The sequence below is a fragment of the Solanum dulcamara genome, chromosome 5 (genome assembly GCF_947179165.1).
Source record: "Solanum dulcamara chromosome 5, daSolDulc1.2, whole genome shotgun sequence".
Lineage (NCBI taxonomy): Eukaryota > Viridiplantae > Streptophyta > Magnoliopsida > Solanales > Solanaceae > Solanum > Solanum dulcamara.
The window spans coordinates 62,663,791-62,735,879 of NC_077241.1; the positions used below are offsets into that span (position 1 = coordinate 62,663,791).

At 34.9% G+C, this 72,089-nt stretch overlaps 4 protein-coding genes across 6 annotated transcripts in view; 3 read left to right on the plus strand and 1 right to left on the minus strand.

The window, feature by feature from the left end:
* The first annotated feature begins 14,467 nt into the window (after positions 1-14,467).
* LOC129888359 (uncharacterized) lies at positions 14,468-16,548 on the plus strand. Its single transcript, XM_055963348.1, has 2 exons — positions 14,468-15,213; positions 15,703-16,548. Exons 1-2 carry the CDS (start codon positions 14,493-14,495, stop codon positions 16,410-16,412), a joined length of 1,431 nt encoding a protein of 476 aa, XP_055819323.1. The 5' UTR covers positions 14,468-14,492; the 3' UTR covers positions 16,413-16,548.
* An 812-nt stretch (positions 16,549-17,360) lies between these two features.
* LOC129889304 (protein unc-13 homolog) lies at positions 17,361-26,532 on the minus strand. Its single transcript, XM_055964554.1, has 5 exons — positions 25,871-26,532; positions 23,600-24,469; positions 22,053-22,508; positions 18,756-18,945; positions 17,361-18,674 (listed from the first exon to the last, which is right to left on the minus strand). The coding sequence occupies exons 1-5, from the start codon at positions 26,426-26,428 to the stop codon at positions 17,752-17,754; spliced, it is 2,997 nt and encodes a 998-aa protein (XP_055820529.1). The 5' UTR covers positions 26,429-26,532; the 3' UTR covers positions 17,361-17,751.
* A 22,716-nt stretch (positions 26,533-49,248) lies between these two features.
* LOC129889306 (F-box/LRR-repeat protein 4-like) lies at positions 49,249-53,295 on the plus strand. 2 transcript variants are annotated; one of them, XM_055964555.1, is made up of 2 exons: positions 49,249-50,803; positions 53,056-53,295. In XM_055964555.1, the coding sequence occupies exon 1, from the start codon at positions 49,317-49,319 to the stop codon at positions 50,409-50,411; it is 1,095 nt and encodes a 364-aa protein (XP_055820530.1). In that variant the 5' UTR covers positions 49,249-49,316; the 3' UTR covers positions 50,412-50,803; positions 53,056-53,295. The 2 variants fall into 2 exon arrangements, with proteins under 2 accessions (XP_055820530.1, XP_055820531.1); XM_055964556.1 differs by having other exon boundaries at positions 49,249-50,541.
* Positions 53,296-62,624: 9,329 nt separating this feature from the next.
* The window catches only part of LOC129889307 (probable transcriptional regulatory protein At2g25830), a 13,334-nt gene continuing 3,869 nt past the window's right edge, over positions 62,625-72,089 (plus strand). The window contains exons 1-3 of one of the 2 annotated variants that reach the window (XM_055964557.1): positions 62,625-62,809; positions 62,910-63,073; positions 71,986-72,047. In XM_055964557.1, the coding sequence (XP_055820532.1) occupies positions 62,710-62,809; positions 62,910-63,073; positions 71,986-72,047 (326 nt within the window). In that variant the 5' untranslated portion in view covers positions 62,625-62,709. The remainder of the gene's footprint in view (positions 62,810-62,909; positions 63,074-71,985; positions 72,048-72,089) is intronic. The other variant, XM_055964558.1, reaches the window with a different exon arrangement.

Genomic DNA, 72,089 nt, shown 5'->3' on the forward strand with positions numbered 1-72,089 from the left:
AAAATTGAAGAAATAACCCTCCTTTGCTCTAGCCAGAACTTGGACGAGTATTCGGAGTAAAATAACATTTTAGATATGAAAATTGCATTTAAATGCACGTAGTTTGCTATAGTGGTCTCATTATAGTGGCCTCAGCTTTTCAACATGGAAACTCTTTTGGAAAATGGTAAAAACTTCTTACTTTGGACTCCAAATGATGCAAACTCGATGGCATTAAAAACAAGATTCACAGTCCTTTTTAATTTGATAGGTTGTTGGGACACCTAATTTATTATAAAATAAGAGATATGATCGATTGAAGTTGACCTTAGTTTAAACATAATCCCAAAGCTAAATTGGTAAGGTACTTTCAACGTAACTTTGTGATAGGGGCATTATACAACCTTAATTCATAGCTAATGTACTTGCATACAAAGGAATTGATCCGAATCCTATGACAAATGGGATTCATATATTTTTTCCATAAATATTTTCAGTAATGACAAAATAGATCGTTATAATAGATACTAATTTATCCATTGTTCATTCTCGAGCGATCACTATTATGGAGGAAAAGAAGCGGGCTAGAATTTTAAACCTTAACACCCTTTACGTCAAATGCTATATCCAGATTTCTACAAATCCAAACTCCATATTGAAAGTTGCTATGGGATACTATGTCCTTTACATTTCTTGATACCACCTTCAATTTCTCAAATGTTACACCTCGAGATACCAAATATATCTCTGAACCACACAACACAGAAATTTCATTAGATACCATCTTAGCCTGAGATTTTGTCAACTCTCATTCTAAGGTGAACTTTACCCGGGAAGTTACACCCTAACAAATGCTATAACGAGTACATTACTACCACTTAAACCAAGCTTTGAAAAATTTACATAACTTGATTGTAAGACCTTGAAAGTCAAAACGTTGGACCCAAGGAGAAATACTCAAATTTTGGACTGACTTTATGTTTATGAGTCACTCTACATCTCGTGTAGCTTTCTACGACTCATAAGAATAAGTCGTAGAGTGACCTCTTGAGTACTATTTAGTACCACCCTCAAAAGGGGTTCTACAACTCAACAGAATGAGTTGTTGTCCTATTGATGAGCCATAAGAATGACTCATAGTCATGAAGACGAGTCCTACCGATGACTCATAGTCATGAAGACGAGTCATATTTACGACTCTTACAAAACATTTAGAGACTTGAATTCATGAATTTTTCTCAGACCTATAGGATGAGTTGTCTTGACGACTGGTCATTTCTTCTATGATTCGTAAGAACCGACTCATAAGTTCAAATTTCAGAAATTAACGAAGGGTATTCGTGTCATTTTCCAAGTTCAATTTAATAAACCTAGAAATAATTATAGATAAGTTCAAGCCTATATCTACCAAATTATTTGAAATTTTCCTCATTCTAAATCATGCACCTAAGTTCTTCTAAGGCAAGAACTCAATTCTCTTACGGTTTCTCTCCAAGTATCAAGCTAGGGTTTCAGATTTCATCAAGGTTTCTTCTCCAATTCTACGTGAATTCAATCAAGGTATGTGGGTATTGATCCAAGGGTTCCTTTCACCCATGAAGTCCCAAAGATTTTTTCAAATTTTCCTCAATTTTTAATGGTTTATTATCCCTAGTTTTGATGAATTGCATTGGGTTGTTTCAATTTCATTTTAAGTTATTATTAATGACTATTCTAAGCATGTTTCTACATGAATTACATGATTTTGAGTTAAAATATTAATGCTCATGCATAAAGCTATTTTCAATCATAATTATGAAGTTAAAGATGATTTTCATGAATTGATTATGAGTTCAATGATGTTTAAAGAAAGTTTTCATGAATAAAGTTGATTATAATTTAATGATGAAGTTATTATGATTATAAAATATGATCAAAGATAGTTATTATTGTGTGATAAGTACAATTCTCACACAATCATGTGTAAAGATGGTGATAAGGAAAATTCTCACCAAAGTTAAGGATTTCCATGATCACTAAAGTTAATGAGTTACTCCTAATATAGTTCACAAAGATGGATTGATAGGTAGTTACTATATTTCCCTATAATGTTTATGATCATGCTTTAATGAATTCCGTTGGAATATTGACTAAGTACCGAGAGGACTTATAGGTGAGGTTCGGTCTGGTAACAAAATTAGTTACCCAAGGAAATCCTAGTAGCAACATAAAGTCCTAAACTACGTTGCCTACGTAGGATTGCCTTTATGGCCTAACTAGTGGATCTACATATAACACAGTTGAGTTGAGTTGAGTACCATGACGAAATATACTCTGGCAAGGTAGCCTCCCCCTTCTCGATGTGGGTATCATTGGATTTCATGTTATAACTCGTATGGTCTTATGATGTCTATTAAAGGTCTTATCCCACACAAGTTGAATGTTAAGATATGAGATTTGTCATGAAGTTTTATGATGCATTGACCATAAGTTTTCAGATATTTTTAAATTCTCTTAAGCTTTGTTCATGTTTATTATATTGGTCATGCATCCTATGTCATATTGCTCACGTTCCTTTACTTGTTCATGCATATATCAAATACTTAGTACCTTCCATGTACTAACGGATCTTTTACCTACATTGTCTTATCATGTAGGGGCGGACGCCCACTATCCTATTCATGGCTAGAGTGCTTAGTTTCTCCAAGAAGTTGGTGGGTCCTCATATCATCGAGGACATGACTTTTCTTTCACACTGTTTACTTGACTTTTCTCTTAGTTCAGGTGAGCTAGGAGCTTCTCCCAAGCTCCCATCAAGTATAAGACTTAGAGGCATGTTTAAACGCTATGTGATGTAGTCCAGTTGGACATCAATTGAGTTCTCTATCCCTTAGAACCAGTCCCTTGAGTTGTTACTTTCGCTTATTTGCTATTTTCTTTACCTTATGAATGCAATGTATGCTAAGATGGATTGATTGGGATCCCTCGTAATCTCGATCACCGTGTCACTGTTTGGCCCTAGTTCTGGTCATGACACTAAGCTTTCCCTTTTTGAAGTGCCTTGTCTTGTTCTAGGTCTAACAAAAATGAAAAATACAACAATCAATAAAAACTAGCTTAATTATACCCAGATTATAACCAAATCCTAACTCCATGCCAAATCATGATCATTCTATCCAACCCAGGAATTTTCCCATCATTAATCAAATCAAAACCCACCCTTAAGAGTAACATCCTAGATTCTAAAGCTTAAGAATCAATTTACAAGATAGGAGAGTAATGGACTTACCTTTACCGATGAATTTCGTGAAAATTTGGTAGAATCTGCCCTAAATTACTTTACTCAAATCCCAAGAAATAAGTGCAGAAATTATGAGGTTTTGGGGTTTGTTTCTATATAAAATTCTATTTTTTCCTATTATAGTTGTCCAACCCGCTATATCGATCTGCACATGTTTGTTATAGTTGATGATTCCCGCTATAACAGAATATGTGAACTATGAGTACTTCAGAGACTAGAAAAATCTTGAAAATACTATTTTTTTCACAACATACCATCGATCCTTGATGTTCCAAACGATCTCCTACATGTCAAGTTCGATTTTAAAAGTTTTACTCACCTGAGTTCAATTCTGTAAAGCCATATAGGCTCTTTTATGTCTTAGCTACTAGAGGATATTAAAATCCTAGACATTTCACACCTCCGATTCCCGAATAAATCTAGACCAATCCTCATACAGATTTCATCTGAGACTGGCCAGCCAAGATTTTTTTGTCACTACACGAAAAGTTTTCTGGTCCGATTTCTTTCACGATTGGCCTTTCGTATAATTTCAAGACCAAACTTAGCAATGAATAGACCAAAATTCAATATCACATTATTTAAAACTAGTTAAAACACTCCAAGAAACCTTCTCATAATGACAAATTCCCCTATTATGCAACAATAGCTCTTTTTCCCATGATTCCCAACCAAATTCCGACTTTCCTGAAATTGGAGTTTCTTCACAGTAAAAAAACAATCATTTTTTTCTTACCATTTTTAAGCCCATGTCATTTTAAATATAATCTCACGATCGTTCCCAGACATGTATAATACATACTTTGCATCATGGCCATAAAATATTAGGGTTGGACTATACCAAAAATGCTCAATAATTCACATAGTTACTTACCATTAATTAATCACACATAATCAAGATAACACTTTTTCTTGTCTATAATATCACATATATACAAGCAATCATCTCTCATACAACTTTAATCATTCAGGTAAGTATATAGGCAGTTATTCAACCAATACAATGCACACAATAACAACCATTATTCATTCATCACAAATTTAATTAAGTTCACGACAACCTATTTGTATCATGAATGACCATTAACTGACCATCCATGTGTTCACATGACCCTTAAGGACAGGTACTAATTGGAACCTTTTCAGTCCAACTTTTCTTTGCTTGTGTACCTTCAGACGCAACAACGATATCCAAATTACTTCGTTAAGATACCAATTAGCATCTAGAGATACCAATTGGATCAACCCATACCACAAGCAACAGATTGCACGAAAAGAGTGAATAGGTGAGACAGATTCCTAGAATGTTCCTTAGCCCCCTAAAGATTAGATGTGGATGTCAACACACCAATTCTCAAGACTCTATTCCACATTTGCTCTTATATTGGGAGACCTATAACCAAGGCTCTGATACCAAGTTGTCATGATCCAACCCATTAGGTCGTGCGTGCACCTACTCTAACACCTTAATAGAAGAACCCTTACCACCTAATTTTAAAATGGGCAATGCAAAAATTAATAAAATATTATGAAATTCCTTTAATACCTTAAAAATTCATGAAAACATTAAACTTTAATAAAAACCTTTCACAAATAACTGAAAACCCTTCCCAAGGAACTAGTCTAAATAGTTACAAAGTCTACTAAAAGAGTATAATTTATACATAAAAATAAGACATAGCTCCCACCAAAGGAAAGGAAGTTGTTGGATATCTTCATCGTCTTCACTTATAAAACATCATTGACCCACCCTGCAACTAGACTATGCCAAGTGGCATAGCAAGAGTAGTATTAGTACAAACAGTATGTACTGGTAGACATCATCGGTCTATGCAAACCTATGACATAATATAAAGTAGACATTCAAAAGAAACATGCAATGATAAGGTTATACCAACCCAAGTCTTTATCCACCAGCTTTTACCATCTAGGTTTAATATCCATAAACTAGTACACTTTGATCCCACCTTCCTATCTTGTTCCATTGCCAATTCTATCATTAAACATTCGACCTCATTTCCACTCTAAGATTTTCAGTCCTAAGAAAGCAAGCTAAATGGCTATCCCAATAAGAAGATGAAGCCTGATCGGGCCAAAAATGAAAGCAATCGAAGAAGCCTACCTCTTATACCACCCTAAGGCTTACCCAGCCTACCCATTATGTCACCCCTCATATCAGATCATAACCTAAATCTTCTATCATATAGAGATTTCCCATATACAAGACTACTACTAACTTTATTAACCAACCTACTAGTCTCCCTCAAGTTCGCATGCCAAAACCTTGGCCAATGATCCATTTTAGCATACCATATACAAGATTCTTACTAAACCACCTTGACTCAAATAACCCTTAATAGATATGTTCTAAGGATCGAACAATCATAACCAATCCCCACATTCAACTATACACCAGACCTTTAAACATCAGCCTGACCTAACAACGCTCCAATTATACAAAATATGAACAAGTAATCACAATTTAACAAAATAGATATATACATTTATACTCACAAAGATAAAATGGCATGGATTCCCAGTTCTTACCCGAACTTAACATTCACATGAATCATAGCCTACATGATCACATATAAATCCACACCTGAGTCCAACTCATCTTTCAAGTAATTCGGGCCACTCAAGGATCCCTAAGACATCATATACAATGTTTAACATGCAATCTCGATCTATATAAGAAACATTTTAGTATTTAAATTCAAATTCCGTCCACTCATGGACCATATGCAATAATCACATTATGAAAAAAGTAAATTCGGTTCACTCATGGAACTAACATGTAAATCTGATTCTCTCATGGAATCCACACACAAATTGTTAGTGTACTGTCGTGGTACCCGAGTCAACTAAGTTCAACATGGTACCCAATCCAACCATGTATCAATTATACTAGGCATGACACTCAAGCCAACCATGTAGATATATTATATCAGCGTGGTGTCCAAACCAACCATTTAGATATTTGGACTAGGTGTGGTACCATAGCTAACCATCAGTCACAAACAACATGCGTAATCACAATCATAATGAATAACACACTTGAAGTCACAAGTAAATAAATAGATTCATTAAATGAGATTATCAACATGGTGTCATTTCATATTAACCTTTTAGTTCTCTTCATATGCACTGTACAATTAATACTACAAAGTAGTAGACAAGCATACATACACCATTTGAAAACATACAAACCATCACCTACATATCAATGGCCAAATTACTGGGCCCCGTTATGAGTACACATGAGTTCCCCTTGATTACCACAAGTGAGACAAATAAATGTAAAAATTCATGCACACATATATGTTGGGGCAGAGCTACAGTAGTGTTAGGGTGTCTAGTTAGACATCCTTCATCAGAAATTACACTATATATAAATAAAATATTACTTTATATTGATATATATAGTATTTTAGACACCCTTAAAAAATAAAATAAAGTCCGTAGTCCCGTGGCTAGGGTGGTTACGAAACCACACGACGTCCAGATTCGATTCCTGGTGGCTGCATCTTTTTTTTTAATATTATTATTTGTGTCTGTCTTAAAGTCGATAGATAAATAAAAAAAATATGTAACTTTGATGTAAATATCCAGTAGCCTAGTGGTAGATGGTTGAAGTTGCGTGCAAGGCTATCCAAGTTCGAATTCCACTAAATGGGTTTTTGTGATTTTTCTATTTTATTTCAAATTAAGCTTTAATTTGTTAAATATTGCTTAGTTTGATTATTATTATTATTGGTACATTAAATCATCCATTTTCTTTTTTAAAAAATCATTCTCCAAAATTTGGATACCCTTCATGAAATTTTTGGCTACGTCACTGCATATATGTATGGGACAACACAATATATCAATGGCCCAAATACTATGCCCCATTATGAGTACACGTGAGTTTTCCTTTATTACTACAAGCAGACAAATAACAGTAAACATGCATACATACATGTATTGGATAATACAAACCATACCAATATATTAATGGCCCAAGTACTAGGCCTCATTATGAATACGCATGAGTTTTCCTTTATTACCACAAGTCTCAAAAATGGGTATAATCCAAAAAAGATTATAACACTTAGCCTTATAATTACCACCAAAACAATCCCAAAAAGAAAACTCAAGGTTAACAATCAAGAACTAGACAATCATCCCTTAGTTATCATCTTTCCCGCCTTAACAACAATAAATAACAATCCTTAACCATTCAAGCTCCGTTCCAAAAGGATTAGGCATGAAATCTCTCGTCAATCTACAATATATTATGTAATGAGAATAGGTCTACAACTACTCAGTTAAGAAAACTAGCCTACCTGAGCCCCAAGCTGCTGCAACAAGTAAGTTGTGCCGCTGATGATCGTCCTTCTTCTTCACATTTTCGAAGGCTAAACCATCTAATAATAATAATTATAAGAGTAATTAATAAACTACTCTTCCAACAAATACTTCTAGATTCAAAGTCACTATTTCTATCTTTCAATCTACTCAAAAACTCTATATTTTGAAATGATTAGATCAATTTCTAGTCCCAAGGACATAATCTATCAACACTAACTCAAATTCAAGAGATTTCAACCTACTAATTTCCTTTACACTAGAAAATTCTACCTAGGTTAACTTTCTACCCCCCCCCCCACCATGATCAATCTAATGCTATTCTAATTATTAAAGAATCAAACGAGTGTTAAATTGATGGAAGGACTTACCCTGAAGAAGGAAATCAATGGAAACTGAAGAAATCACCCCTCCCTTGCTCTAGCCTGACCTTGGACTAGTTGTGGGGGAAAAATAACATTTTAGGTTTGAAAATTGTATTTAATTGCGTGTATCCCGCTATAATGGACTAATTCTCGCTATAGTGGCCTCAACTTTTCAACACGAATATTTTTCAGTAAAATGGTCATAATATTTTATTTTGGACTCCAAATGATGCAAACTTGGTGGTATTGGAAAGAAGATTCATAGACATTTAATTGATATGTTATGGGACACCTAATAGATTATAGGTTGAGAGATATGCTCTATTGAAGTTGATCTTAGTTTAAACTTAAGCCCGAAACTAAATCGATAAGACACCTTCAACTTAACTTTGTGATAGGGGCTAATACGACCTTAATTCATAACTAATGCACTTTCAAACCAAGGAATTGATCATAATCATATGATGAATGAGATTCATATACCTTTATGATAGATATTTTTAATAACGACGAAATAGGTCGTTACACCAGAACCAATACATACTTCAAAAATAAAAATGGTGTTAAATGAGTTTTATAGATTTTTTGTTGTTTTGAACATTTAATTATTGGAGTTTGTTCTTTATGATACATGAAACTTATGTTTCAAATTTGAACTTATTTGGAGTAGATTTGGGTATTGAAATTTAAAAAATAAAATTATTATTATTATGACAAAATATTTCAGATGCACACGCCTGAAACTTTAGTCAATTTTAACATGTTTCTCAGTCATATATGACTGAAACTCATATGTACTTAAAACAATAATTAGATGGTGTTAAATTTATTGTTGTGATAATTTGATGATTGAAGTTTGTTTTTAATGATATATGAAATTTATATTTCAAATTTGAGTTTATTTGGAGTAGATTTGAGTGTTAATTTGTTGAAATTCAATTTTTTAAAAAAAACAAATTCAAACACACATGTATGAGATTTAAGTCAAGTCTTACATGCACTTCCTACGCAAATTTTTAACCTTAGTCTCGTATGTTTGAATCATTTTCATAAACGGATAAAGTTATAAAAAAAATATAAGACGACATTCGTTGAAAAGCGATCTCAAAAGCGGGTATTTGTGCACTTCCCTCAATATATTGCATCATGCAGAGTCGACTCAATGAAATTGGAGACCTAAAGCCAAACTTCAAAGAGAGGCACTATTGTTTTAAACAAAAAGATCGTCATATATATATATATTTAAAGTCTACTTAATATTTTAGATGTGAAGCCATTGATTATTATTTTATAATTTTTTCTAACAACTCCTTTTAAGGAAAGATCATCATATTTATAGCATAACAACAACAACTCAGTAAAATCTCACAATGTGGGGTCTGGAAGGGTAAAGTGTACGCAGACCTTACTCCTACCGACGACTGTTTTTGAGAGACCCTCGACTCAAAAGAAGCATAAAAAGATGTCAGATAAGGCTAAGAATTTCAAAGCAATATGGGAAAGCAAATAATGAATAACTCAAATAACGAAAGCGACACAGATAAAATAGAGTAATCAAAGTACAGAAAATAATAGAAAGATAATAACAGAAGTCAGAGCACAAGAAATTATAGTGTGCTAATGCGCCTACTAATACGGAGGAATAACGAGACTATGTACTAGCCTTCTACCCTAATATAGGTCCTCCACACCCGCCTATCTAAGGTCATGTCCTTGGTAAGCTATAACTACACCATGTCTGGTCACCTCTCCCTAATATTTCTTTGGCCTACCCCTACCTCTTCTGAAACTATCCATGGCCAACCTCTCACATCTCCGCACTGGAACATCTGTGTCCCTCCTCTTCACATGCCCAAACCATCTCAGTCGCATTTCCCGCATCTTGTCTTCCACCGAGGCCACTCCTACCTTGTCCCGAATAGCCTCATTTCTAATTATGTCACTCCTGATATGCCTACACATCCATCTCAACATTCTTATCTCGGCTACTTTCATCTTTTGAATGTGAGAGACCTTAACTGGTCAACACTCCGCCCCATATAACATAGTCGGTCTAACCACCACTTTGTAGAACTTGTCCTTAAGTTGTGGTGGCACCTTCTTGTCATATAGCACACCAAAAGCGAGCCTCCATTCTATCCACCCTACCCCAATACAATGTGTAACATCATCGTCAATCTCCCCACTGCCTTGCATGATAGACCCAAGGTACTTGAAACTACTTTTCTTTTGGATGGCCCGGTCACCAAGCCTAACTTCTGCGCCAACCTCCTGAGGTGTCTCACTAAACTTGCACTCTAAGTACTCTATGTTGGTCCTACTCAGCTTAAACCCTTTAGACTCCAAGGTATGTCTCTAATCCTCCAGCTTAGCATTAACTCCGCTATGAGTCTCATCGATCAGGACTATGTCTTCCGCAAAAATCAAACACCATGGCACCTCACCTTAAATTTGTCGCGTCTATCCATCCATTACCAAGGCAAATAAAAATGGACTAAGGGTTGATTATTAATGCAACCCCGTCATAACTGAGAAGTGCTCAGAGTCCCCTCCTACTGTCCTTACCCTGGTTTTGGCACCCTCATACATGTCCTTGATCACCCTAATATACGCCATAGGTACACCTTTAGCCTCTAAACATCTCATAGTAGCTCTCGTGGAACTTTATCATAAGCCTTTTCTAGATCGATGAATACCATATGTAAGTCCCTCTTCCTCTCCCTATACTGCTCCACCAGTCTCCTCATAAGATGGATGGCTTCTGTAGTTGAGCGTCCCGGCATAAATCCAAACTAGTTATCTGAAATAGGCACGCCTCTCCTAACCCTCATCTCCACCACTCTTTCCCACACTTTCATAGTATGACTTAGAAGCTTGATACCTCTATAGTTATTGCAGATCTGGATATCCCTCTTGTTTTTGTATAGAGGGATCATTACGCTCGCCCTCCATTCTTCAGGAATTGTTGTTGTCTTAAAGATGACATTAAATAACCTAGTCAGCCACTCCAAACCTACTGAGCTCGCGCTCTTCCAAAATTCCCCAAGAATCTCGTCAGGTCCGGTCGCTCTTCCCCAGTGCATCCTATGCACAACACCCTTAACCTCTTCAATCAAAATACTCCTGCAATACCCAAAATCGTGAAGTCTCCCTGTATGTTCCAAATCTCCCAACACAATTTCTCTGTCCCCTTCTTCATTCAAGAGTTTATGGAAGTACGACTGTCATCTCTGTTTAATGAGGGTCTCCTCTACCAATACTTTTTCATGCTCTGCCTTAATGCACTTCACTTGCTCCACATCGCGTGCCCTTCGCTCTCGCACCCTGGCTAGTTTGAAAAATTTCCTATCCCTGCCTTTCTCTTCTAGTTCAGCATAAAGGCGTTCAAAAGCTATCATTTTTGCCGTCAAAACCGCCGACTTCGCCTCCTTCCTCGCTATCTTATAAATTTCCCTACTCATCCACTTCTCCACCTCATCCTTTCTTTCTATCATTTTCGCATACGCTATCTTCTTTGCTTCCACCTTCCCTTGTACTTCTCCATTCCACCACCAGTCCCCTCGATGTCGTACCTGTCGAGACTCCCAACACTTCCCTTTCTATAATCCTAATACAACTAGCCGTCCTATCCCACATAGTGTTCACATCCCCACTACTATCCCAGGCCCCTATATCCTTCAATTTTTCTCCCATCTCCAGGGCGCTAGCCGTGGTCAAACTCCCCCATTTGATCCTAGAATTTTATAAATTGATATAATGATTTGTGTTGCTTCAATATAATGGTTGCTTGTTGCAATACTTAAAATTTTTAAAGAAAATGTCAAAAGGCAAATTTTGAATTTTTTGTAAGCAGAGAACCATAGTTTTTTGCCAAATGCAAAAATTTTGACCGTTTAGAAAAACTTCAGAATTTGCAATAATAATAATAATAAGAGAATAAGAATAGTGAAAAAGAAAACAGAAAAGGTAAATATAGGAATGATTAATAGGTACCCACATAAGAAATAACGATACTATAATTATCTAAAAACTATTTCATTCTCCAATTATTACTTACAACATTAAATTTTTTTACTGAAAAATATCCAATGGCTATTTCCACAAATATTTTGATTGAATTAGTGAGAAAAGAAAAAATAGTACTCTCTCTAGTTCATATTAATTAAATTTGTGAGGTAGTACACACCCATTAAGAAAAAACATCTTAGGACATAAATTGAACAACACTTTTCACTTTTATCCCTTTAGTTATTCCCAAACTATTCTTGAACATAGAACTATTCAAAGAAAAATCACAAATATGAGCAATTAACTCTCTTGAACTTATTACCTTGAAAATATAAATAAAGGGCAAAAATAGAAAAAAAAATCCAATAACTCTCTTGAACATTGAACAATTAACTTATTTTGAATATTGAAAAAAGACTCAGAAATTCAATTATTATGGGTTAGAGGGAGTAGTGTTTCACTCGGAAAAATTAGAAAGTATTTTAATATTTCAGTAAGAATCTGTTTTTCATTATGTATTTTTTCAATGAGCTAATCCGATGAAAAAATCATGTGTTATAACATAATTTTTTTATTGATTTATGGTAGGAACAAAAATCTCTATTTCTAATAGTGATAGAGATTTTAAACAAAAGGCCTACAACTTGTACTTCCATTTGGATGACAACGGATCCTATATTTACACTTATTTGACTCTATTTGCTTTGTAGTTACATATTTTAGATAAGTAAACCTATGTTAGAGGGCTACTTCACACATGACATAAAAATATATTTTAATTTCTTTCCCATTGTAGTTTTCCATATATGGATGTTAGAAAATAGTATTGGTTTGCCGACACTTCAATTTCTTTCCCAAACGAACACTTCCCTAGGAAAGAAGAGAATGAGGAGAAATAGTCAAACACACTTTGCTTTCTTTAGTAAACAGACAGCTTTGTTTCGTGCAAAATTTACTTAGACGTTGACAAGTTCAAATGGAATATAAAAACCAAAACTAGGCAAATAACTTGTTCTTAATTTAACGTATAATATTTTTTTGAAGGACTTCATATGATGTCGGAGTTAAAATTTTTACTAAGAGGGTTCAAAGTCTAAACGGACGAACTAATCGAAGGAATTCGACATATACTATGTACACATAAAAAATAATTTTAACCATACAAACAATATAATTTTTCGTTGAAGAAGATTCGGATAAATTCCTTGATCACAACAAGCTGACTCCGCCCCTGACTTTATGAATGGTTTAACCAACCCTTCAATACAAAGCAATGATCGACTTCATATTGATACTTGGATTTTTTATTCAAAAGCATAACATAGGAGCAAGGAACATGTTAAGAAAATCTTCCAAATGGTTTCCACGTATTATTACCAAAAAGAATTAACAAGATAATATATACTACTCCATAAATTTTCTTATGAAACTTGTGGGATTTCTAACATGTTCTTTGTGCCATGTCAACTATTGAGATGGCGATCCAAACATTGTCATTTTTTTTTTCAAAAAAAATTATTTATAGCCTATTTGATCGGTCGAAATCAACTTATTTTGAGAAGTACTATTTGTTATCAAGATTAAAGTGTTTTAAGTGCTTTGTAGCCGCAATTGTGTTTAGATAAATATTTGAGAAGTGTTTTTGTTAATAATTTGTGTTTGGACTATATTCTCAAAAAGTATTTTATATGTCAAATTAAAAATAAAAAAAAAGGAAGCTACTATTAATAATTTGGTAAATATGAATATTCCATACGGGTAATCTTGTCCTAAACACACAAAAACATTTAAATGTCAAAAATAGTTCTGCTATCACTCATCAACGTACACTTATTTCTTCTTCGTAAGCTTGGCCAAACATTTTTACTCTCTGAAATAAGTGTTTTAAAACAAATTATACGCACTTTTGACCAAATCAACCCAACTTGTCTCCAAATTTATATTTTCAAAAATTAAGCTAAAACCCTCTCCAAACGCGATCTTAAACTGATAACATCATGCTGAACATTTTTTTACTTGACTTTTGGATTGCTGAAACCCAAAGAGAAGCCATGCATTAAGGAACAAGGTATGTTATAACAGCCAAGGAGTCATGCATGCATGCTAGATTCAAGGGGGGCAAAAACATAGAACTCGTCCCTAATTTCAATTTGTTTTGTCCGATTTTTACATGACACAAAGTTTTAGAAAGTAAAAAGACTTTTAAATTTTGTAATTTTAAATTAAAAATATGTAACATGTAGAAAAATATCATTTAATCTTGTGATCTTAAACATATGTTATGTGAAAAGTTAGAATTAAAAAACTGTAAAAAAAAAGGGCATTATTTTTTAAAGAACTAAAAAAGAAAAGTAAAACAAACCACGGACGAGGTAGTATGTAATTGTCTTATAAGTAGGTAATTGCACTCTCAAGTTTCTACACCTAGCACCTATAAAAAGAGAGCATATACATTCCAAGTATTACACCGTTGAGGATAATTACTTCCTATTATTGATTTTCCTAGTTCAATGGCTCAAACCAGTTTGGGGCTTCTCGCCGCCGTCCTCCTCCTACTACTGGTGGTTTTGGCCGAGGGCGGACTTCCTAAACCTATGAAAGTGAAATGCCAAGACAGGAAATTCCCCAATTGTTATCACAAAGACCTTTTCTGCCCTATCACTTGCCCACATACATGTATAGCTGATTGTGAGTCGTGTCAACCTGTTTGTGTTTCTCTACCACTTCCACCACCAAAACCTCGTTCACCTAAGAAAGTGAAATGCCAAGACAAGAAATTCCCAAAGTGTTATCACAAAGACCTTTTCTGCCCTGCCAATTGTCCGCGTACATGTATAGTTGATTGTGAGTCATGTCAACCTATTTGTGTTCCTCCACCACTTCCACCACCAAAACCTCGTTCACCTATAAAAGTGAAATGTCAAGACAAGAAATTCCCAAAGTGTTATCACAAGACCTTTGCATGCCCTGCTAATTGCCTACGTACATGTATAGCTGACTGTGACTCGTGTCAACCTATTTGTTCACCATTATCCCCTCCATTGCCTCCGACCCCTCCTTCTCCTCCTCCTATCCCTAACTCACCATCGCCTCCGGATCAAGCTGCAGGAGGAAAGAGAGTCTCTTGCAAGAACAAGTTGTACCCTCAATGCTACCGCCAGGAGTATCAATGCCCTAGTGCTTGTCCCGATACTTGTGAAGTTGATTGTGTCACTTGCAGCCCTGTTTGTGGTATGATTCCTTAGTCTATTACTCTAGCAAATATTCTTTTCTCTAATAAATAATAATGCACTTTAATATGTTCTATTTATGACACCTTTTTTTTGTTTTAGCTATACCTAGATTTTTTAAAAAACTTTCTATTAACCTTAATAATATTTCTAGCCATAGAAATATTATTCATGTTTAATAGCAAGGTACTTTCGACATGTGCCAAAAATCTTTCTTTTTAACCCTGAATATGGTGCATTTATCAGTATGAACAATTTTAAGGGATTAATTAGGGTGTATTTGTATCATAGATGTTGTACTATGATAGCTAAGACCACTAATAACTAATATATATTATTTTAGAAAATCGTTTTCTTTGTTGAAGAAAATTATTGAAATCAGAAAGAAAGATGATTTTATGAGATCCATACAGCATTACATTTAAATGACCAACCCTGTCTTTTTATGTTTAATTATCCTTGATATTTTAACGTGGATCATGATGTGCAGACTGCAATAGGCCAGGGGCAGTTTGTCAAGATCCAAGATTCGTAGGGGCTGATGGACTCACATTCTACTTCCATGGCAAAAAAGACGATGATTTTTGCTTAGTTACCGATTCCAATCTTCACATCAACGCTCATTTCATTGGTAGGAGAAACGAAAACATGAAGAGAGACTTCACTTGGGTACAATCTCTCGGAATTCTCTTTAACAACCATAAGTTGTTCATTGGTGCCAAGAAAACATCAACTTGGAACGATGCATTGGATCGCCTGGAATTATCCTTCGATGGACAATCAATCAATATCCTTCCTAATCGCGAAGGGGTCAAGTACTGGGAACCAAATTCAAACACTTCAATTACAAGAAATCGCGATACTAATTCTGTTGTGATTGAAGTAGAAAGGAATTTCCAGATAAAAGTTAGAGTGGTACCGATAACTGAAAAGGAATCGAGAATTCACCAGTATGGTATTACGGAGGATGATTGTTTTGCTCATTTAGATTTGGGGTTCAAGTTCTACTCTTTGAGTGAGAAGGTAAATGGAGTACTGGGACAGACTTATGAGAGTAATTATGTGAGCAGAGTTAAAATGGGAATTGAAATGCCTATTTTGGGTGGGGAGAAAGAATTCGCATCCTCACATATTTTCTCCACTGATTGTGCTGTTTCAAGATTCAAGAACAATGTTGTTATTAACTTAGCTAATAACTAGTAGTATTCAATATAAAATGTTGTGGAACCAACAATAAGTAGTACCATTACTTATTTAAATAAGATTATGATAATTGTAATGGTAGTTTGCAATATTCATCAGTTGTACTGAATTAATAAAAGTATCAAGTGCTTAATCTTTTATCGCTAATTATACAATAGTGGTTTTAGATTTTAAAAACATACCCTATTGTTTTCGCATTTTACAATTGCTATCTTAGTGTTATTTTTTTTATAAAAAAAAAAAACAAGTTGATGGCTTGATGGGGTTCCACCCATCAGTGTTAACTATAAACAGTGTTTTCTTTTTGAGAGATTGCTACTGCATCCAAGTTTGCCAATTAATTAAAAAGAAAACAAAGTTTATTTAGTAATAACGTATTTAAATTTGCTTTTGCTTGTAATTTGTGGACTTTTATTCATAAAGATAATGTATGCATGAACAAATGAAAATAAGAGAGAGCAAAAATAAATAAATTAGGGGAATAATTTTTTTATCGATAAACTAAAAATCGTACCGTTAAAGATCAAACAGCGATTAACCAAAAATCGATAAAAAATATTGTTTTAATTTGATTATCAATTTAACTATCTACAAACCAAAAAGCCTACAATTTTTGTCAACATGGAGAATGGGAAAAGTTTCATATTGCTCTACGATTTTCAATTTATTTATTCTTCTTTTTGAAGTAATTTTTGTTTAAGCGATACTTACTGCTTAGTTGATTTATTTAAAATGTGATGTACTAAATTTGATTTGATTGATTCTGGATTGTTTCATATCACTACAATCCCAAGTTATACTGAACAAACGATCCACTCATGTCAATCCTGATGGGCTCAAGTTTGGACTTCATCAGAAAATAGACTAGGATAGCATCCCAATAAATACCAGTATATAAATATTATTAACAAAAGCCATCCAAATTTGTGTGTCTACATAGGGAAATCAGAAGGAATAAACGAATATATATAGATATGTAGAAGACAATGAATCTTAGATCAATTACTCTGTTGATGGGACCTGAAATTCTATAAACAAGCAAAATAATAGGATCAAATCATCTCCACAAACTGTTACCTCCATTAATCACTTACTGCTGCCTTGGATTCCTACCTTATGAAAGCAATATCTTGAAATGAAGAAATCAAAGACCCAAACTTTTACTATACAAGAAAATAGTCATTCTTTAAATATTCCCAGAGGCATCCATAATTCCATATCCTTGGCTTGAGGATCTTCTTGGTCAATCTGAAGCATATTACAGAACATCGATAACATTGGTCAAGATTGATCTTCAACGAAGAAGCTGCCTCCCTTGATCAAGCCTCCCAAGTAATCACAGTTTTTTAGGCAAGTTGTAAGTCTTCTTAAGGAACTTGGAAGCAGCTTCATCATTTCGGTAGCACAAGACACGTAACAGGGTGTTTGGTTCAGTTGGATTCCATTGCCCTGAGGTAGGGGGCAAGGGAAGCCTAGATTTTGCGGATGAACCATAAGTTTCCAAAGTTGATCGCCTGAATCTCTCAATGAGGCTCTCTGCATCAGCCCGGAAAAGAGGGAGTACATCCCTTACTGTTGTTGAATATTTGTTTATTACATCCACAGGCAATCCATCCCCATTTGCCCAGAAAACGTCTTTCAGGGACTTAAAATCATCCTCTATGATTTGTGAATCCTGCTGCGTGAAAATTCTAGAAGGTCCTCCAGCAAGCAACACCAACAGGAAACCATCAAAAGATGCTTTCATTATGTCTGCAATAATTCGAGTCTGAACTCTTTCATTAATAGTGTTTGATATGATCGTCAGATTCTTCTCAAGTTCTTGAAGGAAAGGCTCAATGCGCGAAGAAGATGGCTCCCCAATATACAGTCCATCCCACAAAACAGGACTTAGATCATGAAAGACAATCCTATAGCCGACTGCCTCAGAGAGCTGTTGGATCCCCTCAACACAAGCAGCAGGTGAGATTTCAAACTTCTTTCCCAACCCATTTGAAAAGTCTTCCACATGAGCTGATTCAGAATTCCTCAAAAGGGTAATAATTCTCTTCTCAAGAACTTCTAGCTCTGTCCGAATTCTTTGGAAAGTATTTATACGTACACACAATTGAAGCACCCCAAATGAGTTATCACCGTTCATCGTAGCAACCTGCGGGTTCCTCTTTGTATTAAGTGTCTTATCCTTCTTCTTCCACAACTTTGTAGCAGTGGTACATCTGGTTAGTGCAGGCAAGGTTGGAACATATGTGTTCCTTGATCCTACAAATGACACCACACATTAATGGGCATTTTAGGCTATAAAAACTGTTTGTCTTATTCATAATAAGATTTAGAAATTACCACAGCCAGATTTTGCCTTTGATACGTAATACTGAAGACATCTATCGAGGCCATTCATCAAGTCAGGGAGCAATGCTGGATGCATTGGTATTGGCAGCTGGAAGAATGCGTCTAAAGTTTCATCAATAATCCTAAGGACTTCGACAGCAGAGGGGGCAAATCCTCCTTCGTTAGCTTGAGGATTCCAGACCTTTTTTATCACAGAAAACAAGATAAGAACGCAACACCAAATATATAAAACAAGCCCAGTTGAAAGCAAGAATCTAAGTCATGTTTCGAATATAGGCGATGCCAATTAGTTAGAAAGTTTAGTCATATTAATGTTTACTTGAGATCCTATACTTTTTAGGAGTCTTTTAGCCCTATGAGAGATTCTTGTGTCAATAGGAAATATAGAAAACTTCTACCACTTCTCATTTTTGTCATAAAATGTTGGCTGAGATGAATTTTTGGCGAGGATTCATATAGCCGACCCCAACTTATTTGGGACTAAGGCATAGTTGTTTGTAGTTAAAAACAAAAAAAAATTGGCAATTTCTACAAAAGGTAGGTTATGATAAATCATCTTTTCTGTTGATCAGGAGCAGAAAGGAGTTTCAGGAGTGTGGAGTTGCGCCGAACAAGTTAATACCGGGCCAATGAGATGAAGACCTCAGTTTTCTTCAGGTCTGCAGCTATCTTTAATCCAATGTGTTGAAGTCTAAGAAACACCTTGAAGACTGTATGTAACGACCCATTAGGTCGTTTTGAGTACTAGAGCTTTTTATTTCATAAAAGACTCATCTCGTAAAATATTAATGGGTATTTTGAACTATTCGATAACTATGTTATTTAGTTGAGGGATAACCTTAGATAATTAATTTAGTTAATGGGCCAAATTGATAATTTATTATTTACCCTATACCACTTATCTCTTAAGTATTAAAATAAAGTGAAATAGGGTTTAATATTCCTTTTGGTCCACTTCTACGAACTGAAAAGAGAAAGGAAAGCAACAAAAAGAAAACTCACATGCGGACAAACACGGAAGAGGAATTGTTAAGAATGTGTGCGGCTTCAGGAGAGAATTCACTCCAATTCCACCATTAAATTATTAGTGTGTATATGAAATAAGAATAGTAGTATTTTAGTATAAGTTATATAGTGAAGGACTGTTGGAAATTGGCATACGTGTATGATTATTGTGGAAATTGGGAGAATTGGGGCAGAGTGTGTTCCTGGTAGTAGTGAATATAGGATTGTGAATTTACATGCAATTGTGATAGTTGCAGGATATAGTAGGAATATTTTAGTATTATAAGTGGATAGAAGTGAATGGATTTCAACTTAAATTGGCAAATTGATTGCCGCACTACAACCGTTATTTTTACTAATATTATAGTGGTGAGATTGAGGACTAATGATTAGGAAATTATAGGCTAATGATTGAGAGGAGTACACTTCTATATCAATAATTTGGTACAACCATGATATTTACTCCTTGTTTCGGTGAAGTTCGTAGCTTTAGGACGTAAGAAAATTCCTTATAACATGTTCAGTTCCTAAATACCATCTGGGTAGTGGCATCTTCTTTTAGGTGTTACAGTTATTTATCCGGAATAGAAGGATAACAATATGGGTGACTACGGACTGGTTTGCTTACGAATATTGTATATTTGTCAAATTGGGAACGTTTTAAGGCATCGAAGAAAGGAAAATCACCGGTGAATTAGCTTGTTTGACTTCAGTTCTTCGGTTGAGGTAGGTTATGGTTTATTCTATATCATAGATAGACTCTTAATAGTGATTTGTAGTCATTGAGTAATGTGTGAAGTTTACTATGCATTTAATTGTTGTGGTTTGAATGGTTGATATGTTGTTGTGATTGGTCTGCAATTCCAAGACAGTGAAATCCATAATCTTGAACTTGCCCTATCAAATGTGATGCCTTGAATAAAGCAGGCTTTATGAAATATTGTTAATGAAATGAAATGTGATAATAAAGAATGATAAATTAATTATATTAGGATCGGGTGTCACGTTCCGACACGGTATATTTGAATTGGGTGTCATGTTCCGACATGGTACATTTGGATCGGGTGTCACGTTCCGACATGGTACATTTGGATCGGGTGTCACATTCCGACACGATATATTTGGACCAGGTGTCACATTCCGACACGATATTATTGGACCAGGTGTCACGTTCCGACACGATATTATTGGATCGGGTGTCACGTTCCGACACGATAATATTAAAGAAAAACATATTAAAATGACTTAATACTACCCAATCTCAAATAACTCATTTCCCAAAAGGCTGTGGTGTGGAGGCCTGAGTCCTTATGTATACTCTTGATATTGTTGACTAGTTATGTAATTGTTTCATTGTGTTGTCACTTGATCATGTTGCTTGTTGCCTATTAAGTGCTATAGTTGATTTTCTTCTATTACTTTATGCATATTGATTCGTATTTCGAGTCGGCCGATGATACCTACTCAGTACATGTTGCCCTGTACTGACCCTTACTTGTATTTTTCTTTATTTTATTTTTTGGAGTGCAGCGAGTGTACCATCGACTTCGACTCGACCTCAGTTATAGCTAGTGTCCAGCACATCAGGTTCCAGGGTGAGCTATTCCTTCTAACTCATGTTGGATTCTCTCGGGCATGGCATGATGTCCTTAGTTTTCGGACACATTAAGCTATTTATTTATTCTGGTGTTTGATATTTTCAGGCTTAGTATTTTAGAATTAGATGTCCTTGAAGTGATGACTTTCAGGTTTTGGAAAAATGTATCTAATAGACTTTAGTGGTTTTATTATTTCTTACTCTCGCAATTTGAGCTTCCGCATTATTGTCATATTTTATAAGTTGGGGTTTGTATCGTTGGTTCTCCCACCTAGGAGGTTAAGTGTGGGTGCCACTCATGGCCCATTTTGGGTCGTGACACTGTATGGGGTTAATTAACCTCTCAAGCAAGGAAAGGTCTGATCAGAATAATTATCACAATTTTTAAAACGCACAATCATGTAATAGGAGGGAGGGTTCTGGAAGTGTTTTTTTCTTGGGTCTTTTCCTAGGTAATGGTGACGTTCCAAGCGTTCAACTTGTATCATTTCTTGTCTCTTGCCACAAAACATAAAATACAGTGTTGAGGGTATTGAGCAAGGTAAATACACTATGAGCCTATGCAGATACAAAGTTGCCTTCTAATTGCAGCAGATAATACCAAACGCTATCAGCAGATATAAAATAGTTGCTTCCATCTTGCATATGGGAAGTTGAAAGCAAATAGCAAGCTGACGAGTTCATACCTCTTGTTGGAGATTTCTGTCAACCCATTCCTTAAGTCTGTCTATTCTCATCTTAATCCAATCTTTCACCATGGTCGCTATTGCACCTTCAGCTTCAAATGGTGGCATCTCACGGATAATGGCCTTTCCACCATCATCACTGTCCACTGAATCTTCAACAGCAACCTGCACAAGATCTTGCTCCAATTTATCTGCTGCTCTTAGTACTTGTACAGCATCTGGTGTCAATTCTGTTATACTCGAAACAAATTGTTTAAGCTCATTCCCATAGCAAACGTGTAAGGTGGCAACAGCCACTCCTGCAGCAAAAGGATGCCATCTCTTTAAGATGGGACTAAAAATCTCCTTCTCTTTAGAAGCTAGCTCACCAACATCCTTTGCAAGGATGGCAAGGACAGGGAGAGGATTTGGTTGGTGTCTTGATGCTCTCCTGCTTGAATCTGCCTTTTCCATTAACTGCAATCAAGATAATCAAATTTCTAGCTTCAAATTGCACTCAGATGGTTCATTCTGATGACATGTTAATCTGACTTTTTAAGTTCGACAATAAGGAACTGCACCAAATACAATCACCGCCCTTTCTATAAGCAACTGGTGACAGTAGAATCAAATCAGTACAAATATACCCCAAAGATGAGAATTGTGGCAGAACTTAGAGAGAACTAAAACTTAGTACGAGTTTGAGATAGGTTAGTGAGGTTAGCAGGGTTTCTTGGGCTATGTATGAATCCTCACAGGGTTTAGCCATTGAAGGATAGGTTTAATGAAGGTGAGACATGGAAAGGCTGGAAATATAACTTAGATACATGTTGGCAGGGTTTAGCCATTGAAGGATAAATTTAATGAAGGTGAGACATGGGAAGGCTAGAAACTTTACATATCACAGAAAGATGAGAGCCAAGGAATCATAAGTTTACAATTTTATAATGCTACAATAAGTGTCAACTAAGGCAGTAGGACGGAATATGACCAAGATAGAAAGTATATCATGTAAATTGGAGCTGAAAGTAGAATCAGATTGGAACAACCCAAACAAAAGTGGAGTAATTTGAGATAGATGCAGTATTTTACCCACATTCACATGCTTTCAGACATGCTACATTTATAATTCTGTTTAATGTCGGAACTTGAAATTTGTGCAAGGGGATTCAGAAAAAGTGCTAGAATGTCACGCTTGGGATTTGAACCTGAAACTTGATTAGCCATTACACTAGAGTCCTCCCTTATGTGAAGGTTATGGATTTAACAATTTATACATAAAAAGAGATTAATTTTGCCCTAGTTACACAGTTTAATTTTCCAATGGAGGGGAGATTCAATTTTAAATGTTAAAAGTAGCCAGACAACAAAAGTCGGAAAATTTCTGAATCCACTCCTGATAATCCTAATTTGGAAAATTTACACACACTATTAACATAATGTTATTAAAACAGTTAGTTAAAAGATGTTGCTTGCTGATAAAATCAACAACGATAAATTTATGTAAAAGAAATCAAGCCTAACAACTGGTATGTTCCCAACAAAAGTTTACAGAAGATGGAACTTGCCTGAGCAAATGCAGTGCGAAGTGATGACCTGATGTAAGTGTCAATTCTACTACGAGCCACGTCAACTTCGCCCTTACGCCGCCGCCGATACTCATTAGAAATATCTTCAACAAGAATTTTTGCTGCAGATACCCCTATAGATACAATGGTTGGCATTGATTCAATATTCCCGGCATCAAAAGTGTCATGGTATGCAAGGAGCCTTTTCTCAGCCCATCCCAACATTGCTGTTAATGTAGAATTCAGGATCTTAGCATATGCAGGATCTTTTGTCGTCTTTGCATCTTTTGCGACTTCAGCTAGCTGACTATCAGCGGCGTCTAACAGATCATTCTCAACTTGACCAGTCGCGACATAACGGTTAAATAAAACCCATGAAAAGCAAATATTGTGAAGCATTTGATTAAGTCCGAGAATTCCCCAAGTCTTCTTTATGAGGTCCATAAGTTCATCAACTTCCTCTATGATAGATGCTTCATCATTTACATCAAAGCATGCCTCCAGAAGTATTTCATAGAGTCTGAGATTCAAAGGCAAGCCATCAGCCCAATGGCATGACTCAAAAAGTGATCCATCAGACGACCTATTAGCAAGAGCCATTACAGCTGTTCGGAGAACTTGCATTGACTCATTGTTTCTCCCTGTTTCTATTGGACGATCTAAGGCAGCTTGAATAATTTGCCGCAGCCTCTGCGCAGCAGTATTCGACTTATCCAGTAGTATGTGTGGATGTAAAAGAAGTCCAGCCTCAAGAACTTTCAAATTTCTTTTCTGCCAGGCATCGTATTCTCTCTGATCAGTAAAATCTGCAGCTTTGAACTGTTGTAAGAGCTCCAGCGGGAGAACTGTTGACTCAATTCTTCTTCCAACCTGTATCATGCACATTAAAACATGACTTATTACAACAAATTGTATCAAAATTAACCATTCATTAAGCATTAACAAATCATTGACTCTCATGAGAAAGTGCGCAAAATTTTACATGAAAATTTGGTTGAAAAGAACAGAGTAGAAAGAAAGTCAACCATTTTAAGTCGAACTGATTAGTGTAGCAACAAAAAGACTGATTTTTGTTTCACTCATGGAAAAAAAAAAGATTCAAAGAGCAAACAAGACAAAGAGGTAAAAACGATAAACCTACAGTAAAAGACAAAACATGATGGATATTCAACAAAATGACATAAAAAGAGAATAATAAAATCCATTGAAGAATAATGATCAAGGTTAGTCACTACATTAATGCCCTAGCTGCATTAAGCAGGTCCATCATCAAAAACGGGAGATAACTGAAACTCCACACATCCTACTAGGTTCAATCACAGAAGCACAGATAGGCAGATAATATCACATCAGAAAATCAATATAATAATATTGTTGATGAGGATACTGCTAATGCAATAAATGGTCAAAATTTGGCAAAAAAATAAATATACACAACTAGTCAATCTCTAAGGAAGGATTTTTTTAATTTTGTTTGATAGCTACCTTTAAGGAATAATTAAGGACTATTTAATGGACACTTCATTTGCCTAATGTACCCATGTCAAATGTGTATAACATAACTGTGGATACTTTGATCCCAACATTTAAAATACCTCGATAACATACTAATCGGACATACCCATATATATACTAGATAGTACCCATACACAAGTCCAAAAAGGAAAGGAGGCTCTGAAGTTGTGTATAAAAGGAACGTTTGACTCTAAAAAAGAACTGCTTGGATTCATTAAATCCAATATCCTCTGGAAAAAACTCCCAAAAATTTCCTCAGTTCAAACTGAACATAGCATTATCTGGTCAAAAGCTCTAACCCCAGCATATTGGTACCACAAGGACTGAAATGGTGCTCAGAATTCTCCTTCGCCCCAACCTGAATAAAATTGCTATTCTTAAAGGCACAAAATCGCAGTTAATGACATAAATTGAGCAAATTTCCTAACAGATCGAACTTGTAAATTGTAACTCACCACAAAATGAAGACTTTATCAAGAATTAACGTTAATATACCCAAAAAGCAGATAAAAATGAAAAAAGCTAGTGTTTATTCCCTAACAGATCAAACTTGTAAAATCCAACCCACCCAAAAAAAAAATGCAGACTTTACCAAGAATTACCATTTATGTACCCAAAAACATACAAAAATACATAAACTAGTGATAAGTCACTCAGATAACAATTTTTTAAGATGCAACCCCACAGAAAATTCAAGCTTTATTAAGAAATTACATAAATAGAGCTAGGACTACACACTAGCTCTAAGTAAGCTACCTGTCCAGCAGCAATTCTCAAAAGAGCTCTACGAATTCTCGAATCAACATTCTCAGAAACCTTCATTTGGACTCTCATAAGCTCCCCTATGGTTACGGGCTTCTTGGGCTTTCCACCAGAACCCGGACTGCCCTCGGGCCGCTTAATTCCTGTACTGGAGCTAGATCGAAGGCCCAAAGCTTTCTTCATTTTGGAAGCAGCAGTAGAAGTAAGGGATCTCTGCATAGAAGGTGAAGATGAATTGGAATTCGACGCTGATGGTGACGGTGACGGAGATCGGTCGGATGCGTTTGAAGGAACGTAGGTTAAGGCTTTTCCAGTGGAAGTCCGGCAAGCAGCTACGAAGATCTCGTAGGCAGTTTCACGGAGGTCGGTGGAGGAGAGTGACGAAGTAAGGTCGGGAAATGGTGATGGAAGTGGAGATAAGGCAGAGCTGGAAGTTGAGAAGCGACAGCTACTGGTGGCGCCGCTGCCGGAGGACATGGTGGACACTGCAACGGCGGCGTTGGGGTCTCTCCGGGAATAGCCTAATGTACGGTCTCTGAAGAGAGACGCCATTGTAGAGAGAGAAAAGGTCTGTAGTTTTTCTACTAAGATTTTGGGAAAGACGAGTAAAGAGAGAAGAGAATATAGGACTACTCTGCTTTCCTCTTTTTTTTTCCTTTATTCGTTTTCAAATTTCGACTTTCTTTTTGGAAATAAAATAATATGACCTAATTTATATTTGAACAAGAAAAAATTATTATTGGAATCTAATGACAGTATGCTGAGGAAACCTCCATTAATTATTTTTAACAGGAAAACTAATTATTGGAATTTATTTATGTAAAGGTTTGGTAAATGACATTAGCAAAAAATTGGTTCCTCCTCTATTTATTTTTACTTAGTCATAATTAATATGAATATTTTATATAATATTTATATTAATTAATATATAATTTTGAAAAATAATTAATATTAAAAAATAGGATATAAAAAGAATTATTATTTATGATATGCTAGAAAGGACAGTAAATATAAAAATATTATTTTAGCGTAACATATAAGTAAAAGTGACTAGAGAGTAGTTATTTGATTTTGCAATTTCACATAGAAGATTAAACAAGTCATAAATGAGTACCCTAGGAAAATCTAAGAAGATTTCATTAGATAAATATTCTCTTAATTTCCAAATTAAATGTATTTCTACAAGAATTTGAAGACTAGTTGACTTAAAGCTTTTTTGGTTAAATTTTTTGAGAGGTTAAAACTTAAAAGTGCTTATTTTAAAAATGCATCATATATAAATATGATTCTAAATTTGTGTTTAGCTTGATAATTATGATCTCTAATTTTACTAGTGCATAAATAGGCACTTTAACTATTCAAAATTTGAACAACTAGATACGTTCGTCCTACATAACATCTTACATAAAAAAAATTGTGTCATACATGACGTCCTACATGTATTATGCCACGTAGGACATTTGTGTCTACTTATTCAATTTTATACAAGTTTAAGTGTCTACTTGTGTACATCCAAAATTGAACGGCATAAATATTAACTAAATCTAAATTAAATGACATATTTATGTATTGTTCCTTTTAAAAAGATAAGAAATTTGACCAATCTTTTAAGAGAAAATGAGTATTTTTGGAAATAAGGAATTTGACCAAGCTTTTAAGAGAAAATGAGTATTTTTGGGAGTAACAAAAATTGTTTTCCAGTTTTAAAAATATAGGTTTTTCCTAAAAATATTTTTGAGAAAAATATACTTAGAAATACTTTTAAAAAATTTGGTCAAACACTAATTGTTGTTCAAAAATATTTTAAATTTATTGGTCAAACTTAAATGACTTCTTGTCAAAAGTAATTTTTCAAAAAGCACTTTTGAAAATAAACTAATTTTTAAAATTTGATCAAACTGACTATTAATTAATATTATTTCAAGAACAAATATACAACTTAAATATTGGATATTGTTTTTCCGTCTCAAAATAAGTGTGTTTTAGCAAAAAATTATTGTCCCAAAAAACTTTCAATTACGAGTTCAAGACAAAAATTAATAATTATTTTTGACTGTATATTTATATTAAAGAACTACTACTTTTTAATAGTGTTTAATTCTCAAAAAAAACTTAATAAATATAAATAACTTAGTAAACTATGTTTTATATTTGTTGTTTTTTTAATAGATATGAAATGAGCTAAAGCAATACAACGGAGGAAGTATTTATTACTGAAATTTGTTCTGAAATTTGTTCTTTTGTATATAAAGTTCATATGGATAACACCAATCATTTAGAAATTACATTATTTGACATAAATTAGTACGTAATAAATTGAAAATATTTTTATCTTAGATCATAAGATTCAATTTTATTTTTATTAAATTTTATATCAAATTAAATTATATCACATAATTTGAGACGAATAAAGAGATAGGATAATTTGTATGAGACTACACTTGAATACTCCTACTATTTGGTGCATCATGTATGTAGGACAATCTGCTGGAATGTGAAGGATATTGGTTGGACTTTTATACTAGTTCTTGATATTTGGAATACTAGCCCACATACAAACATATTTTACAAGAATGTGTGTTTTTTTTCTTTTTCCCTATTTTGTTTTGCCTAAAAAAGAATAATTAAAGAGTGTGAAATGACACAGACAATACTTATTAAATAAATAGAGTGATAGCGGTGGCAGAAAATCTGGACATGTTCTCATTGTATTGTAGGACCATTTTTAATTGTTTTACTAGTATAGATGCACATGACACTATATAAAATTGTTAGTTAAATAATACTAATGGTTAACAGACAGCTTTACATATGTTTTTTAGTAGTAAATCTCAATTAATTTGGAATTGACTTTTTTGTGAAAGCGGTAAATTTGATTAAATATTGAACTTAAAAGGATAAGTTTCTTACTATGTTTTATGGTGGGAAAGGACCGAAATCATCCTTATGATTTGAGCTTACACTTAAGTATTGACAGACACAATCACTTAATTAATCGGATTCGTTCAAATTATTTCTTTGAGCAAAATAAAAGGTTGAAATATCATGTGCACGATAAAATTTTAATTAGTTACATTTCATAACATTAGACTATGGCCATACAATGATTTTGGGAGAGAATGATAGATTCTAGACTTAAAAACACGATTAAAAAGTGATAAAAAAAATCAATTTAAATGTATGCATCATAGATCTACAATGGAGGTTATGTTGGGCCTCTTGAAACAGATGGATGAACTAGGTGAATCACTAACCTGTTTCATAAGAAGTTTAGTTGAAGCAGGACCATTGAAAAGATTAGAAGTACAATGAAACAAGAAGACTAGAAGAACTAAAAAAAAAACAAAGAAGCTTGTAGAACATTAGAGGTGAAATCTAATAGTACAAGTTGATCAAGATGTGTAGGAGTTAAGTAGTAGTCTTCAACTCAAACACTACGTTTAGAAAAGTTGGACTTTACAAGGTGTTTGTGAATAACTATACCTCGATAAGTGTATAAATAACAATTCTTGCACAAAAGAAGATTACACATTTACATAACGAGTTAAAGGAAAAATTCAAGCAAATAAACAAGAACTATTTGAGAAAGAGTTTTGACTTATCGTTCAAGTGCAACCTGATACAAAAAGCTGAATTGAAGAACCTATTTCATGCTTAGGAGTCTTTGCAATTGTTAGTTCTAGATTTCTTGTATTAGGTCGATTATCGAGTTGTACTATTTTCAGCTTTCCTAGAAACACTTGTTTAGGGATAAATAGAAATAGGAACTTGATTTTAAGTTATACGTAAATTGAAAGGGGAAACAACAATTTGCCAAGATTTTTGCTCTATGGATTAAAGTTAGTTCCTAGGTTACAATTATTGTAATCTGAATTCTGTTGAGGTTCATGGTTTAGTGAATTTGGGACAACTTATGTAGAGGTGCAAGTCGTAGTTTTTCACTATTACTTAGCTGCAATTCTTAGTTTAATGCAAGGTAGAAGAAACAAGTAAAGTAATCCTGTCCATCACTTAAACGAAAATTAGGCATAACTCATGTGAGTTTTTAGGGCGTGCATAGAGCGTCGATAATCGGGTTCTTGCCGTATCAGGTTATATTTTTGCCAAGAAAAGTATTGATGAAAATTTATCGCGAAGAAAGATCCACACATGAAAAGAGTTGAATTTTTTTTTTTACAATTTCTTGAAATTTACTTAGACTTGGCTAAAATATATAGGACACAAAATGAAAAAAATTATTATGTAGTTGTGACATCAACTAATTAATAATACGTTTTAGTCATATATAATATGTTTATCTAGGAGTCTTTTAACCTTATCATAAACTTATATGCAAGTAAAAAAAAATACTATATATATTGTTGGTATAACATCAAATGAATTTAAATGGAAAAATGCGATCAATAACAATATAACTGACCTAATTTATTTGAGGCAGAAATATAATTATTATTTCCATCAGCATTTGTAATTTTATTACTTCTTCATTTTGGGCCGATAATAACGGGTTAAATAAAGGGACAATTACGCGAATAAGCAAACATATACTAATTAATTAGTTAATATAGTTATAGTTTAGCTAATTTATAATTCGCCACTAACATTTAATGTTAATTACAGTTCGAGTTTGTATAATTCGCACGTTTGTAGAATTCAAAATTTGTATAACTTTTGTATAATGTAATTTTATATAATATAATTTGTATAACTGCTTAGAGTTCAGATGTTTGTGTTTGTATAAATTCGTTATTTCGAATTTATACAAAAATAGTTCAATTATACAAACTCACCCGCGAATTATATAAATGGGGCAGCTTAAACTATAATTATAGCATATAAATATGTAAATTGTAGCTAATGAGCATAATTAAGATACTTATAATAGCTATTTGTGAAATTTTCTGTTAAATAAATGCAAGTTAATTGTTCTCACTTGTAATTTTATACAACTGACTTTAGCTTGTTCTCACTTCTCACCCTAATTTTATAATTTCATAAGAAGGCGACTTATTTTTATTCTTTGGAGCAGGTTATTGAAATATTTGGTGAAGTATTGTGAACATAAAGTCAAATTTAGAAAGAAAAAAATGATTATAAAAATAGATAAAGGTCAATCATATACAACAAGAATGAAAGTGACTTATGTAAATTTTTAGTCACTATTATATCATATTGTTGGCACTTGGTCTACCTATTTCAGTTTTAGAGTCCGTTTGGATGAGCTTAAAAAAAGTAACTTTTATGTATGAAGTGCTTTTAGAACTTTGAAGTGCTGAAAGTTATTTTTATAAATAAGCAGTTGAGTGTTTGGATAAAAGTGCTTATGATGTGAATTTTAGGATTAAAAGAATAAAAAATGATAGTTTGGGAATTTAGTTAAAATATAAAGGATATAAAAGTAATTTCCATGGTCAAAGAAAATGACTGTAAGCACTTTGGAAAAAAAAGTTAGGAATCCTAACTTTTCATTTTTTACTGACTTTAAGAACTTTATGGCTTAAAGTCAGCATTAGACAAACACGTCCAAAAGCTAAAAAGGGGCTTTAAGATGGTTTTGACCAACTTAAAGCTAATCCAAACGGACTCTTAGTATGTACAAGAAAGCATTTCATATGGTTTTCTATATTCAAAACAGTGTTTCTACCAAAATTTTTGTGACCATACTTTGATATTATTGGATGGCCTATGATATTATCATAGTATTTAGCATGATAATTTAGTTAGAAGTGACAGTTGGGCCAATGATTAGGACAGCTGCCCACCCTACTGTGTGAGACGTGATGGAGAAATCCCAACAAGACAAAGCACACATGGTTACTCCAACTACTTGTATATAGACTATAAAGTACATAGAAATAGGAGAAATTTACATAAATGTACTACATTAAGAAAATATTTATCATTTATAGCAATAATATTTTTTTTCACTGAACACTTATAATACAATTTTAATAGATATTAGCAAGAATAATTTATAAAACTCATATAATACAAATTTTATTCATGGATAATTTATTTATCACATACTTTAATACACTTATAATACATTGTGTCAATTTCTTACCAAACAAGTATAATATATTTTAAAACAATTATAATATATTTTGTATTGCATGCATAATTTACTTTTAATACATAGTAGACATATCATAATATTGTTATATATTGCTATAAATGGTAATAAATAAAAAATATCGTTAAAATCACTAATTATTTATTAAAAAGTGTTTTTCCTAGTAATTTTTCCTAGAAATAATTAAGTTTCGTTAGCTCATAAAACAAACGATTATTTATTACTCCATTACTATACTAACAAATAAAGGATTTAAGTCTCATTTATTTTCATTAAAATTAAGACATCTGAAATTGAGTGTACGTTTGAATATTTAAAATTTAAATGTTTGAATCGAATACACATATGAATATCAAAATTCTGTATTAAGATCTAAATATTAAATAATTAAGATTGTTTATTTTCTAAACATCTGAATATATAAAAATTTCTTTATTTAAAAATTAATAATATAAAATTTAAATAAAATACTAAATTAATCTATTACTATATCTACAAAATATTTTTAAAAAATATTATATGACAATTGGAGGTGATAATAGATATCGATGGTGGTTGGGTGTGCCAATTAGGGATTTTGTTGGGTGATGGTGGTGGTTCTTGGTAGTAGCTAGTGGTGATGGTGGGTGACAATAATGATTTGCAATGGTTGTTGATTGTGATAGTTGGTGGTGACAACTAATAATTGTGGTGGACGATAGTAATATATAGTGGTTACTGATTGAGGTGATTGTTGTTAGTGATTGGTGATTGTAAAGGTGGTTGAAGGTGATGATTCTAAACAATATCTAATGGTGGTGACAACTGAATGTGGTGATTTTTATTAATAATGGTTGTGATTGGTTGTAGGAGGTGGGTACTGAATCTTTTTCGGAGGTGGTAGCACATAAGTAGATTGTCAATTACTCAGCTGATCCTTTTATTGAATTCAAAGAGAAACTGAAGAGATTGAACTCTGCTTTATCCAAATGGAGTTGAGAGACTTTTGGCGACATCTTTAAACAACTGACAATTAGGGAGGACATTGTCAAAATAAAAGAAAAATTATTTGAAGAAGAATCAACAATGATGAATAGGATGGTGATGTACAAAGCGTAGGCTGAATTAAAAAAATATTTGCACTTTAAATTAGAGTAGAAAGATGATTTTGATTGATTTGAAGAAGGAAATAGAAACACAAGATTTTTTCATAGTTTCGTGAAAGAAAGAAGAATGGAACTAAGTCTGAGAAGAATTAAGAATGACCATGATGTTTGGCTAGAAGAAGCAATTAATTTCTATCATAAATAATTTACTCAGGTGAGAGATGCCACATCCTTCTTCATATTAGAGCATGTCCATGAGATGTTAACTGAGGAAGCAAATAATGCTTTGTGCATTGATTCATACCTGACAAAGATTAGAAGGGTTGCATTCAAGCTAAATTGTGATAATTGCAGCGGTCTTGATGGATTTACTGGAAAATTCTATCAAGTATGTTGAAATAAAATAGTCCTTGACTTACTAAGGATGGTTCAAGCTTTTATTTCTGGTCCGACTCTTCTCAAATATATTATTCATAAAAATATAGTTCTCTTATCAAAAAAAAGTGAGGTTCACACCCTTTTCTGATATGAGACCAATAAATTTTAGTAATTTCATTAATAAAATATTTTCATAATTATTCATGACAAATTGAAGGTTGTACTATCCAGGTTGATTTATGCTAATCAATAAATTTTTATAAAAAAGAGAAATATCATTGAAAGTATCTTGCTTACATAGGAAAATGTCATTGATAGTAGGAAGAGGGACAAACCTTCTAATGTCATTATCAAGTTAGATATGACAGATACAGAGTATCTTAGTTTTTCCTAACCAAGGTAATGAAAAAGATAAGACTCTACAACCTGTTTGTGGATTTAATTTGAAGATCGATGAAAAATATTGGTATTCAATATTGATTAATTATCAAGCTCTTAAATTCTTTCACTCTATCGGGGGGTTGAACATGGGATCAATTTTTTCTATTTTATTCATATTAGTTGCTGAAGTTTTGATCAGAACTTTAATTACTATATTTGATGATGGGATGTAGATAGGATATGAATTCCTAAGTGTAACGATCCCTCCGGTCATTATGGATAAATCAATGATGAAAGAAATTGGGTCAAAAATTTTTTGATGTAGGGACTTGAAAATATTAGGTTAGGTCAGTCTCAAACTAAATCTGATTAAGGTGAGGTCTAGAGAAATCTAATAAAGAATTGGATAAAATATTTAAATTTGGGTTGAATTTTCTATTAACTAAGACGTTAAGGAATTCGTAGGACTTTTCAAAAGTGAATTTAGGTAAGTAGAACTCCCGATATCGCACTTGACATGAAAGGGTTAGTTTAGAATGTCAAGGTTCGAAGGTGTCTTGCGAAATGGGGACTTTTGAGAGGGTTTCTGAATTTCTGTTTCGTGCAAGCTGCTACAACAAGTCAAATCCTACTATGACGGAGCCGCTATAATAGGTTTAGGCCTGCTATAGCCGAATTAAGTCGCTGAAAACTGTAGAAATCTTCAAAACCGCTCATTATTTAAAAAACTCATTTTATGGAAGTGTAGGGACAATCTAGGGAAACTTTCACCTATTTTCATCGTATTCATCGGTAAAGGTAATTTAATTACTCCCTTAACTTAGTAATTCGATTCTTAAGTCTTAAAATCTGTGGTGGTAAGCTTAGGCGAGGGTTTTGACTTGAATTAATAATGGAAAAGCCATTGTTTGGGTGGAATGATCATGAAATTGACTCAGGATTAGGATTATGTTATATATTTAGATCATTTTTCATCGATTATGTTATTTTTTATTTATTTTAAACTAAGAACAAGTCAGAATTCATAACAAGAGAAAGACCCAGGTTCAATAGAGCTTCCAAGGCTTGATTAGAGGTAGATGGTGGTTATTTTTTTTCAAGTTATGTAATATTTGCATGTCAACTGTTTTGCAGTATTACTTGTATAATGCATGTTGTGGAAAACATAAGGGTGAATGTGAAATGATATCATGTTATCAATCTTATGCAATGAACCTGTTAATTTTACTTGTAGGTTACAAGTGTGATTATTTCATTGTAATTGTGATTGTGTATGCTGTTTAAGATTACTGATTTGTTCGGGTACCACGCCTGATATGGTATACTAATGGTTGGCTTAGGTACTATGCTGGTAAATATTATCGGTTGGCTTGGGTACCACGCCTTCTACAGGATATCATTCAGTTGACTCGGGTACTATACCTAATATATTTTACTAAATGGTTGGCTCAAGTACCATGCCTGGTACATAGTTGACTGTGTGCATGCGTGATTTCTTACATGTGTATTGGTTCCTTGAGTGAACCGGGTATTTATTGATGTGATAATGTAGGGCATTTTCATGCAAAGGTTAAGTTAGGATATTGGTGATTGAGAGTCTGTTTGTATTATTGACTTGGCTTATAACTTGTTATTGCATGTGATGTTTGGTATTTGTTATGTTTAGTTACTTGTTTACATTCATTCCTTTGGAATTGGCTGATGATCCTACCAGTTATCACTATCCAAGCTAGGCCCTAGGCATAACACGATGATTAGAATCCCGAGGGACTCCAACCAAGCCGCTTAGCATACATCACATACATAAGGTAAGTAAAGACATCAATCAAATTATAATGCAGAAGATAAGTCTCAAAAGTGAAATCTCAAAATAAGGGAAGTACATTCTCATGAAGGGCTAAACACGACTTTAATTATATTAGATGGGGCTTATGACAAGTTCCTACCTCACCAAATATAAGGAATAATGTCATGGAAACATAGAAAAAAGTATAAGTGTTGCGTCCACTAAACATGAGGACTCACCAACAATGAAATAGTAACTTAATAGCTAGATGAGCAGGAGGATAAACGTGATGATCATCGAGCCCTACATTATAAAATAATGTAGGCAAAAAGTATGCTTAGTATATGAAATGTACTAAGTATGTAAGAAACATGCACGATGTAGACATGATAACATGATGAGCATAAAACATAAGATGCAAGACCAAGAATCATTAAAAAACATGAGATGTAAAATCGTAAGTCATAACATGTGGTCTATGCATCATTTGAAATCATCATAAGGGTTCATAATAAGAAATATAGTTCATTTATGCGATATAACCTTTAACCGACATTTAAGACCATGCGAGCTATAACATAGAATCCAGTGTTACTCCTACACAGAAAAGAGAGAGGATACATACCTGTTACAGATCAATCATATCCAAGCTTGCTTCGTTATCCCTTTTGCCTATTTAATATGAAAGTAACACTATTATGAGTAAACTTTGACTTTCCAGCTTATAAATCTAAAACCAATCACGTATAGGAATCATTTTTCCATTCACACTTTTCGATTAGCATATTAATTAGTTAAGAAATTAACGGAAATCGGGCAGCATTTCCCCTACATAACTCGCCTAATCCGAACTTTCGATTAACCTCCGATTAGCACAGCACCACCAACAACAACGACCACCATCCGTATACAATAAAACTACTTCAATATCATTCAATACAACTTCTAAACAGCCCACCCAAAATTTTGACATCAAAATATGATTTTCGATCTTTATTTCGTAAAATCACAACCCCACGGAAAAGAGCATAACGTGGCTGAAAATAGCAACACTTATACTAATCTATAACTATATTTCCAGCCCTTTAATATACAGAAACTTCCTTCAAATACAATATCATAATAATGACAACACTAATCAAACTTTAATCCAACTAGAACAATTTCAATTCTGTCCATTTATAACGTCCACAATACCCATGTAATTTTCCTACCTCCAACCCCACTTAATACAAAGTAATATCTCCATTACAACATTATTAACTTCAATTTGAAAAGAAGAAACCCTACATTAGCAACTTGACTTCTCAACGTGGCTGAAAGTTGACGGCTTCGATTAACTCGACATTGCTACTCCTAGGATCACCCCACGTTGTTGTAGACTTTCTATAACACTCTTCAAAATTTTTCCCTAAGATTCGGATCCTTCTTATATTCGGGTAGGGCCAAACTTGAGTATTGTGGGACATTTGCATGAGTAAGGTGAGTCTCTGAGAAACTGAGCAACGTTAGAGGTGATATGGGGTCATGAAATACCCCTAGGACCAAATCAATCCAAAAGATTCGTCGTGGCTAAGTTTGAGGAGGAGTTCGCATGAGGGGTTGACTTCTAATGACCCTATCTTTTGATATATGATGATCTGGGTGGCCCACAACCTATTAAATTATTGGTCGTCGAGTCTTCTTTCCAACGCCACCAAGAATGTACATTTTGGAGCTTGGAGTCAAAAGATATGACGATCCTAAGATGAACTAGCACAGCAGAGAATTTTAGGCCTGGGTTGCAATTGCTGGAAAATTGGGCTTGGCGCTGCAGTGGCGCGATGCTCTACTATCGCGCCAGAAACATGCCTCAATAGTTTGGTGTCTGGCGCGGCGCGCCACTAAAAGGTGTGTAGGGTTTTCAAGCCAATTTCCAGAACCTAGAAAATATTGGCCTTGGCGCTGTAAGGGCGCGACGCACCACTATCGCGCCAAGAATGTGCCTCAGTAGTTTGGTCCTTGGTGTGGTGCGCCACTATGAGATGTGAAAGTTTTAGGCATAATCAGCCTGGCGCTACAATGGCATGACGCGCCACTATTGCGCCATGAGCATTTTTGCCTATTTTTCAAAACTTTTGAGAAGGAGTAATTTGGGAATTTCCCCAAATTATATATGTATAAGCCTTAGCACATTTTGGGATCATTTTTCAATCCCTCACTCTCTCTCTAAAAAGCCCTAGGAGTTCCTCTCTCTTCTTCTTCTCCATTTCCAACAAGGAGGGTTCCAAGAGCTTTAAGATTTGAGTTCCCCATTGAAGACCCAACATCAAGATTTTCTTCAAGTCTTCACTAAGGTATGTAAGGCTATCCAAAACATGGGTTGAGTCTACCCATGTGCCCTACTCTTGCTTTGAGGCTAGATGTCCATGAAAATGGAGTTTCTTGGTAGGGTTTATGTTTGAATGAGTTTTTTTCCCTATTTATTTGATGCTATATGTGTTGATGTTGTTGAGCTAAGAAGTTCCTAAAACCTTCATGTAAGTGTGAGTTGATAGAGATGACTTGTTATTATGTTTTGTTGATCTCTTTAGCTATGTGATTATGTTGCTTAAGTCATTTTCCTTGAATGTGGTATTCTACTTGAATTGTTGAGCTAAAGCCATAGAGTTGTGATGAGTCTTGAGGAGATGTCATAAATGCTTATCTAAATGAGGCTTGATTGAGTTAATTAGAGGATAGAATTGACGAGTGGACAAGGTCCTAAATGGAACTTGCCATTATGACTTAATTGAGTTAAAATGAGAATAGAGTTGATGAGTTGGCAATGACCCACATGAAACTAGCCGTGAGGGCTTGTTTAAGATGATTGGAGGGAGTTTTATGAGCATGGAGTCATGGAAGGAGTATCGAGCACCGAAGCGGGTAAGAGTATAGTCCATACTCGAACCCCAAAAACTACGCCGCCAACGTAGGAAGGGATAGAAACATTAAAGTCGGATGCTTCCCATGGGATCGAACCGTTAAAGTCGGATGTTTCCCATTTTATTGTCCTGAAATTATAGGACTTGACTAATCGATGGTATCCATGATTAGGGAGGCGTTCATGCCCTGGTAAGGTATGGACGGACGTGGCAACAATGTCTGATTGTTGTACTATCACCGGCTCATAGGTGATGGTTGTCGGATAAGAGAAACCCCCATTTAGGTCTTGATAGTGCTCCGAGTCAGTTGAGTTAAGTGGCCTATGAGTTAGTCCCGTCTAAACTATTCTTGTTAGACTTAGGACATTTGAGTGAGTTGTCATGTATATATGTATGAGTTGAGATCCTGAGTTGATATTGATGTTTTCTTGATGTTGTTTTATCCGGCCATTTTACATACTCGTACATTCCACATACTGACGCCATTTGGCCTGCATCATTTTATAATGTAGAGACAGGTACCAGAGATCATCAACCAGCGCACCGTCGATTATCTACACACTTCCAACTACGTGGTGAGTCCTCCTAGCTTCCGGAGGATCTTGAGCTCCCTGTATAGCTTCATGTTGTCCCCTTTATTTTGATTGTGGTAGCCATGGGATTGTCATTGACACCTTCTAGACTTTGGTAGGGCTTCATAGACTAGAGTGTGGGGAGTTTGGACCGTTATTTTAGGTAGTCCTATTATACTTATTTTGTTGAGTCAAACACGTTTGGCCTTCGGCCCCCATATTGCAAATAGCATGTTATAATTGAGCCTTTCGTTGAGCGTATATGACTGAATGATGGAATGATTGAGTTAGGTGGTTCGCTTGAAGGTCAGAAATGGCTTTCAAGTGCCGGTCACGTCTAGGGTACCCTCCCGGGGCGTGACACTTTCTAAGGGTGGAATTACTTTGTGAATATTAGGTTCGTATCACTAATTTGGGTTGCAAGTTTAGCTAGCCATGGCTGAAGTTCTAAGTCTCTCTATCTCTTTATTTTTCTCTAAGTTAGGAAGAAAACTAATAAGCTAAAAATGAGATCTTAGTAATTATTTTAGGCATATATACACACCCTTGAGAGTGACACGTGTCAGCCCCTAAGGGTGACACGTTTTCAGCCCCTACACGTGTCCAGCCCCAAGGGTAACACGTGTCCAGCTGCTACACGTCCATCCCCTCCATTCTCCAACCAACTATTGCCACATGTCTTGGTGGGGTCCAATGCATCACCTACTCATTCCAAGTAGGTACATCACCTACTTACTCTTTTTCATAGGTTCGTAATCTCATCTCACTTTAAGAACCTATGTGATCATTGCTACTTAAGCTCGACGTGTACTCAAGCAGCTTAATTATGTAAGACATCCAAATTGGTAGCTTACTCAAGTAGGTCAATTTCCATGACTCATTATTCGGCCTCCAACTCCTTTCAAATTCCTCCAAACCTATTTTTAACCATGAGTACTCACACAGAACTAGTCTATGCAAAATATGGGGCATTGCATCTTCCCCTCCTTTGGATCATTTGGTAACGTCATGGATAACATGGATCACATGGCAACTTTTAGAAAAACTAAACAAATGTTTTCATGTATAAAAGTACGGGGTATAACAGCTACTGCAGGTTTCGGTGGCGGTCAGCGTCAAAATTGATTCTATGCTCTTCAGACTAGAGAGGATTTGGAGGAGTATCCTAATGTTATTACGAGTATGTTATGGGTCTTTTATTTTTATGTTTATTCCTTGCTTGATCCGTAGCAAATTTTTATTTGGCTACTTCTTATCTTGCTATAAAATTTGTTGTTATCCCCGAAATGTTAGAGCCATTTCCATTCTATACTCCGGTTGGTGATTCAATTATGGCTAAAAAAAGTCTATAGAGATTGTTCAGTCTCAGTTTTTCATAGAATTATCTCAATTTATCTTATAGAATCTGATATTATTGATTTCGATGTTATACTTGGCATGGATTATCTTCATGCATGTTATGCTCCATATGTTGCAGAACCTGTGTGGTTATCTCTTAATTTTCAACTGATCTAGTCCTAGAATGGAATGGTAGTAAGTATGTGTTTAAAGGTTAATTCATCTCATTCCTTAAAGCTCAGAAAATTATTTTGGGGGTTGTGTTTAGCATCTAGTATGGGTTAGGGATACGAATTCCAAAGCTCCTACTCTTGAGTCAGTTTTGGTTGTTAATGTATTTTTAAAAGTATTTCTCGATGATCTCCCAAGTATTCCTCCCGAAATAAAGATTGACTTCGGTATTGACCTTCTTTCCGATACCCAACTTTTTTCTATTCCTCCTTACCAAATATCTCCAGCTGAACTTAAGGAGTTAAAGGATCAGCTGAAGGATTTATTGGACTAGGTTTTTATTAGAACGAGTATCTCTCCACGGGGTGCTCCAGTTTTTTTTGTAAGAAAAAATAATGGTTCTTTTTAATGGGTATTGACTACTAATACTTGAACAAAGTCACAATTAATAATAAGTATCTCAAACAAGGATTGATGACTTATTCGATCAACTTTAAGGAGCAAGTTATTTTTCAAAGATTGATCTTCGATCGAGTTATCATCAACTCTGGGTAAGAGAACGTGACATTTCGAAGATAGCTTTTAGAACTCGGTATGCTCACTATGAATTCTTGGTTATGTCATTTAGACTAACAAATGCTCCTACAACTTTTATGGAATTGATGAACATGATGTTCAAGCAATACTTCAATATGTTCGTTATTGTGTTCATTGATGATATTTTAGTTTATTCTCGGAATGAAGAGGAGCATGCGGATTATTTGAGGATGCAAGTGCTCATGGATCATCAATTATTTCCTAAGTTTAGCAAGTGTGAATTTTGGTTGAGGACAGTTGCTTTCCTTGGCCATATTATTTTTGATAAATGTATTATGATGGATCCTAAGAAAACCGAAGCGGTTAAGAATTGGCCTAGACCTTTGTCTCTTTTCGATATTTGAAGTTTCTTAGAATTAGTTGGTTATTATAGATGGTTTGTGAAAGGATTCTCTTCCATTGCATCGCCCTTTACTACTTTGACTATGAAAAAGGTAAAATTCTAATGGTCCGAGACATGTGAGAAAAGCTTCTAAGAGTTGAAAGATCAACTTACTTCCGCTTTGGTGTTGACTATACTAGAAGGGTCCGATGATTTTATTGTGTATTATGATACTTTAAAGGTTGGTCTTGGTTGTGTTTTGATCAAAAATGGTAAGGCAAGAGCCTATGCTTCTGGAAAACTTAAGGTGCATGACAAGAGCTATCCGATGCATGACCTAGAGTTGGCGGTGGTTATCTTTACTTTGAGATTTGGAGGCACTACCTAAATGGTGTCCACATTGATATATTTATCGACCATAAGAGTTTGCAATATACATTCAACCAAAAAGATTTGAACCTTTGACAAAGGAGGTGGCTTGAGTTGTTAAAAGATTATAATATGAGTGTGTTGTACCATCTGGGTAAAGCGAATTTGCCCATCGATTCTCTTAGTAGATTGTCCATGAACAGTGTTTCCCATGTTAAGGGTGAAAAAATGGAGTTAGTTCATGATGTTCATAAACTATCTAGTTTGGATGTTCACTTGGTTGATTTAAGGATGGTGGTATTGTTGTATAATATGATTCCAAATCATCTCTTGTGGTGGATGTTAATGCAAAGCAAGACAATGATCCTACTTTGGTTGAATTGAAGAAAGTGATTATCGAAAAAGCCATCGAGACTTTCTTCCAAGGGGGAGAGGGTGTGCTTAGATATCAAGACCGACTATGTGTTCTCGATGTTAATGGCTTAAGGGAAATGATATTAGCCGAAGCTCATAGTTCACGGTATTCTATTCATCCAAATTCTACAAAGATGTATTGGAATTTGAGGGAAGTATATTGGTGGATGGTATGAAAAAGGATATTGCGGAGTTTGTGGCCAAATGTCCTAATTGTCAACAAGTGAAGATTGAGCATTAAAAATTGGGAGGTCTAGCTTAAGATATTGAGATTCCAACTTGGAAGTGAGAAGACTTAAATATGGACTTCATTACAGGTTTGTCTCGTACCCCTAGACAATATGATTTGATTTGGGTCCTAATTGACCGAATTACTAAATCGACGCATTTTCTTTCCATTAAGACTTCCTATTCAACCGAGGATTATGCTAGACTTTACATTTGAGAGTTGGTTAAACTTCATGGTGTCCTATTATTTATCAATACGGATCGAGGTACTCAATTCACATGTCAGTTTTGGAGGTCTTTCCAAAAGGGTGTTGGTACTTAAGTCAAACCTTGGAAGACATGGTGAGAGCTTGTGTAATTGATTTCAAGGGTAATGGGATAATCACTTGCCTTTGATCGAATTTGCATATAATAATAGCTACCATTCAAGTATTCAAATGGTTCCATTTAAAGCTTTGAATGGTAGGAGATGTAGGTCTCCTATTGGTTGGTTTGAAGTTTGTTAAGTGTCTTTGATAGGACCCAAGTTGGTGCATGAAGCTATGGAGAATTTTAAACTCATTAGAGAGAGATTAAACTGTCCAAACCCAACAAAAGTCCTATTCGGATGTAAAGAGAAGAGAACTTGAGTTTGAATTTAATGATTGGATTTACTTTAAAATTGCACTCATGAAGGGCGTGATGTAATTGACAAAAAGAGAAAGCTTAATTTCCGATATATAATCCCATACCAAATTTAAAGACGTTATGACAATGTGGCATATGAGTTGGATTTGCCTCCAGAGTTGGCATTGGTGCATCCAGTGTTCATGTTTCATTATTGAAGAAATGTGTAGGTGGTCCTAGATCCATTATGCCTTTGGATAGGTGGGTGTGAAGGAAGATTTTTCCTATGAAAAAGTTTCAGTTGAGATTCTAGATCGGTGAGTCCAAAAGTTGAGAAACAAAAAAGTTGTATCTGTTAAAGTGTTATGGAGGAACCAAGAGGTTAAAGGTGTTACATGGGAGGCCGAAACCAACATGATGACACGATATCCCCATATTTTCCTTTTGTTCTGACTCGAGGTACTTAAGTTCCCTCAGCACTCACTCTCGCGAATTCCTAAGTTTCAGCTTTCCCATGTCTTTTCACACGCACACATGTTCATGAAATTGATTTTAAGCCATATTTTAGCTCGGGATTGAATATTTCATATTTTGTGCATTTTAGTATGATGTTGCATTCATGTTGAGCTACTATATTTCTTTTTCTACTCCTTTCATGCTAGTTAAGTCCCATTCGAGGATGAATTTTCCCAAGGGAGTTGTAAGGCCCCAAAAGCTCAAAAGTTAAAATGTTTAGATTTAAAAAGGAAAATTAGGAAAAATCAAGGCTAAAGCTCTCTAATTGAACTTGGACTCGTCGAGTAGGTTGGGCAACTCATCTAATGTCCCAAGTGCTGGTTAAAATGTTCTAAAAAGTTTTGCTCAGAAGCCAGGAAGATTGGCAAGAAGGAAGGGTGGTTGGCGAGCTGAGATACCTCGCCCAAATAATTAGAAAGATTGGTAGGAATGGGAAGATTTTGGACGAGGGAATAGCCACTTCGGCAATTCACCGACAGGATCGGCAAAGCTATGACAAACTTACCAAACGATTCAGAGGTTTTTCGTGAGAACTCAAAGCAAATAGCGAGCAAACCAAGATATTGATGACTCGCCAATTGGGTTGGCGAGCTTGATCGATCTCGCGCACCTTATTCCCCCATTAAATTTAAAGGTTATTTTGTCTTTTATTACCCAATTAATCCTTAGATTACGATGTTTTGGACCTATTTTTAAGACCTATAATTATCAAACCCATTGAAATTTCCTCATTCTCTCCCAAGTCCTTAAAACTAAAATCATCTCTCTAGAACTCAAGTCTTCTTCTCCAAAGAATTCCTCTCAAGGTAAATTAGAGGTATTCAAGCTTCAAGCCTCCTCTTCCAAATTTCAAGGCTATAATTCTCTAAGGTATCTTGGGAATTCATCCGTGATCATCCATAGACTCACAAAGGTTTTTCTTCTTTTTCCATCAATTTCAATTCAAAAATTCTAGAATTTTAATCAATTTGCATTGGGTCAATTCAATTATGATTTATTTTAATGTTAGTGATTTAATTATGATTCATGTAAAGGTGAAAGGTTTTCTCACCTACTCACGAATTCATAAAAGATGAAAGGTTTTCTCATACTTGTATAAATCATGATGTTAATGAGCTACTCTTATAACTATTTTGTGATGTGGATTGGTATTTATTATTGTCTTTCCTAATTTTATTGATGACTGTGATTTTTGAATTTCATTGGGATAGTGACTAAGCATCGAGAGGAATTTGGTATGGGGTGCAGTCACGAAACTCATGTAGCAACCTAAAGAAACTCTAGTAGCAACATTTAGCCCTAAACTACGTGCCCCCGTAGGTTTGCCTTAATTGACATAGCTAGTGGATCCACAAATAGCTCAATATTTATGATGTTACTCACAAAGTCCCTCTTTTGTTTTGGCATGTCTTAGACATAAGTGATATATGATATGAGATTTGGGGGTAATTCCATTCATAAGCTCCGAGTATGATTCATAACTCTTATTCACTTCTTGACGGTAAAACTCTTAAAGTAGTTGAGCTATTACCCTTGAGCCTTCTATATGCTGAATAGTAATTGGATGTGTAAGATCCTATTCCTCAAGACTCTAGATGAAAAATGTCTTTGATTCCATAAGTTGTTTCACATTATCTTGATACATGTCTATGATTTCTGAGGCTCCATTTGATATATTCCATAGTGACATTCAAAGGGTATTTAATATGATTATCGCCTTCGATATTCAAGTGCGAGTTTATTCTACTTATTCTATTGAGTCTCAGATGATGATTTAATTTACATATGGTTACTCATTACTCTGCTCGTGCATGTTTTTATTACTTCCTTCACCGAGTCTCGAGCCGGGTATGTTATCGTGCACAACTTCACTATTCTTTCACTAAGTCTCGGGCCGGTATATTATCGTGCACAGCTTCACTATATCTTCACCGAGTCCCTTACTAGAGGGCCGGCTAAGGTATAATATATGTATATGATGATATGATGATGCAATGATATGGTTATGACACCGAGTCTCATAATGAGTCGAGTACAGTATAAATGTACACTAATCTATTCACCGAGTTCCTTACTAGAGGGTCGGGTACGGTATATATATACATATGATGGTATAATGATATAATTATAACACCGAGTCCTAAAATGGGTCAGATATGGTATATGATAAAAATATGCATGACTTCATTTCATAAGATGCAAGTACCATGATTTATTAATTATTACACTTGTCTCCTGAATCCTTATTTCAGATGTAATCTCCTTTGTAGTATTTTATGCTTTATATACTCAATACGTATTCCGTACTGACCTCCTCTCTTTGAGGGGATGCGTTTCATGTCCACAGGTACAGATACGCATTTCGGGGATTCGCCAGCTTAGTATTTCCACTTAGCTATTTTGGAGTGCTCCATTGTATCGGAGCCTAAATTTTTGGTATTGATCTTTTTGATGTATATATTTGTTTATTCAGGGGTACGGCGGGGGCCCTGTCCTGCCATATGATACCGTTGACACTTTTAGAGGTCTAAAGACATATGTGTGTGGGTTGTGTGTAAGTTATGTTCAGCTACGTCTATATGATGTATTGTGAATATTAGTATGAAATAATAGCCTTATCGGCTTGCGTGTACTTTCATGATATGATAAGTGGCGACTCCTCAAGAGACAAATGATAGGGATATATTTATATGAAGACGTTATGACCCATTGGAGTTCTTATGTAAGTTATCATATTGTTCGTAGTTCAGCTTGACTATATTTGATAGATATGTATACGGGTGTCCAAGTCGGACCCCAGTCACGGCCTATGGGGTTGGATTGTGATAGTAGCACCTTGCTGAACCAGTCGTCCTGTAGCCTGAGTCTGAGCTTGGGGTTGACCACCACCTCTACACTTCCTCACATGGTGATCGGATTGCCACACCTATAACATGCACCCAATCTTGCCAAGCATTTACCTCTATGGTGCTTCCATACTAATGCAGGGAAGACTGGACCACTCGAAGCTCCTCCTTGAACCTTAGGGTCAGACACCATATTCTTGTAGAACTTTAGAATCACAGTATTTGAAGAATTTTGACCCGAGTGCTTTTTGCAAAATTGGGGATGACCACTATTTCCGGACCTAGAGTGTGAAAAGTCACCACTATTGGTCCTTTCCCTATTGGACTCCCTTGCCTTCTCCCTAAACTTTTCCTCCTCAATTTCCTCGGCATGAGTCATGAGCCTTGAGGTATCCATTCCCCTGATTAACATGGTGGTTTTACACTCTTTGGACACCAAGTCCCATACATCTAATACAAACTTGCTCATGCAAGCTCTAGAGTCGGATACCATGAACGAGGCGTACTTTAACAATTGTGTGAACTTAAGGGAATACTCTTTCACACTCATATTCCCTTGATTCAAGTTAATTAATTCTTGCATTTTAGCCTCCCTTAGCTCAAGGGGAAAGAAATGGTTAAGATATGCCTCTTTGAACTCTTTCCAAGTAGTGGGACCTGCTTCTCTAGCTCGCTCATCTTTTCATTGATCAAACCAAATTCTAGCAACTCCCTTCAATTAAGAGGCCAACTCCGCCATCTCCACCTAGCTTACTCCCATAATCTCCACGATCTTGTGAATGCTTTCTACAAATTCTTGTGGATCCTCGTTCACTTTTGATGCATGAAACTCTGGTGGACTCATCTTTATGAAATCACGAACCTTTGTGGCAGCAGTACCTATGTCTGGGTTCATGGGGGCAAGAACTTTCGTATTAGCTTGTGTGGCCACGGCTTGAGCAAGCACTTAGAAAGCCACCCTAAACTCAGCATGTGACACTTGCTCGGCCAATGGGTCATTTGGAGCTTGTTTCTCCTCCTTAACATTCCTTCGTACAGGGGCTCTGCTTGGAGGCATAGTTCTATAATTGCATATATAAAACGTTAAAGGGAAAAGCCGTAGGTTTTAACTCTATCGCACGACATAAGAATGATGAAAGAAGTGAAGTTTCCTAAATGTCTCGTAGACTCCTATTCATAGATGTGGTGGGATTCACACCTACGAATAAGACTCTACTTGACGCGGCATGTTAAACTCCCTAGGACACCTTAAACTTTGTTCTCTGATATCAAGTTTGTCATGACCTATACTAGGCCCTAGGCGTGACACGACGATTAGAATCCCAAGGGACTCCAACCAAGCCTCTTAGCATACATCGCATACATAAGGTAAGTAAAGACATCAATCAAATTATAATGCGGAAGATAAGTCTCAAGAGTGAAATCTCAAAATAAGGGAAGTACATTCTCATGACCGTCTAAACATGCCTCTACTTCTACTAGATGGGGCTTATAACAAGTTCCTAACTCACCAAACATAAGGAATAAAAGTCATGAAAACATAGAGAAAAGTATAAGTGTTGCGTCCTCGATAATGAGGACTCACTAATAATGAAATAGTAACTTAATATCTAGCCATGAGCAGGAGGATGAGCGTTATGATCGTCGAGCCCTATATTATTCAACAATGTAGGCAAAAAAATATGCGTTAATACATGAAATGTATTAATTATGTGAGAAACATGCATGATGTAGACATGATAACATGATGAGCATAAAACATGAGATGCAAGACCAAGAATCATTAAAAAACATGAGATGTAAAAGCATAAGGCATAACATGTGGTCTATGCATCATTTGAAATCATCACAAGGGCTCATAAGAAGAAACATAGTTTATTTGTGCGATATAACCTTTAACCGACATTTCAGATCATGCGAGCTATAACATGAAATTTAGTGTTACTCCCACACAAAAAATAGAGAGGCTATATAAATTTTATAATTATTTATATATTATTCATAAATAAAATATAAATATTATGTTAAATTTTAATTAACTTAAGCCTTTAACTTTACCATTTTTTCAAACTCAATACTTAAATAATTAACTTGAGCTTGGGGTTATTTTTCTAATATAAACAACAACAACAACAACAACATACCCAGTAAAATCCCACAAGTGGGGTCTGGGGAGGGTAGGATGTACGCAGAGCTTATAACTATCTCATGGAGGTAAAGAGGCTATTTCCGAAAGACCCTCGGCTCAAAAGTCACAATTCTAAGTATGAGACAAAAACAATACATGTAGCATAATGAAAAAAATAAAATAAAAAAAATAAATGATAAAAATAAAATGCAATGCAAAATTTACAAGACAAGAACAATAAGTATAGCAAAGTACTGCGATAATCAAATGCATTTTTTTTAATATAAAGATATGATATTTTGATCTCTGGTGTACAGTGACTTTGGTATTGTGTAACTAAATTACATTGTTCGTGTAATAATAACTGTTTAATTGAATCCAAAGTAGCTTTTGTACTAAGTATTTGTGTCTATTAAAATATGTATGTGCTCAAAAAAACTTATTACCTTCAAACCGAAAAAAATCAAAAAAAAAAAGAAAAAGAACCAACCGAACCAAATCCACAATAACCAAGTTGATAGTTAACTTTTTAATTTAATTTAACTTAATTTTAAAAATCTAAAAACGACTAAATTAATTTGATTTTTACTTTGACCAACAAAACATATTTAAAACAACCATGAACACCCCTACATTTATGTATTATACTATTTCGGAGAGAAGCCAAACAATGAATGAAGAAAAAGATGCAAACAAAGCCGCTATCGGTAGTGTATGACAATTGAGAATGGAAAAATTGGGAGATGATCTTTTAGCTTCGATAATGAGTAGGATTCATGATTCTGCCTATAGAAGATCCATTTCTCAAGTTTGTAAGCAGTGGTTCAGAATTGAAGGCTTAACTCGATCATCTGTACGTGTTTTTGAACCCAATCTTCTACTTAATTTCCTTCCAAGATTCCCAAATTTGCTAAAATTTGAAACATCTGAAGAAATCACGAATACCCATCTTGAAATTTTGTCTGAAAAATGCCCCAGAATCCAACTTCTTAACCTTAATTTCAAAAAAAAGAACAGATTTTATGATGAAAGGGATGAAAGTTTAGTCTTGGATGATTTTGATGAAAATGGTTTGTGTTTCATAGCAATGGGTTGTTCTTGTCTCAATACAGTTTCTTTGAGAAAGAGAAGTGGAGTTGGGGATGCTGGGGTTGTTTCTCTTGTTAGCTTTTTGCCTAAGTTGATAGATTTAGACTTGAGCTTTTGTGACAAGGTTAGTGATGAAGCACTTAGAGCTATTGGAAGTGTTAGCTCTTTGAAGAAATTGAATCTACAGGGTTGTTGGTTGGTATCCGATTCGGGTTTGAAATCATTAGCAGGAGGACCTCTTAGGATGACCTTGAGGAAACTAATTCTTGCTGAATGTGATAGGATTACAGATTGTGGAGTGCTGAGTTTGATGCAATTATGTTGCTTGGAGGAATTGAATTTGGCAGAATGTGGGCCGAATGTGACTGATTTAGCTGGTGAGGCTATTGCTTCAAGTGAGAGTTTTAAGAGGTTGAACTTGTCATGGCTTGTTAATGTATCTGATGCTACTGTTGTTGCTCTATCTGAAGGTTGCAAGAATCTGGATGCACTTAATTTAACTGGCTGTGAATTTGTCACTGGTGAAGGCGTCCGTACTTTGACAAAGCATAGGTCATTGAAAGAGCTCATTTTGACAAGTTGCGAGAAGCTTAGTGGATATGATTTGGAAGAGTTGGTACTAGGATGCCAAACATTAGAATACATTGTGGTTGACAGAAGACTAAGGATGTGGGTTCCTATGGAAGTGCAGGATAATATCATGAGAGAACACTGTTGGATAGATTGGAAATAACAGATGAAAGGGGAGTTGAGTGACTCGTTTCATATGGATTGATCTGTTTTCAGTGTTCACTCTCATTTCTCGATCGCTCTTACCAGTTATAACCGGGGTCTTTCATTCACAGTTCCCCATCATAAATAAGGTGCATATTCTGCCCAGCGCCCATTATTTATTGCTGAAGTAGTCATATTAGTAAAACAAATGCACAGGGTACTTTTTGATGAACTTGGCTACTGTGCTATTGCCATAATGCCATGGCCCATGGGATGCTTAACCTTGTGCATAGACATAGCAATTTTGGTCCTGAATATAGCAGATATTTGAGATAGGGTAATCCAAGAATCTCTTCCTTACGAGGAACTAAGCAAAAAGCAGAACGGAAGTTTGTCCAAGCTTTGTTGAAAGTAAGACCACTTCTAATCTGTGACCTACTTTAGTTTCTCTATTTTAACCTGTTGTAAACTAAATGATTGTAATTCTTCTATCGAAAAAGGAAATAACCTATACCATTGCTACAGTATCATGAACTATGCTTCGGTATAGCTTTCTTGTAATGCATGACAATGACAGAATCACAGTTCCTCCTCCGTATTCTGTAATTCTTGAAAAGCTGGTTAAACTCAGCTAGGAGGAATGAAATCATGTACACCTCTGAAAAATGTCCCACTTTGCTAGAATACTTCGGCTGCACTTTCCAAACAGCACAATAGACACATATTTTGGAACCTCGTTCCTGAGAAAATTGAGCTTGCATTTAAGGGTGTTAGGTTTGGATCGGTTTTTGATTAAAACCAAAACCAAATCAATTTAGTCAGTTTTTAAATTTCTTGAACCAAACCAAACCAAATAAATTAAAAACCATCAATTTGGTTCTTGTCTGTTTGGTTTGGTTTATAGCTAGTTAATGATAATTTGATAATAGAAAAAATAACTGTGACCTGAGACAACTATTTCTAATGAACATTAGGAATCAACAAATCTCTCTCTACCATCACAAGATGAATGTCTCTGAATCTTCTATTATTTTTCAACACTATTCCGAAGTTTTAGCATGTTTAAGTTGTATAACTATCGAGGTTCCTCTATTTCACATGTCTAATATCCACTAAAGCAATATACAACTTTAAATAGAATGGTCGAAGGAGCAAGCCATTGAAGAGTAGATGGATGTCTAAGTAAAGAAAATTTAAACGCAATACGCCACACCACATATAGACAATTAGACTAAAGAGTGTTGGGTTTGGACATATTTTTCAAGAAATAGAATTCAAAACTGTTGTAGTACATGTGAATAAGTAGACTAAAATCAAATTAATGATTAAAAGGTATAAAATATTTATAATTATTTATGAAAAACTAATATCATATATTCAAATAATTCTAAAATTTATGTATATAATTTATGGGTTCGGTTTGGTTATTTTTTCTTCTTTTTTTTGTTAGTAAAACCAAATATTGTCAGTTCTTAAAGTTTAAAACCAAACCAAACCAAATGCATGGTTTTTTAATCGGTTTGGTTTGGTTTTGTTTGGTTTTTCACCAAACCGTGAACACCCGTTGCATTGGATGCACTTCTGAGCTATTTTTTCATGTGTCATAAGCTTCGTTGTGGTCTTGTACCTGTTCATGAGTGCTTCTTTGTCTTTATTTTCTTAATCCTCATGGATATGTGGTCTCTGGGTCCATTTTAGACCTAACTGTCCTCTCACACATTTGGGGAGAACAACTGCAAACCAGTTGGTATGTTGAGAAGTTTGATCCAAAATAAGCCCCAAGTTGCTCCAGACTAAAAGGAAAAGCAGTTTGGTTGCCCTTAACCCTTCAGGTTCAAAATAAGTGTGTACCTCTTATTGGAAAGATAACATGCAAAATTTATTTTTAGGTTTAACAAGTCAAAGAATTATGAAAATTTATATGCACCGGAATTAAAACACATAAAAATTTACCCTCTGGTGATATGGTTATACCAAGAGGTTCCAAGAGAGGAAGTAGTCATTCTGAAACACGGAGAGAAAAAAGTTACTTCTCTTCATGTGCTCAAATCTGATCATAAACTTGTTCGTCCTGTCTCTGATATAAAATGACAGCAAAGCATTTAAAAGTGCATACTTTGAATGTAATGTATCAATGAGTGAAATGATGGGCTCTGACGCTCTGTCAAAATGAGGTAACAAACCGATGCATCTAAAGGCATGAAATAGTATTTGGTTATGTGAAACTTGTTCAAAATGTGATTGCCCATGTTTTTCATTTTCTTTTCTTGATATTCACTACCTGCTGATTTGAGTAAGATATACCACTAATATTCTGCATCTTTTTCCAAGCTTTTCAAGCTATTATGATTTTGAGTCTCTTAAATCGTTTCCTTTTCCGTAATGAAATAGGTCGATTTCCTCTGTACAGTATACTAAAAGGGCTTTTAATAAATCAAACCAGACACTGCCTTTTTTGTTTTTGTCTATCTTTTTTCTAGGTGGAGTGGTGTTGGGGGAGGGGGCTGGTAAATTTATAAACATACCCCGCTGGTTCTGGCTTCCAACTCTCTTTTATTTTTGTTCTTATCTCATCATTCTTCTGTTCCTAGAATTATGCTGTGAAACATTTCGAAAGAGCTTTTGTAGCAAATGCAAAACTGACGTTGGCTCAATTTTGACAGGTTTGAACTGCTGAACAATTAATGACGGACGGTGTAGCAGTATTTGCAAAATCTGGCTTTTGCTATTTATTTCTTGTTGCTCCTTGGAACAAATGTATTTTTCTGTACGCTCGAAAGTGGAAATATTGGGCACTGCAAAATAGTACTCAGTTTGGAGAACTATCTCCACACCTAAGTGTGAAGTGGGGATGGCTTCGATAAAATATGATGTATGAATAACAAAGGCACTTTCACAGTTCAGAGTATGAAATTTCTCACCAGGTTAATGGCAGTTTCCCTAAAATTTTGCATCAGATGTGACTCAGGTTAGAGTGGAAATCTGGAGGAGTAATCTGTCACCATCAAGGTGCAGGCAGAATGGAGTTACAGAAGTTTCTATTGCTAAATTAGTGCGCCCGCTGAATGCACAATGGGAGAGAATGCAAAGAGGCACCACTACAGTGATTGCAACAATACTCTGATGCCTTCAAGACAGATATCCATCCATTAAAATTGTCCGGAAAATTCAGTTGATGGCTTGAACGTACTGTCATAAACTTCAACAATTTCCGTGGTTGCCAAGTGAATGATACTAGGACCTTCAGTTGATTTCTGGGAAACATTTTACATTGGTCTCACTGTCATTTATATATTCCAGCTATCATTCATTTCCTAGTTGATTTGCTGAAACAAGGTAAGCAGGGGGCGAGCCAGGGTGGCGGAAGGGGGTTCGGGTGAACCCCTTCCTTGGAAACATATATTGTATATGAGAGGTTAGATAGGATATTTATGTGTATATATTGCATACTGAACTCCTCACATAACTTGAGAATTTATTTCAAACCCCCTTTGGTGAAAATTTTGGTTCCGCCACATAAGGTTCTCATTACCTTTTTTAGACGAACCCAATGTTGTGAAAAACACCCTTAGCTAGTGAATGAGTGCTAAACTGCCTGAGGCATTAAGGTTTGTGTTATCACCTATGGTTTCTGTCTTGAAGACAATAAACACTAACAATAAGTATTCATTTGAATTCAAGTAGTAATACAATTTTTTCCCGAAAATGACAAAAATGGTCCCTTGTGTTTATGTTCGATGTTGGTTCAAAATAGCCTCTTAAGTATGCATTTAACAATTTTGATCTTTAAGTTAACACTTTGTCTTTATTAAATTTTTACCAAACTCTGTTAGATTTGAAAGAAATAGTTGGATTTTTTTTTAGGGGGAACTCATATTCAAAGGTACTTTTATAGTTCCTACTAGGGGTGTACATGGATCGGGTTGGTTCGGATTTTTTATAAACCAAACCAAATCATTTGTGTCGGGTTATTAAATCTATAAATCAAACCAAACCAATAAAGTCGGGTTTTTCGATATTAATTTTTCTCGGGTTTTTCGGGTTATTAGGGTTTTTTCGGGTTTCTCGGGTTTTCATAGTATTTAATAAAAAACAAAGAGCGGTGCTTCTTAAAAAGAATTCTAGTACAAATATCAACATATAAGATGGAGGCAGAACACTGTTTGAAGTTTTAACTTTATAATATAACTTTATAAGATGGACTTTTTTTGTATATTATTTAGATGGGTTTCTCAAGTCCAAAACTAAATGTAAGAAAGAAAAAACAATTATGAAAAATTTTAAAAAAAAAATATTTATAAATTATATTTTAATAAATATTTTTATGTATAACATAATTTAAGAGTAGTATATCTATAATCGGGTCGGTTTGGGTTCGGTTTGACTTTTTTTAGTTAAACCAAACCAACCCTATAATGGTCGGGTTTTTTTTCCAAACACCAAACCAAGTCAAACCAAACCACTAGTCGGGTTTTTTTCCGGTTTGATTTAGTTTGTCGGTTTGGTGCGGTTTATCGGTTTGCCCTGTACAGCCCTAGTTCCTACTATAATTAACTTATTTCTAGATATTGGTGCAACTTTTAAAGCGTAATTTCTGCATCTTTTAGTTTATATCTTCTTAGTGCTTGATGTAATTTTTTGTGTTGCATATTTTAGGGTTTGATGAGATTTTCTTAATTGTTAAGTGCATACTTAAGAGATTTTTGTAACCTGCATCAAATATAAGGGATTATTTTCTCAACAATTTTCAATTCTTTGATCCTTATACAAGGTTGCTTGTTTTTATAGTTATCATTCTTAAATTACGTTTATGAATATTTTTTCTCTCATTTGTGACTTCATTAGTCAAAATTTATGTTTAATTTATTCACTTTGCGCTTAAAGCATAGAAAGACTCCATTTGAATTGCACTTTCCCCCCCTGCATTTTACCTTTGATAATGTACTAAAGTCATATAGCCTCCACCCTCCACACTAGGAAAGCTATTGTTAGCTACAAATGTTGATCGCAAATAACTTAAATATTCAGATTTTTGTGATTTATATTTGATGATATTTTGATAATTTCTTGCTTAAATAGTTTTTTAGTCGGGCTATTTAAACTTAAGAATATTGTTATTAGCAAATATAAAAGTAAAAATCATATCAAATTATAGTTCATAGTGTTTTATTCTGAAAAACCTTCTTACATTTGCTAATGAAAAAAACGATATTTACATTTCACTTCATTGGATCGCTTTTTTGTTCGATCATGAGTTAAAACGAATCATTATCTAATACCACGAGAGAAAATATTTTTATAATATATAACTCACATATTTATATAATAAAATTGAATAATTTTAAAAAATAATTATCTAATCAAAATAATTAGAGTCACTTTTACAATGTGAACTCATCAAGTCAAACAATCATTCTTTGATCAATAAAATATCGTTCCTCTTGATCATTTGTCAAATAGGGGTGTACGTAAATCTAATTTGATGATAAATTAATATATCTCTAATTCTCTATTATTAATTGAAAAAATTGACATATATATAATTTATTAAAATATTTTTGCTTATGCATTTCAATAACACTTAATAAGAAAGTTATGATCCATGTGAGAATCACACATAAGTTAACGTAAGTAAAAATTAATGCATTATATCGTTCTATTAAATATTACATTCTATAAAAGAATCATCAATATTTATAGACATATTTTTTTAATTTATACATTTATGTGTCATTTTGTTTTGATAATTATTTTTTACTCAATATCAAATCAAATTAAATTAAATATAATTAATTTTTATAGTCAATTTGATTTAACTTTTTAGGTACTGTTGTTTAATTTCTCAAAAAATAGGGGTTTTAACATGACTTCATTCCTCTTGGCACTCTTTGAAGAATTGTGCATGCATTATGAATCTATGACTATGATTTCAAAAATGTTTTTATGAAAAGAATCATTTAAAATTTCTATGAAGACAAAGGTTGCTTCATTGTAAAGTATGTTGTCATGAAGGTTTTCTATAAACGAGCTTATCATGATTTGATAATTAGATAAGTATCCTATGAACTGTGGCCAGCATAGACTCGTCCATGTTGAACTCTTCAAACTGGCATATAACCTGGACTCAAATCAAGCACAAATCCTTCAACAACTGGATACACTGGGAGACTATCATCCCCTTTAGTTTTTGGGGAATCTGGACCAGTAGAAATGCCAACCTCTTTGAAAGGAAGCGAGATCATACCAACACTGAAAATATCCTAGCCCTTGCCACTGAATTCCACTTTCTCAGTCCAGAAATTAAAAAAGACCATAAATCCCTATCCTCATTAATTGAAACTCACCCTATAAGAACACTTTCAAACTCAATACTGACGGAGTTGTGCCCAAGTAGCCTGGGGTGGAAGGCTTAGGAGAAGTAATTAGAAATCACAACAAATAGTGGGTTATTGGCTTCATCAAATCATGCACGCATACATGCGTTGTACAAGTTGAACTCTTAGCCATACTTTATGGACTAAGACTGGCTTGGGGCAAGAAACTAAAGCCAATAGATATCAACTCAGATTCCTATCAGGCAATTTCAATGATCATAAATAATCATCTTTGTTTTAACAATATATTTCTGAATACAGATACTTGATGAAGGAACTGGGGGTCTTAGCCATTAAGCATGTCTTCAGGGAAGAAAACAGAGTGTCAGACATACTAGCAAAGGAAGGTGCTAAGCATCCCTTTTTGAAAGAAACAAGCCTGTTAGAAGTTCCTCCAGTATGTGTTAGAGAATGTTTTGAAGAAGATACTCTTGGAACTGCTTATGTTAAGAAAATTAAGTATTGTAATACTAACTCCTTAGGCCAACAATTGGCTCCTAACTGTAGACCAGGTATATCGAGAAACAATTACGTTTTGCTTCGTTAAGTTAATATAACTTCTTTTGTTATCTACCAAAAAAAAAGTATCCTATGAAAATGTTATGAAATCATGATTTGTTAAAGTAGCTATTTTTATGATTTTCAAGTATGCTATGATGAAATTATGCTATTCTTATGACTATTCCGTTGAGAGTTTACCTAACACCGAGTGGATATTGGGATGGAGGCTCTCCCTTTAGTAGAGGTCGGATCTCTAGTAGCAATCCCTTATCCCATAACTACGTGTCCCCATAGGACTTAACCTTAATTGACTCTAGCTAGTGGATCTACAATAGCTCATGTTTATGGTCCTTACCTTGGCAAGTAGGACAATCTATTTTTGGTGTGGAAGGTATGACACGAAATTCCATGTTATAGCTAACATGATATTTGTCGATTAACGGTATCTCTCACTCTGACTTATGATTCTCACTTATGTTATGATTTAACTATGAGTTCCTTCTATGTTTTGCATTGACCATGTTTTAATGAATTTTAACATGTTTTAACTTGGTCATTGCATTATTATGTTCTATGTCATGCATTGCATATTCTCCATACTCCGTATATTGTATAGTGCTAACGCATAATGTTTTACCTATATTGTTTAATAATATAGGTCATGATGCTCCTACCCATGCTCGTGGCAGTACTCGAATTTTGTCAGGTTAGCTACTTTGGTGAGTCCTCATGCTTCGAGGGCACAACCTTATTATGAGATCTTTTACTTCTTTTATTAAAGACTTGATTCAGTTACAATTTATTTTGGTGAGTTAGGGCTTGTCTTACGCCCCATCTATGATAGTAGAGGTTGTGTCAGAATAGTATGTTTTCCGCTCATTTGGATGTTATGTTTAGATTTCCCGTTAATTAAGATTTCTATTTTGAGACTTATTATCCGCATTTCTTTTATGTTAATTCTTATGTTATTCTAAGTAAGCTATGTTATGTTAAGAGGCTTATTTAGAGTCTCTCGGTATCCTATTCGTCGTTTCACGTCTAGGATCTAGGGATCATTTTGCCATTTTCTCTATAATTTTTCAATTATTTGATCCTTATACAAGGTTGCTTGTTTTTATAGTTATCATTCTTAAATTACGTTTATGAAATTTATTTTTTCTCTCTCATTTGTGATTAGTCAAAATTTATGTTTTATTTATCCGCTTTGCACTTACAGCATTAAAAGACTCCATTTGAATTGCACCTTCCCCCCCCTACATTTTACCGTTGATAATGTAATACAAGTGATCATATATCCTTCACCCTCGACACTAGGAAATCTCTTATTACCTATAAATGTTGATCGTAAATAATTTAAATATTTAGATTTTTGTGAGTTATATTTGATGATACTTTTGGTAATTTCTTGCTTAAATAGTTTTTTAATTTGTACAGTTTAACTTAAGAATATTGGTTTTAGCAAATATAAAAGTAAAAGTCATATCAAATTACACTTCATAGTGTGTTATTCTGAAAAACCTTCTTAAATTTGCTAATGAAAAACACAATATTTACATTTCACTTTATTAAATCGTTTCTTTAATCAATCATGAATTAATTTATTAATTGCTTTTTTAATCTAAGAGTTGGGTTGTGGAACATAGGGTCACTGACAAGGAAGTCCATAGAGCTAGTGAAGATCCTCAAGAAGAGGATGATAAATATAGCTTGTGTCCAAGAGACTAGATAGGTAGGTACCAAGGCACAAGATGTGGACGGGTTTAATTTGTGGTACTCAGGAGGCTCGAGGGATAGAAATGGAGAAATATTTAGTAGACGGAGACTTTAGGGAGCAAGTGGTGGAGGTTAAGAGGATCAATGATAGGATGATAACAATTAAGCTAATCGTTGAAGGGTTTAAGGTGAATGTTATTAGTGCTTATGCGCCCTATGTATGCCTGGATGAGGAGGTCAAAAAGCTTTTTGGGGAGGATTTGGATGAGATAGTGAGAACCAAACTCTGAGAAGATTAGTGGAGATTTTAATGGCTATATCAGGGCAACCACTAATGGCTTTGGTGATGTCCATAGAGGCTTTGGTCTTGGGGAGAGAAATGGAGGTGGAGCTTCGCCCTTGGATTTTGCTAAAACTTTTGATTTAGTGGTTGCTAACTCATGCTTTCTGAAAAGGAAGAACCATTTGGTTACCTTTTGTAGTATGGTAACCAAAACTCAAATAGATTACTTACTCCTCAGGAAGAGCGATAGAGGTCTTTGTAAGGATTGCAAGGTCATTCTGAGTGAGAATCTTACTACCCAACACAAATTTTTGGTTTTGAATTTAGAGATTAAGAGGAATAGGCGGAAGAAGACTTTATATAACCGACCAAGGATTAAATGGGGTGGCTTGACTCCTGCCTTTTCTCGTGAGATATGGGAGAAGTTGATTGGTATGGGGGCTTGGAGTAGTAACGGAGATATGAATAATATGTGGGATATGATAGCAAATTGCATTAGGAAAGCAGCTACAGAGGTACTAGGGATATCGAGGGGTATTTTTGGTGGTCGTCCAGGAGATGGTGGTAGAATGGAGAAGTTCAAGGCAAAGTGAAAGCAAAAAAGGTTGTATATACAAAGTTAGTGGAGTGCAGGGACGAGGAAGAGAAATGGACACTAAAAAAGTGTATAAGACGACGAAGACTAAAGCTAAGGTAGCGGTCACGGCTGCTAAGTCATAGCTTTTGAACACTTATATGTCGAGCTAGGGGAAAAATATGGGGATAAGCAATTGTATAAGCTTACAAAAGCGAGAGAGAGAAAGGCTCGTGATTTGGATCAAGTAAAGTGTATCAAGGATGAGGAAGGAAAGGTGTTGGTAAAAGAGATCCATATTAAGCGAAGATGGCAAACATACTTCCACAAACTCTTAAACAAAGAAGGGGATAGAGACATTGTGTTGGGTGATTTGGTGCACTCTGATAGACTCCAATACTTTGGATATTATAGGTGTGTTAGGGTTGAGGAGGTTAGATGTGCTATTAATAGGATACAAAGAGGAAGAGTGACCGAAACCGATGAGATTCCTGTGGATTTTTGGAAGAGCAAATACAAGACAAGTGTGGAGTGATTGACTAGGTTATTCAATGCTATTCTTAAGAAGACAAGAATGCTCGACGAATGGAGGTGGAGTAGAATGGTTCCGCTGTACAAGAACAAGTGTGATATCAAAAACTGTAATAACTACAAAGGTATCAAATTGCTAAGCCATATTATGAAGGTTTTGGAAAGAGTGGTGGAAATGAGGGTGAGGAAAGTGGTGTCTATTTCTGAGAATCAATTTGGATTCATACAGGACGTTTGACTACCGAAGCCATCCACCTTATGCGAAGATTGATGGAGAAGTATATGGAAAGAAAGAGGGACCTTCATATGGTGTTCATTGACCTTGAAAAGGCTTATGACAAAGTCCCGAGGGATGTTCTCTAGAGATTTTTGGAGGTTAAATGTGTCCGATGGTGTATATTAGGGAAATAAAGGACATGTATGATGGATTTAAGACTCGAGTTAGGACGGTGGAAGGAGATTTAGAGTACTTCCTAGTTGAAATGGGGCTACATCAATGATCAATTCTTAATCCTTTTCTATTTGCCTTGGTGATGGATGAGTTGATGCGGTCTATTCAGGAGGAGGTGCCTTTATGTATGTTATTTGCAGACAACATAGTATTGGTTGATGAGACACAAGACAAAGTTAATGCTAGATTGGAGGTTTGGAGACAGTTCAAAGGGTTTAGGTTGAGCAGGACCAAAATAGAGTATTTGGAGTACAAATTCAGTGATGTGGTAAATGAAGTGGACATGGAAGTGAGGCTTGCCACACAACCTATCCCCAAGAAAGAAAGTTTTAAGTATCTTGGGTCTGTACTTCAGAATAATGGGGACATAGACAGTGATGTCACACATTGTATTGGGGTGACCTTGATGAAATAGAGGCTTGCTTCTAGAGTCTTGTGTGATAAGAAGGTTCCACCCAAACTTAAAGAAAAGTTTTATAGAGTCGTGGTTAGACCATTCTTGTTATATGGGGTGGAGTGTTGGCCAGTCAAAAATTCTCATGTTCAAAAGGTGCATGTTGCGGAGATGAGGATATTGAGATGGATGCATGCTCATACTAGGAGCGACAATATTAGAAATAAGGTTATTCAGAAAAAGGTAGGAGTGACCTCTGTGGTGGACAAGATGAGGAAAGTGAGGCTGAGATGGTTTGGACATGTGCAAAGGAGGGGCGTTGACGCTCCAGTTAGAAGGTGCGATAGGCTAGTTGTAGGGGATCACCGAAGGGGTAGAGGTAGGCCGAAGAAATATTGGGGAGAGGTGATTAGACATGATTTGGCGCAACTCCATATTACTAAGGACCTGACCCTAAATAAAAAGGAGTGGAGGACGCGTATTAGGGTAGAAGGCTAGTTGGGGTGAAGGTTAGTGGAAGTTTAGAGCGCTATGTTGTGTATTACGTTTCTATTATCACACTATTCTATGGTTGTTATTATTTCTTTCTTGTAGACTTTACAATTGTTTTGCTGATTAACTGCCATGCTCTCTTCATTTTTTTTTTTAAAAACTTGGATTTGAGACACTTGCGCCGAGGGTCTTTCGAAAACAATCTCTCTATCTCCTCGAGGTAGTGGTAAGGTTTGCGTACACTTTACCCTCCCCAGACCCACTTAATGGATTTTCACTGAATATGTTATTATTTTATTATGTAATACCATGAGAGAATAGATTTTTCATAATATATAACTCACACATTTATATAATAAAATTGAATAATTAAAAAAATTAATTATCTAATTGAAATAATCAAAGTTACTTTTACAATGCGAACTCATCAAGTCAAACAATCATTCTTTGATCAGTTAAATTTCGTTCCTCTTGGTCATTTATCAAATAAGGATGTACCTAAGTCTGATTTGATGATAAATTAATATATTTCTATTATTAATTGAACAAATTGACACATATATAATTTATTAAAATATTTTTATTTATGCATTTTAGCAACACTTACTAAGAAAGTTATGATTCACGCATAAGTTTAAGTAAATAAAAATTAATGCATTATATAGTTCTATAATATTACCATCTAAAAGAAACATCAATATTTATAGATATATTTTTTTTAACAGAAAATTATATATTTATATTTGAATTTGTTTTGATTATTATTTTATACTCAACATCAAGTCAAATTAAATATAATTAATTTTTATAGTGGATTTGATTTAACTTTTTAGGTAGGATCGTGTAATTTCTCAAAAAATAGGGGTTTTAACATGACTTCATTCCTGTGGGCACTCTTTGGCTTTTGCCTATTTAAGAAAACTTTAACATCCGGATTATTAGGATTGAGCGGCACACTGAAACTCTGATGGAAAAAATAGGAATTTGAAGTCTATAGAATAGCAATGGTGTATTCATCTTCTTCAATTCGAGCTTTTGGTTCATTCCTCTGCAGATTCTCAAATGGGGTTTATCTTAAACCCCACCATTCTTGCACTCTCAAAAGTATATACTCCCATACATCAATAAAAATCAAATCTTTATAGCTTTTTGTTTTCGTTTTCCTAAATTTGAATTATGTAGGAGACTGTTTATGTTCTTCCAGGTGGTTTTTTGATGAGTGGGAAAATTTTGTCTTCTTCATGGTATCCGTCTTCTGATAAATGGGTCTTGCCTTTGGATCTTCAATCTAGCAATTCAATGAGAAAGATTTGGACTTTCTCTCCTCTCTGTATGGGCAGGCGCTCCTGCAAAATTGCTGGTAGAAAGGTATAAAATGCTCTTTGCTATTTACATCTAAATCATATGGTTCCAGTTTATTTTTCTTTGAGCAAAAACTAATAAAGTTCTAGTTGTTGTATTTCTTTTGATACAAATACTGTTTAACTCCGGCCAATTCAAATGTATAGGGATCTTAGAAATTAATTCAAATTTGAATCTTTTTCCCTAACTTGATTTCATCTACCAACGAAAAATGTAACCTTTTGCACTGTCCTAACTCTGAACAATAACTTACATACCTAGTGTAATCTCACAGAGTGGGGTTTGGAGAGACTAGAGTGGCCCAGTGTCCTAACTCTGAAGTGTTCAGAAATTTATATAAAGTTACGATCTGTGAAAGCATTGTGATTCCATTGTTATGTAGTGTCAGCATCATGGGAAATATTTATTTGTGTGATTTCGAGGTTTCTGTGATGAAGTTTGACCTCATTTGACTGTAGTAGTAGAAGAGTGATGTGTTTCTTGAGGTTAGATAGTTCATCATGTTAGAATTATTTATTAAATGTGGACTTAACATTTACTTATCATTACATTTTAGCAAAACGGGCTGAATGTTAATAGTTGGTGGACAAGACATAGTCCTTGTATTTATGTGGATTCCATATGGGCATGTATCATTTCATGCAATAGGTGTGACACATAATAATGTAGGCCTTTTGGAGATCGGTGAGCCCGTAATAGGGAGGCACACTAGGTTAAGGCTTTTAATCATATAAATATGAGAAAAGGTCCCCTCTCTAGAGCTTGCTTTGGAATCATGGGAAACAAACAAGGAAACCTCACCTTTCTCTTTTCTAATTTCCGTCTTCAACAACACATTTTGGGATGACCAAGATTCATTTTGAGTGTTATAGGCAGTTTTCATTTGGCTAAACTCATCAGGCAAGGAGTTAAGAGCAGAGTGCACAATGTAAGGATCAGGAGAGTTATTTCAAGAGCTTTCAGTTTAGACTGGTTGTGGACCATCTTAAGAATATAATCTCCAACACCCCCAATACAGACTTACCTTATCCCTATTAGTTAACTCATTAGATCTCCAGTCTCAACCTTATTAATACAGAGGCGAACCTAGGATTTGAATGCGGGTAACCAATATTATCTTAATTTAGGCGTTAGTGAAACTTTCAATGACTTAAGGGATAAACTCGTATTCGATTGGTCACTAATGGCTTGAACAATACTAAAAATATTAAATACAAATATATAGATCAAATATGATCTCTAAGCTAATACTTAAAACTTTACTTTGTTATAATATGAGTTTAAGCTTTCAAGGTAATATGTAGACTTTAACTTTCTTAAAAACAATTCAGTGTGATAGCTCAATGGTCAAGGTGGGTTTGTTATGCTGGATGGTCATGAGTTCGAATACCCTATCTAGCAATTTTGATGTCATAAATAAGCCCTTTAAGTTAAAAAAATTATAATAAAAACAATAAAATGTGATTTAGGTAAGAACGACCCCTGGTCGTGCGGGTGGGTGCATTGGCTTAAACCAACAGCCCAAGGTGCACTTTTGATCTCTCTATGGGTGCACTATTACTTATATGCCAGTTTTTAAAGATATATATACATGATTTTTTTCGAAGTTAATGGGTGCACGTGCACCCCTACCTATATATGTAGGTCCGCCTCTAACTCCAAACCCTATTTTAGGACAATTTTTATGAACTATAATGATATAATTAACATTGTTGATCATCGTAACACATCAGTATTGTCTACTTAGTCCTTGATGTATTAAATTAATCGAGAAACACGACCACAATAATCACATAGATTAAGAATACCTGTTATATTGTGCAATACGCGAAAAGAAGGTGTGCACCTTTATGTGCATAGCAATGCACAACAAAAGACAAACTAGGTTGAGTGTTCCTCACCTTTGGCTTATGACGATTGCCTTATGGGGAAAAGTGTTAGGTTAACCCAGAAGAAGGGACCTAGCCTCATATTTATAGGCTTGAAAGCCTTAACCTAGTGTGCCTCCCCATTACAGGCTTGCTGATCTCCAATAGATCTACACTATTTCCATCCCAGACCTATTACATGAAGTGATACACACCCATATGGAATCCACATAAATACACAGACCGTGTCTTGTCCATCCTTCTCCTTTCAACTACACCATTTGAATGTTAATAGTTAGTGGACAAGAGAGAGATCGCATATTTATATGGATTTGATATGGGCCTGTATCATTCCATTTAATAGGTGTGGGCTAGCAATAGTGTTGGTCTGTTGGAGACCAATGAGCCCGTAATGGGCATGCACACTAGGTTAAGGCTTTTAAGCCTATAAATATGAGGATAGGTCCCCTCTCTTGGCTTAACCTAAGACATTTTCCCGTAAGGTGCTAGACGTCATAAGCGAAAGGAGGGGAAGACTTAGCCTAGTTCGTCTTCAGTTGGGCATTGCTATGGAGGATAAATGTACGCACCATCTTTTTGCGTATTTCACAAGAATATATGTGTTCTTAATATATGTGACTATTATGGTCGTGTTACTCGATCAATTTACACTTGGCATTAGAACATGCTTACATAGATTATGAACCTTATTCATCGTTAATGAGACGATTAGTCTGAAATACTGAAATTATTTATATCGCGGTTAAATCTGAAAAGAAGTTTGTTTTTCGGCTGTGATTCTGTTTTGATTGTTGCGTGTATGCACTACATTATTCTATTAAAATAATCCTAGTGAATCCAGTTCAAAGTTGATCTTGGTTTTGGGTTCTTAATTTGTTAGCACTGTTCGTTTAACACATACGTGCTTCCGCTAGTAACAACAATAAGAGTCATTTATGAATCCTCTATTGAATGGAGAGTTTATGAAATTAGAGATCTTGAGCTAAGGTTTTTGAATCTAGGTATATTCAATTGTTTTATCTTTGAGATATTTTTGTTGGCGTGTGTGTTTTCAAATTGACAGTCTTCTTGGATCATATTAACAAAGTGGGTCCACTTGACTCCAAACCCTGTTGTTGGACAATTTTCATGAAATATAATGATATGATAAGCATTTTTTGATCAGCATAACACATCAATATTGGCTACTTAGTCCTTGATGTATTAAATTAATCGAGAAACACGGCCACAATAATCACATAGATTAAGAATACCTATTATATTGTGCAACACGCAAAAAGAAGGTGTGTACCTTTATTCGCCATAGTAACACACAACTAAAGACAAACTAGGTTTCGTGTTCCTCACCTTTGGCTTATGACGACTGCCTTATGAGAAAAAAGCCTGAGGTTAACCTAGAATAGAGGACCTAGCCTCATATTTATAGGCTTAAAAGCCTTAACCTAGTGTGCCTCCCCATTACGGGCTTATTAGTATCCAAACAGACATACATTATTTCCATCCCACACCTATTACATGAAGTGATACACGCCTATATGGAATCCACATAAAACACGGACGGTGTCTTGTCCATCCTTCGCCTTTCAACTGCACCATTTGAATGTTAATAGTTAGTGAACAGGATAGAGGCCGTGTATTTTGATGGATTTGATATGGGCTTGTATCATTTCATTTAATAGGTGTGGGCTGGTAATAGTGTAGGCATGTTGGAAACCAATGAGCCTGTAATAGGCATGCACACTAGGTTAAGGCTTTTAAGTCTATAAATATGAGGGTAGGTCCTATCTCTTGGCTTAAACTAAGACGTTTTCCCGTAAGGTGCCAGACGTCATAAACGAAAGAAGGGGAAGACTCAGCCTAGTTCGTCTTCAGTTGGGTATTGTTATGGAGGATAAATGTACGCACCTTCTTTTTGTGTATTTCATAAGATAAGAAAAAAGAAGGTGTGCAGCTTTATCCGCCATAACAACGTACAACTAAAGACAAACTAGGTTTCGTGTTCCTCTCCTTTGGCTTATGACGGCTGCCACCTTACGAGAAAAAGCCTTAGGTTAACCTAGAATAGGGGACCTAGCTTCATATTTACAGGCTTAAAAGCCTTAACCTAGTGTGCCTCTCCATTACGGGCTCACTGGTCTCCAACAGACATACGCTATTTCCATCCCACACCTATTACATGAAGTGATACACGCCCATATGGAATCCACATAAATACACGGATGGTGTCTTGTCCATCCCCCGCCTTTCAACTGCAGCATTTGTTAGTGGACAAGATAGAGACTGTGTATTTTGATGGATTTGATATGGGTCTGTTTCATTTCATTTAATAGGTGTGGGTTGGCAACAGTGTAGGCATGTTAGAGACCAATGAGCCCGTTATGGGCATGCATACTAGGTTAAGGCTTTTAAGTCTATAAATATAAGGGTAGGTCCCCTCTCTTGGCTTAAACTAAGACGTTTTCTCGTAAGGTGCCAGACGTCATAAGAGAAAGGAGGGGAAGACTCAGCCTAGTTCGTCTTCAGTTGGGTATTGCTATGGAGGATAGATGTACACACCTTCTTTTTGCGTATTTCACAAGATAAGAAAAAAGAAGGCGTGTACCTTTATCCGCCATAGCAATGCACAACTACAGACAAACTAGGTTTTGTGTTCCTCACACCTTTGACTTATGACGACTGCCACCTTACGAGAAAAAGCCTTAGGTTAACCTAGAATAGGAGACCTAGCCTCATATTTATAGGCTTAAAAGCCTTAACCTAGTGTGCCTCCCCATTACGAGCTCACTGGTCTCCAACAGACCTACACTATTTCCATCCCACACCTATTACATGAAATGATACACACCCATATAGAATCCACATATATACATGGACTATGCCTTGTCCATCCTTCGCCTTTCAACTACACCATTTGAATGTTAATAGTTAGTGGACAAGATAGAGACCATGTATTTTGATGGATTTGATATGGGTCTGTATCACTCCATTTAATAGGTGTGGGCTGGCAATAGTGTAGGCCCGTTGGAGATCAATGAGCCCGTAATTGGCATGCACACTAGGTTAAGGCTTTTAAGCCTATAAATATGAGGGTAGGTCCCCTCTCTTGGCTTAAACTAAGACGTTTTCCCGTAAGGTGTCAGACGTCATAAGCGAAAGGAGGGGAGGACTCTGCCTAGTTCGTCTTCAGTTGGGCATTTCTATGGAGGATAAATGTACGCACCTTCTTTTTGCGTATTTCACAAGATTATAGGTGTTCTTAATCTATGTGACTATTGTGGTCGTGTTACTCGATCAATTTACACTTGGCATTAGTGCATGCTTACATAGATTATGAACCTTATTAATCGTTCATGAGACGAATAGTCCGGAATACTGAAATTATTTGTAACGCGGTTAAATCTGAAAAGAAGTTTGTTTTCCGGGTGTTATTCTGTTTTGATTGTTTCATATATGCACTACATTGTTCTATTAAAATAATTCTAGTGCATCAAGCTCAAAGTTGATCTTGGTTTTGGGGTCTTAATTTGTTAGCACTGTTCGTTAATTCATACGTGCTTCCGCTAGTAACAACAATAAGTGTCATTTATGAATCCTCTATTGAACGGAGATTTTATGAAATTAGAGATCTTGATCTAAGGTTTTTGAATCTGGGTATATTTAATTGTTTTATCTTTGAGATATTGCTGTCGGTGTGTGTGTTTTCAAATTGACATAGTCTTCTTAGATCATATTAACAAAGTGGGTCTAGATTTCTTTAATTTATTTATGGATCTTTAGACAAATATTCCAGACATTGTTTTCCAGATACCACACAGTAATTGAAGTTTCGGTTGACTCTAAACTACTGTTTTTATTTTCATTCTTTTCAATACTTGTGCATCAATGATACTTATGACAACAAAACTTATTGGTGTAACCTTCATAACTAATTTGGATGCATATACATGTTGAGTCGTATGTGCAAAGCAATGGCATGTCTAATCCTTGGAATTGAATTTGTTTCGTGAATTGATGTAAATGATGTTCACCACAGTAGCCTATTTTCTTCTGTTTATGGGACTTGTTCACTCCATTTTATGAGATATCACTGAGTTAGAACATACAATAGCCTTCCCAAAGGGAGTTTACTGTGTGTTTTAATTTGGTGTTGTGATGAGGCCCATAATGTGAATATTTTAATGTAGTAAATTTGTCTGCCCAAAGGGAATATGTTTCTAATCTTCTCTCTCTCTCTCTATATATATATATATATATATATATATAAGAGAATCTTCAGCCTGCTGATGTGGCAGTCTCTAAGATCAGAAAATATATTTAGTTATTTTTTCTCCTGTTTCAGGGGTTTTCCTTCTTATTTCCCCTCTATTTATTTTAACTTAAGAAGCCGAAAACACGCTTCTTTTCATAATCATTAATTTTAATTAATGAAATAAACGGTACTCCCAAGAGGTATTTTTACCTTTGCAACCATTCATACGTCTCTGGAGTTATAAATTATACATCCACAAATACAAATGATGATACAATGTGAACAACCAAAAAAAAAACATCCCCCCCACAACTTCGGCAATGGCTTTTTGGTCTTGTTCCTTCCCTTATTTTTCCTACCTAATCATACGCAAAAGCATTTGAAGTTTGATTCAAATGAAAAATGAATCTTTCCGTCTTCAATTTTTGGCATCAATGTTATATTTCTATCAAAAAAATGCAAGCAAAACATCTAGAAACAATATTTTTTAGTGCTGGAAGAAAGAGAGTCATTGAAAGTGGGAGTGATACTTTCAAAGAATGGAAGGAAAACAAGGAGGGTATATATGTGAAGAATTTTCGGGGTTTGAAGAATAGACTTTCAGATTGGTACTTCTAATTTAATAGCTAGTTAAAAATAAAGTTTTAGAATCTTCTGTTATCATGATACCGCTTTTTTGCTCCTCTATTTCTATCTAAAATTTTACATGATTTTTCTATTGTTGTCATAATATAAATATAAAACACGAGTAAAAATATTTAGAAAGGAAAATACTAGATTATAATTGGTAATTAATTGCCACTAAATATATTTTTTTAGAGGCAATTAACATTCTTTGTAAATGTCCCTAAAACCTATAGCAACATTAGATCCAATGACAATTAGCTAATGCCGGTAAATGATTTGACATTCTTTGTTAATGTACATATTTATTGCCGCTAAAAGCTTTTTTATTTTTTATAGTGTGGGTAGCCAAATTACTTGTTGATTCGCAATACTATTTATTCTCTTTTAAGCACTATCACAACTATGTTACCTAGCTGAAACATGTTGTATATATACTTATATATTCTTGGAGGATCAAGACTAAAATTTGTGTTTGACCATTTTATATATAATATTTTTTTTGAAACAAAAGTTAATTTCAATCAAAAAAACTGTAAGGTTGCATTTTTAATTTGAAACACATAATGAATACATATTACTTATTGGCGTATCATATGATTATGGCAGTTTTGTGTTTAATATAGACATTAATACATTTGTATATTTTTACTTTACATGTTATTATCTTTTTCCACTTATTCTTCTGTTAAATATATTTTCTCTTTTTTTCCGAGAGGAAAGAGAAACAATTACAATCATGAAAGTATGGGTAGCAAGCAAAATTGCCACAAATAATTCTGTTGGATAGTAGCTAATTAATGAAATGATAAGAGGAGCTATTTAAGAAACAAGATAGTTTATTAATTTTTTTGCAGAGAATTGTGAGGAAAAAAAAGGAATTGACTTGGTTATAGTAAGTAATATTTTCAAAAGTTCTTGAGTGAAGTTATGATTAGTGGGTGAAAAAACATAGGAAAGAAGGAAGAAACAATAAGGAAGAGGGACAAAGGAAAAGAAGAAACTTGAAGGGAGAGGAGAACAGGGAAACAAAGAAGATAGGGAAAGTAAAAACATTTTAAAAAACATTACTGGACTCTCTAATTAAAGATGTGAACCAAATATATATTAAATGTTCAAAAAAAAGGAAAATTATTTATTCATCATATTTTTATCCAAATAAATATACATGCAACCATATAGATTAAAAAAAACAATAGTAAAATTCTAAATTAATCTAATGAATCTGTAATATGAAATTATGCCAACTAGAAGTAAATAGACTTATTTAGTAGTATTCTAATTCAATTGTGTATAGCCGCGCGAAGTGCAGGCACATTAACTAGTATTGAAGGGCTTATTTTTGGGTGAACTGAGCACCTCTATCTGAAAAGATAGACAATGGAACTCATGAAGCCTGACTATCTCATGGATATATAATCTTGCGTAGTCCTCTGCTAAATCTGTAGTCTTAACTGGCAAGACATGGGATGATTAGTCATCCAATCTACAATCACTCAAATTGAATCATGCTGTCGGCGAGATCGCGGTAAGCCTATAATAAAATCCATGTTGATCATCTCCCACTTCCACTCTAAAAGTTCTATATTCTGAGCCACACTACATGGCCTTTGGTGCTCAACTTTGACCTGCTGAAAATTCGGGCATTTAGAAACAAAATCGGCAATATCTCTCTTCATACCACTCCACCAGTAGACTTCTCTCAAGTCACAGTACATTTTATTATATTTTTTTAATTTAAAGGGCTTATTTATAACATCAAAATTGCTAGATAGGGGATTGAACTCATGACCATCCAGTATAACAAACCCACCTTGACCCTTGAGCTATCACACTCAATTGTTTTAAGAAAGTTAAAGTCTACATATTGCCTTAAAGGCTTAAACTCATTTTATAACAAAGTAAAGTTTAAGTATTAGCTTAGAGCTCATATTTGATTTATATATTTGTATTTAATATTTTCAGTATTGTTCAAGCCATTAGTGACCAATCTAATACGACATTATCCATTAATTGTCATTGAAAGTTTCGCTAACGCCTAACTTAAGATAATATTGGTTCACCCGCAGTCTTCAAATCCTGGGTTCGCCTCTGTTTGGAGTTAGCACAGTTCTAGCACTCTGGATATCGTTTAAGTCTATGTTTCTTATATGCAGACTGCTCAGGATCTTAAGAAGGCAAAGCTGTACTCAAAAATCGGGAAGGAAATTGTTTCTGCGTAAGTTATGGAATAGAAAAAAAGTTATTCCTCTAAATCAAT

Excerpts from the sequence above, each read along its gene's own strand:
- LOC129889306 (XM_055964555.1), top strand. The coding sequence starts at position 49,317 with ATGGAAAAATTGGGAGATGATCTTTTAGCTTCGATAATGAGTAGGATT.
- LOC129889304 (XM_055964554.1), bottom strand. The coding sequence starts at position 26,428 with ATGGCGTCTCTCTTCAGAGACCGTACATTAGGCTATTCCCGGAGAGAC. Across the intron at positions 22,509-23,599 it reads TTCGCACTGCATTTGCTCAG|TTAATGGAAAAGGCAGATTC; the intron begins GCAAGTTCCATC and ends TCTTGATTGCAG. Across the intron at positions 18,946-22,052 it reads ACAGAAATCTCCAACAAGAG|GTCTGGAATCCTCAAGCTAA; the intron begins GTATGAACTCGT and ends GTGATAAAAAAG.
- LOC129888359 (XM_055963348.1), top strand. The coding sequence starts at position 14,493 with ATGGCTCAAACCAGTTTGGGGCTTCTCGCCGCCGTCCTCCTCCTACTA. Across the intron at positions 15,214-15,702 it reads CACTTGCAGCCCTGTTTGTG|ACTGCAATAGGCCAGGGGCA; the intron begins GTATGATTCCTT and ends CATGATGTGCAG.